Source organism: Vigna umbellata, chromosome 11 (assembly GCF_029865625.1).
Source record: "Vigna umbellata cultivar VRB3 chromosome 11, Vumbellata_1.0, whole genome shotgun sequence".
NCBI lineage: Eukaryota > Viridiplantae > Streptophyta > Magnoliopsida > Fabales > Fabaceae > Vigna > Vigna umbellata.
Window position 1 is genome coordinate 27,723,984 of NC_142175.1, and position 60,948 is coordinate 27,784,931.

At 34.2% G+C, this 60,948-nt stretch overlaps 2 protein-coding genes and 2 pseudogenes across 4 annotated transcripts; 1 reads left to right on the plus strand and 3 right to left on the minus strand.

Annotated features, from left to right (window-relative positions):
- Window positions 1–21,519: 21,519 nt before the first annotated feature.
- Window positions 21,520–22,357, plus strand: LOC124820154 (ethylene-responsive transcription factor ERF023 pseudogene; annotated as a pseudogene).
- Window positions 22,358–32,261: 9,904 nt separating this feature from the next.
- On the minus strand, window positions 32,262–35,342 carry LOC124820155 (uncharacterized). Its single transcript, XM_047291801.2, has 3 exons — window positions 35,059–35,342; window positions 33,805–34,685; window positions 32,262–32,900 (listed from the first exon to the last, which is right to left on the minus strand). Exons 2-3 carry the CDS (start codon window positions 34,659–34,661, stop codon window positions 32,477–32,479), a joined length of 1,281 nt encoding a protein of 426 aa, XP_047147757.1. The 5' UTR covers window positions 34,662–34,685; window positions 35,059–35,342; the 3' UTR covers window positions 32,262–32,476.
- Window positions 35,343–37,207: 1,865 nt separating this feature from the next.
- LOC124820153 (transducin family protein / WD-40 repeat family protein) lies at window positions 37,208–60,745 on the minus strand. Of its 3 annotated transcripts, none has more exons than XM_047291797.2 (16): window positions 60,151–60,721; window positions 56,196–58,916; window positions 55,641–56,088; window positions 51,100–51,328; window positions 49,242–49,406; window positions 48,042–48,314; window positions 47,113–47,358; window positions 46,151–46,537; window positions 44,702–46,057; window positions 44,561–44,617; window positions 43,773–44,204; window positions 43,306–43,529; window positions 42,784–42,917; window positions 38,431–38,673; window positions 38,173–38,351; window positions 37,208–37,940 (listed from the first exon to the last, which is right to left on the minus strand). In XM_047291797.2, the coding sequence occupies exons 1-16, from the start codon at window positions 60,512–60,514 to the stop codon at window positions 37,836–37,838; spliced, it is 7,563 nt and encodes a 2,520-aa protein (XP_047147753.2). In that variant the 5' UTR covers window positions 60,515–60,721; the 3' UTR covers window positions 37,208–37,835. The 3 variants fall into 3 exon arrangements, with proteins under 3 accessions (XP_047147753.2, XP_047147755.2, XP_087958779.1); XM_047291799.2 differs by having other exon boundaries at window positions 56,196–58,896; window positions 60,151–60,284; XM_088102653.1 differs by lacking the exons at window positions 37,208–37,940; window positions 38,173–38,351; window positions 38,431–38,673; window positions 42,784–42,917; window positions 43,306–43,529 and having other exon boundaries at window positions 43,829–44,104; window positions 60,151–60,745.
- On the minus strand, window positions 40,653–42,179 carry LOC148191404 (uncharacterized; annotated as a pseudogene).
- Window positions 60,746–60,948: the final 203 nt, after the last annotated feature.

Below are 60,948 nucleotides of genomic sequence, written 5' to 3' on the forward strand. Positions count from 1 at the left end.
AAGTTAATGTTTTGATCACGAGTCCATTAATATATTATTGTCGTAGATTTCTATTATATTTTGTTTTCAAGAAAGTTGGTAGAGAACGTGAGTAGTTCGGTAGAATGCAAGGACAACACGACTATGATGATGTAGAGCTCAACGTTTGAGGAGATGTAGGACTTGATAGATATGGTTGAAGTCATGATGATGAGAGTGACAAACTTGGAGATGAAAATGGTAAGGATAAAGCACAATAACGTATTGAAACTCGAGGAGTATCAAGTGAGACAATTGAAAATGTTGGTGAAAATGATACAAGAGGTTATAGAAAAGAAACTCAAAGAAAAATATGAGGAGATATAGTTTCTAGGGAAGCTCAATTGGATGCGTCAAAAAATAATGACTAAGCTCAATGCGAAGAACTAAATATGGAGAGAGTTGACACAAAACAACATGAAAGAAGAGCTTGCTTATGTTAGCAGGGAGAACCACCATCATGGCAAAGTAGCCATTAATAAGTAAAATTTCGGAAACATTAATATTGAAGGAAGAATAACTAATAACGAGTGTGGGGATAGTCGCGAAGAAAATCATGAAAGAGCTGAAGTTGTGGTAGATCATGTTGGCAACAAGATTATTGGGAAGACAGCTAGAGCAAAGAAGAAATAAGCAAATGTCAAGGACAAGTGAGTCAAGGTTAAGAAGAGGTTGATCATGATGAAAATGAAGTTGACAAAAGTAATTGGGAAGTCAGTCAAATCAATGGAGAATTCAGTCATGAAGAAATTTAAGAATCTGAATCTCATTGGAAGAAACAAGCCCAATATTGGATGGTGCACATGGAAAACTAATGTACATGAATGATGGATCAAATATTTAAGTTTATGGAAGATTTTTGTTGAATAAACTTAAATTAGGATAAGTTTTAAATCTTATTTTACCTTTGTCACACATGTCGCGGTGGTTTTGATTCACAATTATTAATTTTGGTGGAGTAATATTAGTTTGATTTTGATAAATAAGATAAAGATTGATAGCTTTGATTTTCCATTAATAGATTGGAGTGCATAATTATTGTATTGTTGATATAGATAAAAATAAATTAAGTAGTATTATATAGATTAAGTGATTAATATATTATTTTTTATTTGTATTATTTGTATTTGATCTATAATTTTGTATCCATTATTTAAATTTAAAAATTGTCATAGTTGAATACAAAAATCAGCACAATATATTTATTTACTTTGTTTGTCATTATAATCTTTTACTAGAGCAAGCAAAAGCAACTTTATTAGGTACTTATGAAGAAACAATAAACGTGAAAAATCCTAAATCTCTTCTCACATAAAACTGATTGTGTTCATTTAATTTAATATCCTAACACAATAAATAAAAATTAACTCAATAAATACATATGATGTTGATAAGGCGTACGTTAATGATCACACCAAAAAGCAAACGGAGAAATAAACTATATGAGTATTAGAAAAAAACATAAATATAATTAATGAATACTAAAAGATAAAAAATAGAATGATTCATTTATTATATATTAAAGATATCACAAAAGTTATACTATCACTAAATTATATATCATCTCATAAAAAGACATTATTTTTTTGAAGAAAACACTATCCTAATAAACAAAATGAATGTAAAATATAAAAAGTATAAGATATGTGGGTATCTATTTTAAAATTAGAGGACTTCAATGTCATTCACATAACCTTGGGAAACTAAGTGCAACTTTTCCCTTTTTTTATTATTAGTCAATCTTTATTAAAATTATAAAGTAAAAGTAAATCCTCAATAAAAAAAATAATATCAACACTAAATATGATTTTAAGCAAAATCCAACATATAATGGTAGTTGTATTTAAAATTATATATTAAAAATGTGTTATATATATATATATATATATATATATATATATATATATATATATTGATTTAGTTAATGAGTATTTTGATTTTCTTTAATTCATATTTTTTTATTATATAGAAAAGAAAATGCGGGAAACACTCGAAAGAGGGTAAAGCTTTTTATTAGACAGTCTAATGATATAAACGACCATTTGATGGAGATAATCTAATAAAGGTTTGGGTGGTTTTAGTTTTCTGATTTGGGTCTTTGTGGTGGTGGGAGGAGATGAACTGATATGCGATTTGGGGGTTTTCTGGGCAATGGAGATGGAGGTTTTACTTTGGCCATGGAGGTGAGCGTGGTGGAGGGTGGTTGCGCATGGGGGTTTCGCGGTTGATGGTGGTGCCAGAGGTGTTTGAGGTGGCGCCGGAGGTGGTTATGGTAGAGTCAAAGGGAGAGGGAGGGAGATGAGCTAAGAAAGATTAATTGGTGTCAGTAAAAAAAATGACGTGGCACACAACCGTTAGCCACTTCAGCTTATTTTTAACGCCGTTAAAAAATTCGCTTAATAGTTTAGGGACTAAAAACATATTTAACCCTCAAATGTTTTACACCCTTAGAATAATGTTTATTTTATTTAAGCCACTATATTTATTTTTTTTCAATTCAAAATTCTATTCCTTTTAACAAACCAAAAATAATATATTCAATTCCAAATTATACTAAAAAAAATTATTCACCTAAAATTATTTTTTAATTTATTTTTTCTATTAAATAAATATCGCTAAGATAGCTCTAATCATATATTATATTAAAAAATAGACTTTAAATCTAATTCAACTTTACAAAATCAGTTTACAAAATAAAAATTACATCCATTTATATATTATAAATTATATATTATAAATTGGTCTTATTTTTAATTAATACATCACTTCCAACTAAATTTTCTCAAGATTTCAATTTGGATAAAAATATTTAAGAATTTGGGTCGTAGAGATGAAGTTCTGAAATGTTATAATAAACATAATCATTTCAAAGGATAAAATATCATTGGGTCTACTTTGATACTTTTTTAACAAAAGTTATATAGGGAGAAAATGCCAAAACTTAGGTCCTCATATTTAAAACTTATTTATTATGTATTCAGCTTTTTGTATATTTTGTTTTGGCTCTTTTATTCCGAGCCCCTCATTGTACTTTTTTTTTCTTTTTCATCACAGGGAACATTCCATAAAAATCACAATGATAAACTAAATAATGAAAAAAAAATCTGATTTATTACAGTTTAATTTAAAAATTATTTTAAAAATATAAAAACTGAATAAAACTTGACACGTATTTTATTAAGTTATTTTCCTACCTTATATTTCTACTAAAGTAATATGTAAGAACATGAACAAAAAAGTGTTTTAATAACACGGGCATTAAGATAATATGAAAATTAAAAACAAACTCATTATATTTCATCATTTTTTCTAAATGATAGAATGAAATATCGTTTTACTTTATAATAAAAATTCAATTAGTGAAAACTAATAGATTATTTGAATTTTGTTAACTTAATTTCAATATTTTATGAAATGATATGGTATTTGAATATTTAATGTGAATAATGACGATATAACATTGTTTTGACAGTGGTGTTACGATCCTAGTCGTAGACTCTAAGGTTGTAGGACAAATGTATAGGAGCTGGACCATCTTATGTTAAGCGTTGGGTCGTTTGGTCAATCATTCATCCAAATAACTTCTCTTCGGGACTTTAGGCCCTCCAACTATTACGAAAATGAAAGCACTTTTCATTGTAGTAGAGACTACAAACAAAACTAAAGCATGAAAAAAAGACAAAAAAATGAAATCATTTTTTATTATTATTAATTTTAATTTTATGTACTATTGAAACACGCTTTTTAATTATTAATTTTATAAATAAAAATATAAATATTAATTACATAATCAATTATATTCTTTGTATGATAATTACTATTTTTTTTGAAGAGGAAATAATCATATATAGTGATTAATATGGATTAATAGTATGATAGTTCAATAAAAAAATTATAAATATTGAATTATTCTAATAGAAGTTTTTCATTTTGTTCTATATGTCTTATTTTTTCGCTTAAATATTTTAATTTATAATTTTTTTCCTTATGTGCTTCGTTTGTTACTACTTTCATCATCTATGTTTTATGTGTTTATCTATTTTAAATATAATAATTTTCTTTCTAAATTTTTATGTTCTTTAATATTTGTACGTAGAAAATAAAGAATAATTTATAATGTATATAATCAAGTTATTTTCAGACTCAACAATATATGTCTTTGTCTAAGTACTACCAAGTTGACATGTATTTAGTCTCTACTTGTTTGATCATGATGACATTACACTAATTGTATTATCCATAATCAACTACAATAATTTAATATTAGCAAGTATTTGGGCCACAAGGCTTACATTCAGATAAGGGTCATGTACAATAGTATAACTAATACATTCTACGATGCACGCTAACTACGTTCATCAATTACTGTATTTATTGTTTGTTGATGCATTTGATTGACTTGAATACCAAAGTGTCTTCTCCAGGCACAATCCTTACCTAACTTAAGAAGGACTAGTGCCCCAAAGAAGGATGAATACCTTTGGAGTCAAAGGATTGAAGTGTTCGAAATGTTTTTGGAGTCTCCACAGGATATATTTGACCCTCTAAGAACAATTGGGTCAATTATATTTTGTGGAGAGAAACGTTTATGGTGTCTAAGAAAAGTAGGATGGCTATAGAGTAGAAGAAGCAAACCCTCTTTTGTTGACATAGCCACTATCATAAAAGCTCAAACGAAAGTGCAGCAGGAGTTTGTTGAGTTTAGGAAAATGAGCACCGAAGAGATGGATGCCTTAAAGCAGGAAAAAGAAACAACTGAAAAGAAGGGGGTGGAGGCTACAAATGAGAAAAAGGAGAAGGAGACTTATGAGAATGTTATCTTGGTACATAAGGTGTTATCGTACCAACTCACAATCAAGGAGAATGAGGATGAGAGTGGTCATAAGACTAAAGAAGCAACTAATGCCTCCTTAACGGCAAGAGAGAATCGTCATCACTCTTTCATTGATGGCATCACGAAGACCCCTCTCCCTAAGTAGTGGAAGACTTTCACCCTAGATCGTTATGACAACAACATTGACCCAGATGAACATGTTGCCATATACATCACCCAAGTCAGTCTCTATTTACTAACGATGTTATCATGTGTAAGGCCTTCTCGAAGACTTTGAAAAGAGCTAGTCTGGAGTGGTTCACCCACCTACTTCCTGATTCATCAACTTTTTTGATATCCTGATGTCGTTCTTCACAACTTATCAGGTCATGATCATGCCATGTGATAATTTTTATTTTTTTAAGATAAAATAAAATTCTATCCATTTACACATGATAAACTTTTTTGATATCCTGATGTCGTTCTTCACAACTTATCAGGTCATGATCATGCCATGTGATAATTTTTATTTTTTTAAGATAAAATAAAATTCTATCCATTTACACATGATATGCACAAACACTGCGTTTATGTCAATCTAATGGAAACAATCAAACTTAGTCCTTTAAAAAAAATAAAAGGACTAAATTAAACAAAAATAAATAAATAGACGAAATTGAAACAAAAAAATAGAAATCAAATCTATAATTAAGTCTAATTTTTTTTGTTAAGATGTGTTGAAAATATGATAAACATTTTGGAATTAAATTGATATTTATAGGAATATGAAATACTAGGTTGGTTTGTTGAGTACGTGTGACTCACTTGGTTTATTTTCTAATTATTAAGTGTTGAATAGTCAAATTCACATTAATTAAATATATCTACAAGTTGGAGCCATAGGTCAATTAACTAAATTCACATTAATTATATATATCTAATTTATATGTTGAAGCAGTAATTTGTGATTTATTGAGTGATGAGAAAATATTGATGCTTGACATAGTATCATAGTCACTTATGATTGAAGTATTACATGACTCCATTAAGGAAAGGAGATTTTTTAGCTTCCTTCACTAATAATTTAAATTACATAAACTAACTACGATATATCAGTGTGATAAGTTTACATAAATCCTTATACTATTACTTTTACATATCTTATGAAAAAAAATCTACTCTAACACCACGTAGGCGAGGTTAAAATATCAAATCATTAAACAATTTAATTTAAAATTATTAAATAATTTAAAAACATTAATTTGTTAGGTTACTTATACTTAATAAGAGAAGACATATGTTAATGCATACTAAGAACTTCTGATTTATAATTATTAAATAATTTAAAAACATTAATTTGTTAGGTTATTTATACTTAATAAGATAATATATGTTATGTAATGCATATTAAGATAGTTACTCAAAATAAATATTAATTTCATATTTCTAGTCAGAAATTAAATATAAAATACTTTTGAGATATCAATATTTTGTTAACCAATAGTATACATATAATTTATATATATATATATATATATATATATATATATATATATATATATATAATTGCCATGTTAATTATCATATAAGATATTAAATTAAATTAGAACAACCGAAGTTAGGTGTAACAAAAAATTACATGCTCTATTCACAAAATTTGGAAACTTCATCCGGATATATCATATATTAATATCGTATGGAGGTTCAAATATAATTATTAACCTTTTGTGTCAAAGGTTCAACACAGATTGATCCACTCAATAAACATCTTCATGAATTCTCAAAAGAATATTATAAACAATAAATAAAACAAATAGGTCGTATATTCAAGACTTTTGTTGAAATATACTGCACATAGAGGTCTCGAACTTTTTATAACTATATATTTGTATTGAATAAAATATACAACCTTTACATTTTTTAGTGATCAAATTTCAAATTATATATACACACTAAATTTTATTTAAGAAAATTATGAAATATAGTTTCCATATCGAATTTAACATTTTCAAATTTAATTAAAACTAAGCAAGATTTAAATAGAGACAAAGTTGCATCTATGAGTTTATATGAGTGCTAGCAAAATTGATTTTATAAAATAAAATTTCACAACAAAGTATTATATTATTAACAAAATTTTATTGCTGATAAAAGAATACTTATTAACTAATTTTATTGATAAAAATATTATCGATTAAAAATAATTTACCAATAAATTTTATTGACAAATTTTAAAATTTTAATTACAAATAAAAATATTCATCATGCTAAAATTTATCGATAAATATGTCAATAATATTTTTTAAATATGTTTATAAATGTGATAATATTTAAAATTTTGAAAATTCATTTATAAATTTGTTGGTAATTATATTTTTTAAAGTTCGTCCATAGTATTGAGAATCTTTCGATTCTCTTAACGGTTTAAATTTAGACCGTTCTTCACTGTTCCGGTTGAACAGTGGAGTGTTTTTCCCTTATCAGGACTCTATATATATAGAGTCCCTTTTTCCCTTTCCCGTTAGATGAAAATAATCACTTGTACTATTGAATGTATTCAGTTTTAAATAAAAGAAGAGTTTTTCTTACTCACCGTTTCAAGATCTTCATCTTTGCCTTCTGCACCGAGAGCATCCACAGCCGTGTTGGATCTTCTCCGGCCACCCACGTCCGTCTCGCTCTCTCCCTCTCTTCAGAGAAAGTCTCTGATATTTTCTCTCTCTGTTTTTCTTTCTCTTTGCACAAATGCCACGCGTGCATAATATCAAACCACGTTTTCAATCTTATGGGCCGAATAGTAAATGGGCTACTAAGTGCACAGTATCTGGGTCAAATTAATATGGTATCAGAGCAGGTCTAGTACCTGCTCTGCTTCCGTTGCCACCACTGCTGTTTCTTGGTTCCTCTTGGGCTGGATTCTTGGGTCTTCTTTTGCTGGTTTCTTGGTACCACGTTGCTGCCATGGATCAATTTGAACAGTCTTCTAATCCCGCCAGTCCATTATATCTACATCCGGGAGAAAACCCAGGTTTGACTTTGATTACTCAAATTCTCAATGAGAATAACTACTCGTCCTGGAGCAGAGCCATGAGGAGGGCTCTGCTTTCGAAAAACAAAATTAAATTCATAGATGGGTCTATAAAGAGACCCCAGAAAACTGATGCTGTCTATGACACCTGGGAAAGGTGTAATATGATGATCCTGTCATGGATAACAAAGACCTTATCTCCACACATTGCTGAAAGCGTGATCTATGTCGAAGAAGCCAAGGAATTATGGGATGAGCTTAAGGAGAGATTTTCTAAAGGAGATTATTTCAAAATCTCAGATTTACTACAAGACATACACTCAATTAAGCAAGGGGAACGGGGAGTCAGTCAATTTTTCACTGATCTGAAGATATTATGGGAAGAATTAGAGTCTTTAAGACCCATTCCTGTTTGCACCTGTGAGACTCCATGCAACTGTGACATGTCCAAGACTATGTTGAAATATAGGGAAGTGGAGCATGTTATTTGTTTCTTGAAAGGTTTAAATGATTCTTACAATACCGTAAGAACACAGATTCTCTTAATGGATCCTTTACCAAATATTAACCGTGTTTTCTCTTTGATTATTCAACAAGAAAGACAAGAAAAGCAATGTTCTACAGAAGCCAAAATTCTGGCGAATGTCACTGATAAAAGCTGGAAACCTGAACAAAATTGGAAAAGCCAAGGACGTTTTACTGGAACTCGTGCACAAGGCAGAGGCAGAGGCAGAAATTCGAATTATGGAAAGCAATGCTCTTATTGTAATAAGATGAATCACACTGTTGATGAGTGCTATTCTAAGCACGGATACCCCCCATGGTACAAGAAAGAAGAAAGGAAGAATGATTGGAATTCTGTTAATGTCAGTCAAAGCAACACTGATTCTGAGAATAATTTGAAGATACAACAGCAGACCAGCAGTAGCAATAATACCAATCCTTTCACACCAGAACAGATGCAGAGACTTCTAAAAATGATTGACAACACTGAAGATTCATCCATCCACAGAGTTAATCAAGTTCAGAGGAAAGAAACTGGGAATAAACCAGGTAATTCTTCCTGGATTATTGACACAGGAGCTACTGACCATGTTACACATGACAAATCAAATTTTATTGTTTTTCACAAAATTAAACCCATTTCTATAAAATTACCAAACAAAACCAACATCACTGCTGAATATGCTGGAATTGTCAAGTTTACTGAGAATTTTATCATTTTTAATGTTCTTTACATACCTAATTTTTGTTTCAATCTAATCTCTGCTCAAAGTCTCATCAAAGACTTGGATTGCAATCTAACTTTTTCCTATGAGAATTGTCAGATAAGGAAGAATCATTCATTGAAGACGATTGGATATGCTAAACCATGGAATGGTCTCTATTACTTACAAGAATTCCCTAAACCAGAACAAAGGGATATTGCCAAGACTGCCTTCTCTTTTAAAAAGACTGATGTTAATCTGTGGCATTTTAGACTAGGACACCCTGGACATCATGTTGTTAAATACATATGTGAGATATTTCCTTATGTTAAGACTAATACTGATATTGTTTGTGACACTTGTCACTATGCAAAACAACACAAGTTGCCCTTTACAAAAAGCTTATCTGTTACTACTGAATGTTTTGAGGTTATTCATTGTGATATTTGGGGACCATTAAATACTGTTTCTGTTCATGGGCATAGGTATTTTCTCAGTATAGTTGATGATTACAGCAGGCACACATGGGTTTTTCTAATGAGTAATAAAGGTCAAACCAAAGACTTACTACAAAATTTTGTCATTAAAATCAAGAATCAATTTAATAAAATGATAAAAATCATTAGGTCCGACAATGGACCAGAGTTTAACTATGTCAGTTTCTATGATATGCATGGTATTGTTCATCAGAAAAGTTGTGTTGAGACACCAGAACAGAACTCTGTTGTAGAAAGAAAGCATCAACATATACTTAACGTGACACGAAGTCTTATGTTTCATTCCAACATACCTAAAGTTTACTGGTCTTATGCTATTGGACATGCTGTTTACTTGATAAATAGACTGCCTTCTTTAGTTCTAGGACATAAAACTCCTTATGATTTACTTTACAATCTACCTCCTACTTACTTAGACCTCAAAGTCTTTGGATGTTTGTGTTTTGCTTCCACACTTGAAAATAATAGGAATAAGTTGGATCCTAGGGCTAGAAAAGGAGTGTTCCTAGGGTATAAAAGTGGTGTTAAAGGCTACATTGTATTAGATATAAATACCAAAGAACTCTTTGTCAGCAGGAATGTCATATTTCATGAACAAGTGTTGCCCTATAAGAACTTTCCAGGTGACCAGCAGAGCATAGACAGTGAGAAGGATGAAGATGAGTTCTTAACTGACTTATCTAAAGATTACTATCCTACTGATGAAGAACGCCTTGATGAGCAAGAAGAAATTAATCAAGAGGAAGAACTGCAGAATCTTACTGTTACAAATGACAGTCAAGATAACCACAGGCACAGAAGACCAGAAAGGATTAGGAGGACTCCTGCCTATCTAGAAGATTACATTCACCAGGTGAATCAATCCTTGACTGCTAAAAACAAATACAAGACTCCCTATCCGATAACTAATATACTGTGTTGTAATAATTTGTCAGAGAAACATGCCAAATATATCATGGCTGTTACTGAAAATAAGGAGCCTCGGAATTACAATGAAGCTAAAGACAAGATGGAATGGATAGAAGCCATGCAGAAAGAAATTAAAGCCTTACAGGACAACAATACTTGGTTTTTAACTCAACTACCACCAGGGAAAACTCCTATAGGCTGCAAGTGGGTTTACAAAACAAAATTTAGAGCTGATGGAAGCATTGAAAGGCATAAGGCCAGGTTGGTAGCAAAAGGGTATACCCAACAGGAAGGAATAGATTACTTATATATTTTTTCTCCTGTTGCTAAACTCACCACTGTTAGACTTTTGATAGCTTTAGCTGCCTCAAATGATTGGTTCTTACATCAGTTAGATGTGGACAATGCATTCCTTCACGGAGACCTCAATGAAGAAATTTATATGCAACCTCCTCTAGGACTAAGTACTCATACAAAGGGACAGGTTTGCAAATTAACTAAATCCTTATATGGCTTAAAGCAAGCTAGCAGACAATGGTTTGAAAAATTGTCTTCTTATCTAATCTCTGTTAAATATATACAATCTAAGTCTGATCACTCATTATTCACTAAAAGAACTGGTACATATTTCACTGCACTACTTGTATATGTGGATGACATTGTGTTGGCAGGAAATTCCTTAGAAGAAATCAATTGCATCAAAGAGCTTCTACATAATAAATTTCGCATAAAGGATCTTGGGGAACTCAAGTATTTTCTCGGACTTGAAGTGGCTAGGTCTAAAAAGGGAATCCACTTATGCCAAAGAAAATATGTCTTAGACATTCTTGAAGAAACAGGAATGGAAGGATGCAAACCCTCTACTACACCTTTTCTCAGAGATACTAGTCCATTGTACAAATTGGACAGCCAACTTAATGATCCTGAACCCTACAGAAGATTGATAGGGAAGTTACTCTACCTTACTAACACTAGACCTGATCTATGTTATACTATTAATTTACTCAGTCAGTTTATGCAATTCCCTACAGAACATCATTATAGGGCTGCTCAGCATGTGCTCAGATACATAAAATCCACTCCTAATGAAGGGTTGTTTTTCGCTGCAGACTCTCCTATGCAACTGAAAGGTTTCAGTGACTCTGATTGGGCTAGTTGTCCTAATACTAGAAGATCAACTACAGGATTTTGTATATTTATTGGGACATCTCTTATTTCCTGGAAGTCTAAGAAACAGAAGACTGTTTCCAGATCATCTACTGAGGCTGAATACAGAGCCCTTGCTGCTACTGTATGTGAGATACAGTGGCTCCATTATTTACTTAAAGACCTTCAAGTTGAAGAATCTGGAATTCCTCTCCTATATTGTGACAACAAGTCTGCTCGCCACATTGCTCATAACTAGAGCTTTCACGAACGGACCAAGCACATTGAGCTTGACTGTCACGTTGTTCGTGAAAAGATCCAGGAAGGGCTTCTTCATCTTCTTCCTGTTCGTACCGATGAACAACTGGCCGACGTCTTCACCAAATTTCCGCACCGCGTCAGCTTCAAACATATCATTCCCAAGCTTGGACTGGTCAATATACATAGTCCAGCTTGAGGGGAGGGTATTGAGAATCTTTCGATTCTCTTAACGGTTTAAATTTAGACCGTTCTTCACTGTTCCGGTTGAACAGTGGAGTGTTTTTCCCTTATCAGGACTCTATATATATAGAGTCCCTTTTTCCCTTTCCCGTTAGATGAAAATAATCACTTGTACTATTGAATGTATTCAGTTTTAAATAAAAGAAGAGTTTTTCTTACTCACCGTTTCAAGATCTTCATCTTTGCCTTCTGCACCGAGAGCATCCACAGCCGTGTTGGATCTCCTCCGGCCACCTACGTCCGTCTCGCTCTCTCCCTCTCTTCAGAGAAAGTCTCTGATATTTTCTCTCTCTGTTTTTCTTTCTCTTTGCACAAATGCCACGCGTGCATAATATCAAACCACGTTTTTAATCTTATGGGCCGAATAGTAAATGGGCTACTAAGTGCACAGTATCTGGGTCAAATTAATACATAGTTTTGTAGTAAATTTGACCGTAAAACAATATCAAAATTTTTCACAAAATATGGTAGAATATTTATTATAAATTTAATAAAGATGAATGACAAATAAAGAGAAAAGAAGAAAGAAGAGAAAAAGAAAGATGAACAAGAAGTGGAGGCATCAACAAGACAACAAAGAGGGAGGAGGAAGAGTCATAAGTGTCAGACATAAAATGACTCCAACAACAAATGTAGTGATAGCAACAAACATGACACTAGTGTCAACAATGATGAAAGAGGAGGAGAAAGAAAAAGAATAATAGCATAAGGAGTAGAAAGAATAATACAAAATCGTAATATATATCGATAAATTTTATCAATATAAAAATTATCGATAATTATTGATGAATATTTATCAAAAAAAATTATGATTAATAATTATTAATAACTTTTTTTCGTTAATAATTTTTAATAAATTTTTCTATCCTCAGTAAATTTTATTGACAAATTTTACTAATAAAATTTTAATCATTATAAGTTATCCATCATTTTTTTACTAACAAATTTCGTGAATACAGATAAATTTGATTTTCTTTTAGTATCTCAAGTTTAAATGCTAGATAAAAAATATAATAGAAAAACTTGACAAAAATAACAAATTAAATTATTCAATAGAAATTAGTCATTATATAAATTAAAAAAAGAATAATTAACTCCTATTTTATTTTGATTCAGTGTAATAATTGAGATGCAGCTAAATAGACAGAACAAAGTGAGACCACAATTCCAAAATCATATATGACAACTTTTGGGTGTCCTTTTTTAATAAGGTGTTTGTCTAAACCTAAAGGATCCAATTTCATTCACTGCTGATCTGTAAAGAGGGAATCTGAGCTTAAACTTATGGACATTCACACAAAAAATATCCTCACTGAAAAAGAATTGAGTTTTGAAAGCTGTTAAAATTAAAATTCAAATATAAGTAGAGGCCCTTATTTATTATTTAAAAAAAGTTTAATTTTTTAAAGTTTAAAATTAAAATTTGTGTACAGAAAAGTTAAAAAAACTCATCCTATAGTACTACATCAACATCATATTTAAGGCATATTATGTATGTATAGTGTGTGTGGCTTAAATTTGGTTGTTGAAAATGTTAGTTGAATCTTTTAAAATTTATGTGCTAACTCATTAAGATTTTTGTAACTAAATCACGAGAGGAATTGGAGACAAGCCAAAATTTAGTGGGTCTAAATAATTTTCGATAAAAATTACATAATTATTTCTGACAAGTACAGGTATAGGTTACATTTAAAAGAACTTTTCTTAAGAAATTATTATATCAAAACTACACAAAGTAATTAACTACGTTGACATCATTTTAATTAATAAAGTGAACTATAAAATGACATTATTTGGGTTTGAAAATAATAACAATAATAATGATTGGAGTAGAAATATAAATAGAAAGAGATAAGACAATTGATGGGATCCATAAAATAGCTATCATTTTCAAATTTTCTATATTTGTGCTCAAAAACTAATTGGCCAACTAGATGACATTTGGCAATTACAAAGACCCATGGGCTTTTTGTTTGTCTATATCAAACCCATCATCCCTTACCAACAAAAAGTTCACCCCACCCACTCAAAGCCCGTAGAAAATGTAGAAGCAACAAAAGAGAACAAAAGTCACGATTATCCCGCGTGCAATTAAAAATTTAACCTTTTTTGTTTTTACAATTAAATCGAATCAAAATTATTTAATTTTAGTAAATTTAAAAATAAAAAATTGTTAAAATTTTATAAAGATCATTCTTTTAAAATTAATAAAATTTCTGAAATAAAAATATATTAATAATAGTAATAATAATGATGACGAAGTTAACATAGTGATACCTTTGTTGTGTTTGTGTCCATTCATGATTTGGTTACCCTTGAGAACCTGAGGCTTGGAGACAGTGGTGATAAATTTTGTGGGGTTCACCACGCGCGGTTTGCTTGTGTGGGTCTCACGGTCCGGTTCACTATCATATGACAGGTCCAATTTGTTTCCCCCTTGTTTTGAAAAAGCACGTTTCTTTGTCAATACAACTTGCAACCTGCTTGTTAAAATGTCTGAATCATTGGAGGAGATTGTTGTTTTCTCTTTTGTTTTTTTGTTTCCCTAATTTTCTCCCCTATTCATATAGAGTTTAAATTCTCTGCTTAAAATTTTCACGTTGTAATTAAAAATTGTTAGTGATTTAATTTTTTTAATATATTTTAAAATATCAACATCCATATTCATCGGGATACTTTAAAGATATAATGGATGAATAACACAGAAAAAATTAAATAAAAAAATCCAAATTCTTCTTATACTTTCATTTTCATTTCAAGGTTTGACTAAAATAGTGACCGCTAATTCCAAATCCCATTTCACGATTCTCTTACCATCCTTGAATATTTTATTAACTTGCTTTTGTTTTTTTATATTTGTTTACATTGAAATAAATAATCGAAGGTTGCTTGAATTTGGAAAGTGGCATGTAGCTTGGGGCTCAAGCAAAATGAGTAATTGGGTGTTAATTTCAAACTTTTCAGGTCTCTTCTCCGAATTTGTGACCTGTGAGTGTGATGTTGTATTTTTTTAAGGTTGGTTTCACAGTCAATGTTCACTAAAAAAGAAGGAAAAAATAAAAGTAGCTACCCAAAGTGGATAGATTTTGGCCATGATTATGGAAAAAATTTAACTTTATTTCGAGACAAGATCTCCACCTCTATAAGCCAATTTTGCAATTCCATAATTGCACGTTACACTGTACTTTTTTACAAATAATTGGATAATAAGTTAGTTACATATATTTTGGACAAATTGACACACATAGTATCACGTTAAAGTCTAATGATTTCTTTTAACATATCTGTAAAAGTTTAATTTAATTTTATTCGTACGCTTTCCCTTTGTATACATCTTATATCATATAACATACGTTGCATTTTAATATCAAATGATACTACAATATATAATATAGTTGAAATTGATTAAAAAATATTGATTCTTATGTTTCGACAAATAAGGTTTATCAAATTCTTTTTCTAAGATAAGTTGTTTAACGGTGTTTGTTTTAAACTTTTTTATTCGTCACTACGAATATTTCTAAAAGATGTTTTAGTACTAAAGTCCGATCTAAAAATCAGAATAATAAATGTGTAATTAATATTTAATCTACCACCTTACCTTGAATATCTATTTATAGTTTTTCATAGTAGATTTTTAATTATTGTAAACCTAGTTACTGTCCAAACTTCACTAATCTTGTTTAAGAGTTTAATCAAAATGATTTTTTGCTTTAAGTCGTTCTATCTTGGTTGTGCGATCCTTTTGGTAACAATGTTATCTCGACTACTTGGTTAATAAAAATTACCTCATGTGGCTTACTGATGGGTTGACCATCTGACTAACTCGTTAACCAAATGGGATATACCGTACGAAGTTTCCCAAGACCAAGCATCATCGAAGAGTTACGAAGGGGTTAATTATTTTTGGTTGTTCAATGCTCTGCGTCAGTTGTCTTTACTATCTACAATTCATGCTAGATTATGATTGTTGAGGGTAACAGTTAGGACATTTCAAACTTTGCACCTATTAGAGAATGTGAAACATTAGAACATATTTTGGACCGCTAGATGCGAAGAGATCTAACGATTGAGATTGCAGGACAATTAAGCCACCCACTTCTATAAATAAGGGTGAGGTTGGACTGTCATTTTCAACTTTTTATTTTGTTGGTTCTCCTTTACCGTTTGTTTTCCTACTCAAGGTAATAATGTCAATCGTTCATCTTTCTTTGTCTGAGGAGTCATCTGGTCAGGGTATGCTGATAATGTGTTGTTGGCATCAACGTCATTGTTCAATTCTTCGCGCAATAGCCAAGGATTAGCCAAACAAAGTTTAGATTCGGTCGATAGTACAACCACAAGTGTACACATTAAGGAAAAGAATAAGGGCTAAGCTTTAGATGACATTGTCGAGGAGGATTCAACTGCAAAAATTGAAGTCAATTGTACTGACATAGGGGATAAACTAAACCACCAAGTCATCCCGGTTTACGATTACGTACCCCATGAGGTTCGCGATTATGCAACTCGTTTCTATCGGGAGTAGGGAATTGTGTGATTGTGTCGAAAGGTCATATGTGCTCTATGGCGAGATGAACAGTAAAGTCCTTAATGTGCGTGTTTGTAAGGGGAATGAACGAGTGTGTCATGGTAAAGAAGGATCCTCGTTGGACTTCTTTTACGTGTATGCCTGTCAATTTAACGATTTGCCTATGAGAGTGTCATTTGATGAGTTTTAGATGGGCGTGCCACAAGAGGTAAACCTTGCGCCCAAGCAACTACACTTGAATAATTGGGCATGCATATAGGCGTTTTGAATCTTATGCTCCACATTGGATTTGACCCTTACATCAACATTGTTCCTTCATTACTTTCGTACCCACATATGAATATGAAGAAGGGATATGTGTCATTGATTGTCAAAAAGGAGAAATGACTCTTCAATCTTTCTACGACTTCGTACAAAGGGTTAAGACAAATTTTTTAAGGTATTCATAAAAGATATCAATTGGGAGCACTTTTTTTACGCGGGTTAAATATGTTTTTCGTCCCTTAAGTATCACACGATTTTGGGTTTAGTCCCGACTCGAAACTTTGATTGCTTTTAGTCCTTATAGTTTTGAAACTATTACTACTAATCCCTAAAATTGGATGGCGTTAAATTGTCTTTGACGTGGCAAACGACAAACCCACGTTTCATGCCACCTCCCATGCCACGTTTAGTGCTTCTTGAGGATTCAAGGCAAGCCTGAGCTTGAACAGAAGATTCAAAAAACTGAAGCACCAAGCACCCACCATGAATCTTCAACTGCAAAGCGAAATTGAAGCAAACCCCAAAATTTCTCTCACCAGTCCACCCCTCAAGGCGCATAAAGTTTGGTACTTTAAGCTATTTCCACCAAGCAAAAGAGAAAAGTTGCACAAAACCCAGTTGGTACTTTAAGCTATTTCCAACCAAAAAGTTTGTTTTCTTGTGGATATCCGTGAAGGTTGAAGTTGAAGAGATAACAATAAGAAGAGATAGAAGAGGAGCATGGGGTAATTATCACACCAAATCAAACCCACTGAGAGGAATTATGAATGAGATGGGGGAGGTTTAACCAAAACGCTGAGAAATACCGTAGACACGTTGCTCAAAGTGGCTCTATCGAAACTTCATATGCATACATGCCCTTTGGGTGCTGGTGTAGACCCTTCTTCAGAAAACTGCCAAGGTGCCCATGGGAAAATTATGTGGGGTGCTCCAATGGCATCCTCATAGCTGAAGCTGAACCACTTTACATGTACAATCTATGGAATCCAACTCATAAAGAAACGTTTCGAATTTCTTTATGGGAAAGGTTTTGGAAATGGCGACGAAGAGGTTTTGTGTTTGAATGCCGTTGACTTTCTATGGTTTGAAGAGAAACTGGTCCATTGATGAAGACAGAAAGAAGCACTAAACGTGGCATGAAACGTGGGTTTGCCGTTTGCCACGTGAAAGACAATTTAACGCCATCCAATTTTAAGGATTAATAGTAATAGTTTCAAAACTATAAGGATTAAAAGCCATCAAAGTTTCGAGTAGGGACTAAACCCAAAATCGTGTGATACTTAAGGGACGAAAGACATATTTAATCATTTTTACGCTGATGGTAAATTAAATTCCCTTTGAGTGGACTCATAATCCTGAGTAGATAACCTCTTGGCACACGTGTTTGTTTACATCTGAAGAGATGTTGATACTGGCGATCCTCGATCAAATCTCCCCTCGCCTCCCAACCAGGAAGCTTCTCTAATGTCATGGGTGTTTGATCCTTTGTGATGATGTTTTTAGTGATCAAATTTCCTTATTGTTTTGATATTTGCTCGGTGTTAACTTAAGCTAAATTTTTTATTATTTTTCAAACATCATGACTTCCAACTTCTAAAGAAGGTCAACTCATTTTGCAAACTGACGGCACAACACACGACTTCTAGGGCAGGATTTGGCTCAGCTGATGTTATCTCTTTCCATCCTTCACCCTTCTAACAACCTCGTCTTTCATTGATGTGGAAAGGGCAAGACATCATATTCTTAGGTTGCTCCCTTGACCACAATTTTCCTATTGAGCAGGGTATCGTTAAGGAAAAAGACAAGGGGAAGGATAAAAAGAGATCCTATCATTAAGGGGAGAAGTCTTTTTCTTCCAAGCCTTACAAAAAGAGTCAACTTGTAGAGGGAAAGACTTTGACAACCTTGATGGGTGACATCTTTGGCACAAGTTAAATCTGGGTGCTAAGGTCTTACTCAATCTAAGCGGAGTAGAGAAAGATTTGTTGAAAAGCATCACTGAGCAAGAGGTTGTGGACGCCATTGCCAAGCTTAGTGTATGGGTTGCACTACTAATCACTAAAGTTATTATTGGTGTTAATAATGCCGAGGTTGAGCGGTTAGGGAAGGAACTGTCTATCGCACAACTGAACTTGAATCAGGCCTTGAAGACCAATGCTGATATGGATGCTAAGTTAAAGGTAGTTGTTACTACTCATGTTATCCACCAAAGAAATAACAAGAATCTTGAGACCCGCCTTTTAGAGGCAACTACCAAGGAAAAGTGCTTGGCCGACGAGAATTATCGTCTCTAGAGGTAAGTGGACAATCTACTACTGGATTGTTAAAAAGATAAGGAGACCATGGATGACTTAACACCACTTAGTAGTTGATCTTCGAAGATAGGTCAGGTAGTTATTGAAACATGAAGCTGGCTTCAAGAAGTCTTTAGCATAGGCGACCTACTTTTATAATGTCCCCCTTGATGAAGGCAAGTTCGATGTCTATGAAGGGAAAAACTCATATCTCTTCACGATATGTCGATCGACAGGGAATGATCCTGAAACTAATGCCTTTACCTATGCAGGCTAAGATGTTGGTGATGATTCTCAACAATATTAGTTTTTTAGTTACTTTTTTGAAGTTATTTTTTGGACCCGATCGGACATGATATATTTTGTAGAAAAGTATAGGTTCAAACGTTTAAAATAGTTCTTTTATAGAGATCATACTTGAAATGTTATGATTGTTCTTCTTTGAACTATTTCCTATTTAATTGTTTTGTCGCTTGACGTTATAGCAAATGTTGACACGGACGGTCTTGCACTAACTATTATTCGTTATTTACTAGACAAGTTATGATCCTTGCTAGCTTCGTTGCTCTCTTGAACCGTACAATCAACTTTTTGCGCAATTGTTTGCTCGATTCGGGTAGCATCGGGATGGAAGGCACGAGATTCTTATCATCCCAATCGTGTCACATGACTGCATTCTCTGAGCGCATGTCTTTAAATTCTTCCTCATTTATTCTCTACATCTCATTCATTTGCTTTTGTAGGTTCCTCATCATCTCCCTCAGATCCAACTAGTTGCCTGAGACTTCCTCTAAGACAACATTTCTCATTATGTTCCTTGTGGTCACCATGATGTTAGGAAGCCAAAGTATTTTAATAAGTAGGATTGATCAAATTGTTAGTTGTCCAACAGTCCTTGCTCAGCTTTCTTGTTCGTTAACATCAATTGGTGAGTACCTGTGAAAGGTTATCCAATGCTAAAGTTAGTTAAGTTCGAGTGTTATAGTAATAAATGTGTAATTATTGTCTAACCTACCACCTTACCTTATACCTCTATTTATAGCTTTGTAGTGGACATTTTATTATTGTTGGCCTAATTACAACCAAAACTCCACTAATTTTGTTTAGGAATTTAATCAGAATGATTTTCTACTTTAAGTTGTTCTACCTTAACTGTTGAATCGTTTTGATAAAAAATGTTATTTAAATACTTAATTAAGAAGATAGAAATATCACATTTAACTGACTAACAGGTTAACCACTCGATCAACAAATTGATTGGACGAGACATACCTTACAATAAATTTTAAATGTTACCCAAAAGTATTTTGCAATTAACAATATTATAATATCTGAATATAAATTTATACATATGAGATTAGAGAAATAAGTTAATTAAGTATTTATTTAATATTCTATTAATAAAGTAAATGATAATATTTGTAATTTTTGTTGTAATGTGGTGGAAAAAATCTCATTATTGTAATAATTTTCTGGAAGTTACTAGAATAATTTGGAAAACACTTTTGAAAGGTCATGAAGTTTACTTTTAGAAAAAAAAAAGCTGATAAATTAGTTGAGATTTTTAAATAAAACCTTAAGATATTGACATAATTTATTGAACTAGTTGAAAGTGTGATTAAACAAAACCAATTGTTGGACGAGGTCAAAATATAAAACGATACAAAAGACCATATTTATACAACTTCAGCGAAAAACGATTGCAGGTAATTTTAATTTTAAACTCTTGTTATTTTTTTATTAAACAATAAGTACAAAGAATGTAGTAGATAATGAAAGTAGTTTAATGTTAAATAGTGTAATAAATAGTTCAAAATTAATTGAGGCGATGAATTTTAAAATTAACATATTCAGAGCAAAGAGGACAAGTCAATATAAATTATAGAAGTTCAAATCCTAATTTTATTTGCTTGGGGAAACAAGTTAAAGGGAAGGTGATAACAAAAGTGAATACTCTCTTATTCTTGAAAAACCAGCACAAACTAAACTTTATAAAAGATAACTTGTTAATGTAAGATACATATTTAATATTAATTAATGAAATGTAAGTCATATTTTTACATTTGAATGTTGTGATAAGATTTTCTTAAACACTTATCTAGTGAAAGAATATCCCAAATACATAATTTACATTATAATAATGTTTGGCACTAATTAAAGAAGTAATTAAGAGTGAAGAAAATTTAGGTGTAGAAATAGTAGTAGAAAGAAATGCGCATAGTGGTGCGCGTGTTGCGATGGTGAGAATGTGCGAAGGAAGGACCAACGCTTTCTTTATTTAATTGCATGCTGGTCCTTTACGTAGAAAAATCGAACGAGTAACTTTAGTTCCTTTCCTCTATCTTTTTCTGTAGGGGCATTTCGGTAATTGAGCGGCACTCGCCATTGTAACGAACTAAAAAGCCGTTTGTTTATAAATGCAGAAGATAATAGCGGAGACAAGCTTCTGATGTACATTAAAAGAATTCCTAATGGACCAACCGCCGCACCACCACAGCAGCGCCGCCACTACCTCCGCCGATAAGCCCGCCACGCAGCGAGGCGGCACGCGTCACCCGCTCTTCCGCGGCGTCCGCAAGCGCCGCTGGGGAAAATGGGTGTCCGAAATCCGGGAGCCGCGCAAGAAGTCGCGCATATGGCTCGGCTCCTTCCCGGCACCGGAGATGGCGGCGAAGGCCTACGATGTCGCAGCCTACTGCCTCAAGGGCCGCAAGGCGCAGCTCAATTTCCCCGACGAGGTCCACCGCCTCCCGCCGCTCCCTTCCGCCTGCACCGCCCGCGACATCCAGGCCGCCGCCGCCAAGGCGGCCCACATGATGATAGTCCAGGCCGCCGCCGCCGCCCCCGACTCTCCGGAGAAGAGCAGCATTACCTCCGGCTGCGGCCACGCAGCCGATGACTTCTGGCGAGAAATTGAGCTGCCGGAGCTCCTCCACAGCAAGTGGTGGACCTCTTCCGCCGACTCGTCGCCATGGACGGAGGATGACCTTCCGCCGCAGCAACCCTTCACCACGGCGTGCTTGTAGTTTGTAATAATCAATAAAACCTTCCGCTTCTGCCATTTGGTAATTGGTATATTATTATTGCTCATATACAATTAAGTTACTCCTTCTGTTCTTCTCCTCACAATAATTATTTACATTAATTATGATAACTGTTAGCACTGTTAATAATAACATTTTCACTAATTATTTTCGCCACCAAATTACTCAGCATAATTAATATTAATTAATTTTCGTGGAAGATAAGATAAAGTAGTTTCTCCAACTGAATTCAACTTCCTCAGTTCATTTTTGCTGAAACCATTTTTATCCTTTTTTTTTTCTTCAAAAAAATATAAATTAATTTCAACGTAAGAGAAAAAAAAAACCAATTCACTTATCTTCTTTTTCTTCAAGTAGCAGTAGAAAAATCTATCCAAATGCAATCATTGTTTCTGGCACCATTGGTTTAAGCAAAAATTAAGTATTTCATAACCTGTCCTTAGCACGAATAAGTTCATATTTTCCGGCAAATATTTTTGAAAAAAGTTATCCAAACATATCCTTATCCTTAGTGTATATATAACTTTCAGTTACAAAGGGAGTTCGTGCAGGGTTTGTTTTAATCTATAAGTAGCAAGTGTTGTTCATTAATCTATCTCCGAAGCTCTTTAATCTTGCAATTTACTCGTAAATGGTAATTAGTGATAATTAACTAGAACAATTTATTTTCTTGTCTTTATCCTTTTAACAGAAGAAACGATTTATGAATGGATTAGAATTACAGATAGGGATTCGAGCACATATACATATAGATATAGTTGTTAGTTGTTTATTCGCTGTTCTCAAACACTAGGGTACTGTGAACAGTACTTTTAGATTTGTTTTTCCCATGTGGTGTTGTGTTATCTTTGAAGTTGGAGGGCACTTCATGATTCTCTCTATACCTATCTATCTATCTATCTTTCACTTTATTTTATTCTCATGAAAAAAAAAAGTGCATTTTTTGTGCACAATGACGGAGATGCTGAATCAGTACATACACAAAACATTAATCTTCCAACTGGGAGATAACTAGATGCTTAATTTGTCTCAATTCGTTGAAGTAACACCTTTACGATGGTGATGATTATGATGAGTGGTCTTTTTCGGATAAAGACCTCTTCAAAGAGTGTGCTCATGAATTATGCATCTAATTTTTTACTAATTAATGATCTTTTCAACGTAATCTAACTCCTTGTGCTAGCTACATTGCAAGAGTTTTTCTAACTTGAATCACTCTATTGCTTATTTCTTTTCCTGGATGTGTTTCATTACGCTGATATTCCTACGCATTTGCTTTCTTTAAACCATGTTTGGCAATTTCGGTTTCAGAAGTCAAAGATGCTTTAGAGCGTTAAAATTAAAACCTTGCTTAAGGAAATTCTAGAGGGTTGTGCCAACCATTCTTCTTCTTCTTACTTTGCATGCCCTACTTTGACTCCGCTAACTACCAAGCTATATTAATCAGCATTTTAATGTCATTTCTTCCATTTTAAATCTTTATCTTTGACTTACACTTATAATAATTTCGTTTTAATAATGTTCAAAAAATATATATAAATATTTGATTTTTAATAAAACCCAGATAGCAAGAAAACATCTAGTCAAAACCCAATATTGAGGATTGGAATACTAGGTATATATGTATATATTCTGTGGATGTAACGGGTAATGAAATACCAAATAATTAGCTTCACTAAAGTCAAATTTAGCACGTCATTAACTATTTTGTTATGGGCATTTCGTGCAGCAATGCAATGATGTTACGTTTGACCTGTGAAGAAGAATCTATCTTACAAATGAAACACTCTGGGAGACGATTATGAATAATTATCTGACTTAAGGGTATATTAAGAAGGTGTATTATGCTAATTTGGTGGCATAACGTTGTCCATGAATCAACCATTTGGTCTTGAAGGGTGTTTCCGTTTTATGCCAGGCCTGTAATATTCACATAACAAACATATGGCACAAGTAACACTTTCTTGGAAAATTAACAACGATTGGGTTTTCGTCATTTTGTATTTGGATTTTTTCAGGGAAAATGTGACATGAATTGACCTAATACTAGAAGCTTTCTGTTCTGATGCCAAGTCTTCTTTGGAGTCCGAAACTCCATTAAGATTTTATTTTTTTGACAGATATTTCCAAAGATCGAAGAAGAAAAAAGTATTTAATTTTTTTATTTTTTATTCGATTTAAGGAAACTGGATTGATGAAACACTCAACCATGATGTTTCGGTTTTTAGTAAATAATATCGTGAACGTGGTTATTGTTTTCTGACTTTCGGCAATCCCCATTCACAAGATTAATGGGGCAAAATTTTTTTCTTGGAAACCAAAACTTTGACGGAGAAATATCATTCGATCTTATATATTTTTCCTACTTTTAATTATAAACGTCAATATCGGTTCACAGTGTCTTCCAACAAACATCACTGTTAAAATTTTAATTTTTTAATACTTTATAATTTTTGAAAATTTTGATCTATCCGTATATTTTTAGTTATTGTAACTAAGAGCCTTCTATTAAGTCAATCACTTATTCGGATAAAATGCTACCTTTATTTGTGACTGTTCTTACTCAAGGAATCCAACTTCATGTCTTAATTAAAGAACCCAAATATCAAACACCATTTATGCTACAACTTTCGGTTGTATATCATTGTTTTAGAAATAAATGAAAAATACTTGACACATTATGTTTTATTTTTCATTAAGTTGTTAATAGCTACATTTTCAGTTCATTAATGGAAATTATGTTGAAAGATTTATGAGTAGAAAAATGGGACAACTCGACCCTATATTGACCCACCGAAAACAGATTGGGCCGAACTGGCCTGCCAATTGAAAATAAGTTAAAATTTAGAATTCGACCAATAGATATTGATCTACCAGTTTTGATTTTGATTTTTATTGATTTGATAGTTGAAGTTCAATTTGAGTTTTTTTGTTGTTGTATATGCAATCCCAATTTCAAAACCTCCTGTATGTATAGAACACTACTTGTATGTTGTATTTAATGACATTGACAATTAGTAGATTGAATTGAAATCAAAAATTCAAAAATTAACTTGTTAATCATTATCTAATGCAATGTAAAAAAGTTAGCTAGAGATATAACTACTTGTACCAATGAAAATTCAGAACAAGAATTTGCTCCCAAAATGACAATCATAATCCCCAAATATAACTACTTGTACCAATGAATATTCTCAAAGTAATCTTAAATATTCTCAAAACATTTCTCTTTATCGTATTTCTAGAAACTAAACTTACATTAGGATTTAGATAAGTTATCTAAATTCTAAGCACTTCATCTTAACAAAAAGTTGAATGATAAACTATACTGGATAATCAAATTGGCACACATCTCATGGGAAAACATTTTATCTATGGTTTATCTATAGTTTTTTCTTTCAACTTTCCTTGCTCGTCCATTGTCATTTTCCTCCTATCTTCACATTTACTTTTACTACATTTTTCAATATGATACTTCAAATAGAAAGTGCCATATTTTTTGCTACCAGTTATGTATTTTTGGTTGCAGCCATTACACCTTGTCCTCTCCTTTCCATCATCACCAACCTCAATCCTTGTAAAGTATTTTTAGCAATAAAAAGTTGTTGACTTATCATTTTTCTTTTTAAGTTGAACATTCTTATTATCAATATCATCTTCAATCTCATTTTGGGTTACATCATCATCTTTCTCATTAACATCAATATTCGTAGGAGTTTACTAATTGACTTAGGCATTAATGTAAGTTATTAACGACTAGGTTTACTAAATCCTAGCCAAATCAAATTCCTAATTAGTAACACAATAAAAGTTTCACAAAATGAATCCAAATTCAAATTACAATTCACTCGTACACATACAATAACACAATACACAATAATAACAATTCTTATTCCATAATCGAAAATAAATAAAAAAAATCAAGGCAAAATTAAGGCACAATTAGGGCAAAATCAACATATTGCAAATGGCTCGACACAATTTAAGGCAAAACAATTAAGGCAAAATCACAAAGGGAAAACTGCTTCAAATTAGGGCAAAAGTACGAAATAACGAATTAAATAAAAAAACTTGTTCGCGTTAGTGACTCTTATTTGACTCCTAATGACACCACGTCTAATTGGTGGTGGTGGATCGTGTTTGACTGATGGTTATGGCTCGCAACTACGATAAACAATGTCGTTGCCTCATGTCTGGATTGTTGTTGTGGCCTACAATTGAGTCGTATACGAGGTGGAGTGGTTCGTCGTGTGGTAGGACTGATTGTAAATAAGTGAATATGAGATGGATGAGAGATAATGACAATATGAGAAGAAAGAAATGAGAGTTAATTTTGGGAGAGTACAAGATATGAGTGAAGTGAGTGTCTAAGAGTGAGAAACAAAAATGAAACAAGGAAAGTGAGAGATTTTTCTATGTGTGCTAACAAAAACACGTGAGTGATGTTCTAATTTTATTGTTATCAAAACGGGTCGCAAATTGACCCAACTTGACCTGTGGACTGGCCTGAAAGATTTACTGGTTGAAAACTCTGTCTCAGCCCGACTTTTTTGGACGAACTAACACATCGGGTCTAACTCATTTTGTCATCCTAGAAAAATTATTTGATTATGAAAATGATAAATATTTAAGAATGTTGTTACTAAAAGAAAACATAAATTTTATTATAAGAAAACAAAAAATTTATCAACATCATTTTAGCTGATGCAAAAAATTAATTTTAAAAAATCTAAATGAACGTAAAATTATTTTTAAATTTTTTCATTAAATAAATATTTGTATTTAACAAAAAAAATATAAAAAAATAAAATTAGTGTTGTCTTTACGAACATCAATAGGTACGGGTTGAAGTTCCTTACTCAAAGCATTTCAAGTTGTCTTGAAGATCAGATGGGCTCCCTAATCGTCTTTCATCATTCAAGTTACGTTGTTCGCTCTCCCTCTTCCTTATCCAAACCGTGTGGGTGGTTACCTGTCAAAGACACTCCGACGCTCAAGTCAGTAATATAACCGAACGGTTAGCACAATAAGTGATGCATATATTGTGCATAATGATCCTAAAGTCATACCTGAAACCTTTATTTTTACTAGTTGTGATGAACTTTTACCTTTTGTGGGTCTAATGACGGCCTAATAACATATTAATCTACATTAGGGACTTAATGAATCACTACCACTGATAATCTAACTATATTGTTAGGTTGTATTAGGCATGGCCTAGGCCTAAATGGACGACTCAGGAGGACAGCTTGGGAGGACGACTTGGGTGGACGACCGAAAAGGACGGTCTAAATTGATGGACGACCTAGTAGGACGGTCTGGGTAGACGACTTAGGAGGACGACTTGAGCGTTGGGCCTGGATATTGTTTGACCTCTCGACCAGATCGTATGATACACACATAGATGTTGTTTGACCCTTCGACCAGATCGTACGATACACAACATATCGTAGTGTACATTGTTTATATTGTTTAAGTTAATTACACTACGTTATATATTTTTAATTGTAGAGTATTTGTTAAAAATAAAACATCCTACTTTCATTGATCAAAAAATAGTATATGATGAAAAATATTATTAATTGCAAAAAATTGTTATGTAATCAATAGAAGAAAACAATCATATAATATAGGCAAATGTTGAAAAAAAGTACCAATTTATATAACATTTTTAACAAATTTTTTCCCTAAATAAAATCAAACTACATTAATAATTATTATTTATTGAGCTCAGAATTCATTTAATATTATATTTAACTATGAATTTTTGTAAAAATTAATATTTATCAATTTATTCTTAACCAGTAGCCGACACTGATCAGCATACCCTAAAAGATATAGCAAACTATAACCCGTAAACAAAACATAACGACCTCTAATTAAATAAGCAAAACTAATGCTCCAACTTGTAACATATTACATCTTGTTTTGAGGTTTAAACTATCAAAGAATTAGGTAAATAATAATCTCTCCATTTTAAGCTCAATTTTTTTCTGAACCATGATTTTATGATTCCATACACAGTATTAATCATTAAGAAGAGGTCTCTCTTCCACCAGGAACTTCGGGTCTACTTGGTCTAACTTGTCAACTTTCAACTTTTAAGGTAGTTGTTTCTTTTCATCGAATTTCAACGACCAATGCATTCCAGTGTTTTTGGCATGTCCCAAATAAAAATGACAAACAGTTCATCATTATATATATTAAGCTCAAATTTACTTTTTTTTCTTTACTAATCAAAGTTTATAATTTACTTACCCTTCTAACAATTAATACAATGACATTAGAACGGCTGGAAGTGAAACTGTTGTGCAGAACTGATGCTTATTTATCTGTGTGCGAAGTTTTTATTCTCTTTTTTTGGAATCTTATAGATATGCAGCTGTGGAGTGGTTCTGCAATGTGGCTTTGCAGCTGTGAGAATTATTTCTACGTGTTTAATTGCAGAATAAATCCTAGTTCTATATTAGGTCTTGTATGAAAGTTCTTGAACATAGTTGAAAAAAAGGAAGAAAAAAGAGAGGTGGAATGGGTAACTGGGTGTATACAAAAGATATATAGAGCACAAAGATGCTGCATGTGTTGTGATAAGGTGACTTTACGCTATTTCTAAGGGTTACTTTTCTAACCCCAAATCCGTACTCATTAACGACACGTTTTCCATCCACAAAAAAGAATCATACAGGTCCATTTAATTTGTCTCCTTTCCCTTTAAACCAGACCTCTCGAATAATGATATACAGATAAGCCTAAGATTTCAGCACTAGGTCCAAAATCCATACAGTGGACCTAATATCAATTAAGGGCTGTATTTCTCTTCCTTGGAAGAAAGAATAATAACACAACACTGTTATGTTGCATATTATTGTCAGTGGGGGTCCTGAGTCCTCAGTTTTAACTTCTATATAGGTGTATTTATCGTACTTTGGCTTTTGGTACGCACATCCTGATTATTGAATTCTTGCCGAGGAAAAACAACCGGACACGAAATTGATATGATATATGTATGAATCATGTTATATCTTCAAAATACATGACACATTGATACTGATTAATCTTAATCAAAACAAAAGAGTGAAAACTAACCATACATATGAGATATTCTCATATGAGTCTTATCCTATGTTTGGATGCTATCAGTGTTGGAAATCACATTAAGTAGAAACAAAGTCAATTTATATTATATAATAGATGTAAATTTTATCTCTCTGTAAAATTGAATTTACTTCTTAACATAGTATTAGAGTAATGTATTAGAAGAGTTTCACTTTATAGAGTGAAGACAGGACGCAAGCAATACAGAATAACAGCAGAATGGTAAAAACTGAGCAGTTTCAACTGGTGGTGCTGGAACTGAATGACATTTTTATGAAGGGAAGAGAGAAGAGTACAAAAAAACACATGTTGGTTAGTGTGGGAAACATTCTAGAACTCAGTGTGAGTGGACTTGAAGAGTAGGTTTGGAAGTGAACGAAGGGGACACGGTGGTGGGAACAAGTGGATAGTGTATGAGACAAGCACAGCTTAAGTGGTTTTGTTTGGTAATGGTACAATCTTTTGAGTCATTTATCTGACAACAAAAGGTGGGGCCACCCTATTTTCCACACGTGAGAAGGTTTGGTTTGATTTGAGAATCTTTATTCCATGGGGGTTGATATCATATTGAAGGTTGAACATGGCATGTGATATTGTGGTAGCTTGATGTGTTTTTTATTGGTTTATGGGCACTGCAGATACAAGCCTGGCACATGCACCTTTACAACAGGAACGGTAGTTCCCCTTCAGATCTTGTTCTATAAAGTTTAGAATAGGGCATGGGATTCATTCCTTTGCTATAAAGAGCAATTCAAATTTATGCTCTGTGTCTTTTTCGTTCATCTTTGTCTGGTTTTCCAAATAACTGATGCTCATTGATTAGGATCGTCATATTTTAACAATAAATTTTAACAATTTTTTGATTATGGTTCACGTATTATTGTTTTATTGGTGTGTTTGAATTTATTTTAAAAAAAATATTTGAAACGAAATAAGTTGTCATGTATTTGTCAAAAAGCTGTTAGAAAAACATTTTTCTACTGATCAACAGATACTTTTTGGCTCTCTTTTTTCATATTGTTATTTTGCAATAAACTATGGATATATAATCTCCATATTATAGTTTTCAACAAGAGTGTTGATAGCTGTTATACCATTAGCCACTCGTAGGATGGTAATGTAGAAGGCAAACAAAATAAACGCTTTCTGTGATTCTTTTGTAGTGTTACAATAATAACCATAATGATTAGGAAAATGTTCAACGTAAAGAATTTTTTTTTCTTTTACATTTATTACATATATTAGATTATTTGATATTTTAGATATATATTTTATATTTTTATTTTTAATTAATTTATTATTATCTTTTATTTATATTTTGGGTTTAATTCATATTTTTTTATTATAATTACATTATCGCTTTTACATAGTGGAAAATTAATTTCATACTTAATTTTTTTATTATATATTAAATATAGTATCTAGAACTAGATTCTTCTAAGAAAAAAATTTTGTTGTCTTTGCCATATCTTTTGTCGGAGTCATTACTATCACTATTGCTAGAGTTTTAGTTTCGACTAACGATTACTCGACTTTTATTGTCTCGTCAAGATGATCACTGTATCGTTAAAAACACTTTCACTATTGCTCCTACACGCTCTCATGCGCCTCTTGAAGTTGTAGATGGACTCATTTTCTTATTGCGTATGGCGATACGTCTCGTCTCCTCTTTGGTCAGGATTCAAAATATCGTCTCTTTCTTCTCTTTCAATTTGTGCTTGGAGAATCTTGAATTTTTAGGATTTTTCTACCTTCAATAACTTTTTGCATTACTATTTTTTTTTTACTTTTTTTTTGTCATCTATGCGTTTGACTCGTCTAATGATAAAGATAATTTTTGTTAATTTATTTACAATAATGACTCTTCAATAATAATGAGATGTCAACAATGCGTTTCTCAACGACGATTTTTAAGAAATAAATTATATGAAATCATCTTTTCGATTTGTTGCTTGAAAATAATATTTTGAGTTCGGTATATATTTTTTATGTTGTTTTCTCATATTATTAACAATTTGATATGAGTCGCACAAATAAATATTTTCACATTATCCTATGTCTATTTTTTACACAAGGAGAGATTAATAACATTGATAATTTTTTTACTATATTGAACAATCTTATTTTTCTATTCTTTTCACCAAATATGAGGGGTTACATCACGAGAAGGATTTAGTCTCTTTCAAAGTGACATCAGAATTCAATTATCACCAACTGACATTCACGGACAGAAGCTTGAGTAGAAGGGTATATCGGAAATAAATCATACTTAATTATACTTATTATAGTCATATGTGCTTTTATCTCAATGATTTTAGGTGAATTTAATCTCTTAATTTGATTTATTAATTACTGGCTGGAATACACTAGCTTCACATATTTTTTTTATTAAAATAATATAATTTTATAAATATATTTGTAAGTAAAACATATAAATTAATATATTTTTTTTAAAAGGTGATATAATAATATTGAAAAATTATATGAGTAACAGTTACAAAAAGTTGTATCAGAAAAAACAGAGTTTTCTGGTATAGAGAATTTTTCTTGACAGTGAGTAGTCACCCATGACTCCTCAATTAATGAGTAGTATCTAGCTTTTGATTTTCAATATAATTTTTAAATTAACGTGTTTTTGAAAAAATTGGAAGTAAAATATTTTTTATTCATCTTTAAAACACTTTTATATATATTTTCAAGATCGAAGAAATATAATTTATAAATTTGAATTTTTCGTTTCCTAAAACTGCATTCTCTCACCACCACCATAGAATAGAGACTAATTCTTCCAAAGTGTCATTATTATTACACCAGCAATTATAATTGATATTGCTTCTACTTCATCCTAGACGGTCATTGCTACTACTTCCACCAACATGGTCATCCTCTCAATTTCTATTTTCGTTGTCATAATTTTATAGAGTTCATGTTATAACTATGCAATTCCTTTGAAGATATTTTGGTACACATTCCATAAAACATTGCAGAATGTACACTAAGGACTACCAAATCTACAAAACTAAATACATATTTAATATAACTATTTGCTCTTCTTTCTATAATTTGGTGAATTTACTCTATTAACTGGTCTTCATGCAAGGCAACACTTCACTCTAAATGCTAGAAAACTATGAACAAGGTAACATGCATCCTACAGTCCATCCTAAAAGCAAGCCAGCCCCAACAAGACTCAATCCTAAAGCAAATGCAACAGCATATGTTGTAATGTTTGGCTTTTCAAGAATTTCTTGTTTGGCATTGCGAATTTTTTGCTTTCTCTTACCAAGTTTGATACCTTGGAAGATAGTAGTTGGCTGATCCTTGTTCTCAAGCTGATTTTTAAGAGACTCTAGCCGCAACACTTGAAACCATTGCTTATAGGCAAAAAGTTGTGATGCCTGCATAAAGAAGAGTGCAATAATGTGCCTTTTCTCAGCACAAGCTTGTTTAGCTATCTCCTCTGCTTTTCTCGCACGTGTTTGAGAATGACACAATGCTTCCATAAGTTGAACTTTGCTGGGGTCTTCTTCAAAAATTTGTTCTGTGAGGTAACTGGAATAAAATTTCAAGCAGATTGGTTTTAAAACTAAATCACATGCCTCAAGTGAAACTCAAAATCTGCATAATCTAAACTAGTTCCATCCACTCAAGAACAGGAAAAAGGAAATAATTCTGACAATTATAGTGATACTCTTTGAGGTTTCGTTAAATTTCCTCTAATGACTTTTACTCCAACATCCTTAATTTTTTTGAAATGCATTATTCTGAGATCCCATGTTATCCAAGAAATAAATTACACCATATACTCTCCTACAAGGGAGTTGCTGTAAACCATAAAAGGTCAAGTAGTCAGGACAGGTGATCATTTTCAAGAAAGTAAAGGGTGTGTGTAGTTTGCTCAAAATATTAGGTCCTGATATCATGTTAGGAAGGAGACTTTAAATTTAATTCAACTTTACAAAACTAATTTAATAAGGTGAACTTTGTCTAGTCCTATTTCTTGTTAATGTGGAATCTTCAACGTATTTTTTTCGGTCAGTGCTCAAATCTAAATTGACTAGAAATAAGATCAAATTATAATATATAAACATAAGTAATCCTTCTTTTACTAAACTGGTTTAGTAAGGTTAAATAAGGTGTGAGTTCCATTACCTATCAAAGTCATTAAGAGTCTATTCTAGCCGAGATTTAAGTTTAAGTTCACTTTTTAATTAAGAGCCTATTCTAGTCTATGCATAAGTTCACTTTTTAATATGGAATAAGATGAAAGATATATGAATGAAAATCCTGTAATAGGATCATGAGACCCAGGAAAAAAAGGGTGAGATGAACTAATTTCCCACAACACACCATTTCCCAATTATTAACCTGTTCCATTAAAAATATTTTGGGAGTAAATTATACCAACAAGGTCTTGGTGCAACCAAGTGAACCAATAACTGTGAAGAGAGGATACCTGGAGTATATGTCAAAATCAGAATGTAAATTCCCTTTGATGGTTGAAGGCCCCAACCTCCTCTGCATTAATCCTGATTCTACACTTCCCTTTGCTTGAACATTGAAATTGGAAAAGGCTTCCCTGTCAAATGATGTTCTTATTTTGATATCAGTGGTATCATTGCCTGGTTGTCCACTGAGATACTTCCGAGGAGGTGGAAGGTCACAATTCTCGATATGGTCGAGTGATTTATGCGAAACAAAGCAAGCTAACTCATCTCTATCTCTAGTTTGCCACCATGGTTGTGCCTTCTCAACTCCAATCAACGAATACTCAGAATCCATGGAGAAATCATTAGTTTTCTTGGACACCGAACAGCTTACAGAATCAATATCCATTGTCTCATGTTTAGCCATCATATCCACTTGCTCAGAATTTTCTGAAGACTTTTCAATACATGCCTCTACCACACCATCCATGGAATAAATATAGCCATGCTTGTCATCACCAAAGCTACAAGCATCTTTTCTTTTTTTATTTCCATTTCTAGCTTTCAAAATTTGAAGTTCGTCCTCTAATGCATTTAACTGTTCACAGGTTAATCCTTTTTTAATACAATAGTCAGGTTGCAATTGCAACCACCATCTTGAGTCAGGAGTCACATTGGAAAAAGAATATTTGTGGTTAAAAAGGGTGACATTAACATCAGCATGATCAGATTCATCAGCAGCACTGGCTGCTCCAAAATCAAACAATTTCGATGTTGCACGTGAAGATTGACAACAAGCCAACTTAGGAGCTCTTTTTGCGTCTTCTTGAACAAAGCAACGATTAACAGCTCTCTGCCACACAGCCCTCACTTCTGCTGTGGCCATCACTTCACTTGTTCTTCATGATTTCTGTGCCAAACAAAAATGTCAGCAGCTAAGTAAGCAAAACCAAACAGAAAACAAATTTATGCATTATCTGTGAAGAGTTTACAAACATGCATTACCAATCTAAAATTTTTTCCTAACATCAATTGATCAGAAATCATCTTTCGTGTAATTACCCTTACCATACATGATAGTTTGATTAGTCTCTGTTAAGATGATGAAGCATACTCTATTCGTTCAAAATAAACATTACATCAGGTATGAAAAAGAAACACAAACATATAGTATTTATACTGCAATAAGCATACATCCAATTCAAAGGAAACTAAAAAAGAGAAAAGGTTCTGAATTTATTCAAAATTCGTCATAAAGTTTTGGAATTTCTTCGCACACTCACCAGATTACGCACGATTTTCGAAGGGGGCCAAAGAGCTCATAACATTTAGAAACTGCAAAATCTCCAGATGGGTAGTAATGTGCTGAACAATTTGACTTGGTGATTGGAATTGAAGATTGGGTAGCTGAAGATGAAAGTAAGTTAGAGATTGAAAAGGAAGAAAAAGAGGAAGAGATCATAAAAATGAGAAACATCGAAGAAGAAGATGGTAGTTCTTTATAAAGGTGACGATGGTTTTCGTGTCAGCTTATGTTGTTTTCTGTTTCATTCTACGGTTTCCACAAGCGCAGTGGTTTGGACAGATATTACGGCGCCGTTTCATGGTCTTTGCTAATTGGTGGAGTGCACAGGAAGAAAGATTCTACCAGAGTCGTATGATCTTAACAGTTTCGTACTGACACGTGGCACGTGAACATAATTTGGACGGCTAGTTTTCAATATCATCATTAGATGCACGTGCCACTTTCTATAGGATAATTATTACATTATTTTTTAATGTTTTCCTATTAAAATATATCTTAGACATATTTACACACTAAATAGGAAATAATTCTCCAATACAAAATTCTCATTTTTTTTAAATAAAAATTTAAGTGAATTAGTCGTGAAAGTTCGAGAAATATATGGAAATTTAAATCATGCATACAAAAAGTAATATATGAGCTTTTACTAGGATTACTTCAAAAATAGAAAAAAGTTTATGATTGATTGAGTCAATATTATCTAAAAGTGACTTTAGTTTTCTCATTTTCATTAGCCATGTATTTTTTTTTTCTTATTTTTGTATGTTCACATTAATTAAACTGACTATAGATTCAAATTCACCAACCAACCTTGAATAATGGCTGGTAATATTTTCTTCTACTTTTTATGATTCTCCCAAACCCATTGTAATTTTGTGTAAAACAATGGGTAAGCACACCATGTTTGTTGCGATGTGTATTGTGATGTTTTGTCAACTTCACAAACGTGGATATAACACCTAATTTTATAATTTATTTAGAGTAAATATTTAAATTATAAGATGTTTTAATTTTTTAATTATTAATTTTATAAAACATTATTCATCTATACTCAAATTTGTAAAAAAACTTAAAACTCAATTAAACCTTAAGTTTAATAAATATCAAAAAAGAAATTAATTTAAGAAAAACGTATTGAAAACTTACTTAACGGGATAAATGCTAAACACTTAGTTAATAGTGTCTCTCCATGTTTAGTTAATAGTTAAGTTTTTTAAGAAAATCATAAAAGTTTTTATTGTAGCCTAATGGATTTCAATTAAGTAGAATTTAAGTTTATGAAAATATATTATGTTACCTTAGAAAATTAAAAGATTATTTTATCGCATGAGAATCTTATCCAAATATATTAGACTACACACGATGAATATATATTCTACGGGAAACTTTATCTAGCTGAATTTATCTCACATTATTGTAAACAATTTAAAATTTTAGTATTAATAATAGTTTGTCCAATTAGTAAATGGTATGCAAATATCTTGAGATATGCTTTGAGACTTCATGATGTGGATTTGATTTTCATGGTTAGTGGACAATTTGTAAACACTTTTGTATGCATTATTTAACTTTCCGTATATTTCCTGAAGTTTGATGACAAACTCACTCAAACTTGTATCTTCTTCTATCAAACAATTGACATTCTCGAAATCATGATATTGGAAAATCTAATTGCTCTTATTCAAACAAGGATGAAACATATGCTACGCAAGCATGATAGCTTATATGTTATTCTGTATCTCCATAAATTCAGAAGTTTTGTTGGCAATGTCTCATTCGCTCTATGTATCAAAACTGATATTATTCGAGATCGAGATTACGCAGAATTATACAATCTTTCTCCTTAGTCAAATATCTCTTATTCTTAGATTTCAGAGAACTTTTATTTTGGACTGAATTAAGTTATTAATGAATAGACGAAACCTTAATTTTAATTTTTATAAATCTTTATCGAAGCTTTAGTCGATACGTTATTTTAAATAAAATAAAAGAAATGAATGTTTGTTTATTAAAAACATAAAAAAAAAATTAGTGTTACTAAAAATACAAGAGAAACGAATGTTTATATCTGAATGTCATTTTATATAAAAAAAAAATAATAGAGATATGTCATTTGTAATAACCTATAAAGGAGGTAAATATAATTTTCTTGATATCATTGACAAAATTTCTTCAAATATACAAAATGCCAGGTATGACAACAAGTGAAACAAAAGAAAGGTCACTAGAGGTCTAACACAAAAATAACCTAAAGAGGAGCTCCTTCCTCGTATGTGTATATACTATACTCATTCCTCAAAAAATTCAAACAGGTAATATACACCAAGAACAAATACCAGTTTTCTCCAAAAAATGTTGGCAGCCACGAAGGTATTCATAACTTTAACATACTATATGACGGTCAGCAACTAAAATATTGTTCAATGCACAAGGAATGACTCGAATCAATATGAACCCATGCAATCTGTTCAAAGAAGCAATGAGGTCGACTGGCATCAGAAGTTTATCATACGGGATGTATGGCTAGGCCAAGTTGCAGATTTTTGGACATCTGAACATACCAACACTACCAATGAAGAATCCTTTTCAAAATGGATGGTGGCTTCAGAAATGTTCACTTTGGTATGTAAGTTGTTAAAGAAGCCAGTAATTCAGAAATGATGGCATATCACCAATAATGACCATTGTCATGAGCTTTTGCAGCATGGTAGTTTGTCATCAACATAAAGGATCTCTGAAGTATTATAGTTTAATTCAATTGCCACGCAGGTGATTGTCAAGCCGCACCAGCTTTACAGTTCCATCCCCACCGCATGTAAGAAAACCATTGGAAACAATTTGTATATCTGTTACAGCAGCCTGTGACAATTTAAGCTAGCAGTATTAGTTTGAGAACTCTTGTCTCTGATGGACTATACCTATTTGATTAAACTACAACAACCCACGGCATCAGCTTTAAAGAAGCTATGATTTTCACAGCCAGCAGGTATTAGCAGTGGTGAGAGTTTTTGTTATGTTTAAAATAGGTGAATTTGGTTTTAAGCGCATTAAGAAACATTCAAATTTAATATAAAATTATGAAAAAAATTACCCGCACTACACCACCAAATCCACGAGAACTTGGCTGTAGAAAAGTGTGTTTTTCATGTATCTTTGACCAGTGATGTATTAACCTTGTGCTCTGGGCATCCCAGAGTTTGACATCTCCATCTGTGCTTCCAGTTAAAAACAAGCTGGTATTGGGGATGGTAACTACTTTTGTGACACTCCCTATGATCATAAAGTTTAAGCAGAAATCATAAGAAAAAGAATAAATTCATAACTAAAAGGGCAAGTAAACTTTGTTCACCTGAGTGAGCCTTTGGAATGTACCAAAGCATCCCTTCTACATTCTGGTCCTTGTCACGAGCCAAAGATGAGGCAGAGCTTTGTGCAATGTTATCAGCACGCCTGTGCCTTTTAGCCTTTCCAGTAGCTATATAGCGGAAATCATGAAGTCCAACATCACCACCTTTACCACCAGTCACTATAAGGGGGGATACAGAACCACTCCCCACATGATTATCAGAAACAGACACGGTTTGTGCACCACCTTCAAAATAGTAAGAGGTAAGGTTGGAATGTGATAAGACATGGGCAATCTTCATATATGAAACAGGACATAAACCCCTTTTTAAAAGAGAAAGATGACAAACCTTAAAACATAATTCAGCCTCGGAAAAAATATATACAAGGAACATTTCAGTACTGGAAGTTACAGATTTTACGGACAAGAGGCAAACCCCAATTCAAATCTGAATACAAGTTAATTTTTCTTTAAAAAAAGTTTAATTAGCAGTAATTTTCCACTCCCTCCCAATTTCAATAAATTTGATATGGATACAAGCAAATTCAATGATTCAATTATATAACTTACTGCTATTGTTAGATGAAAGAACCATTTATGTGATTTTTCCCAATAACTTGATCTTTGAGCATCATAGATTCGTGACACCGTACAAAAACATCAACTTAATAACCTTGTGGTCTAGACTCTACAGAGCTTGATACTTGGGGCCTCCGTTCTTCTATATAGTGGTTAAATTTCAGCACAAGGCTTGGAGGGCCTCTTGACTATGCTAAATCCAAAGGACTTGTTATAAATCCTTCATATGCTTTTGCCCAAAAGTTTAAAAGCTTAGGAGAGTAAGATCTTGACATGTTATAAAAATATAAAACCATTTCTGTACCTTCACCTAGCTGCTTAAGCTTTAGAAAGTTGATTCATGACATAGTCTAGAATCTCTACAACCAAATTGTAAAGAGTTCAACCCATGTCACCACCATTTTTCAAATAAAAAGTTGAAATTAAACTCAAGTTAGGATGGCCATACATTATCTACATGTCAATCTCAAGGGACCTATCTACATGTGAAGCTCAAGGGACCCAGTGTGGCAATGTATTAGAGATGTTATTGAATTATTAAAGCATTCATTCTTATCTTTCTGGAATAGTTAGATCATAACGTTAAGATATCCCACAATCTAAGAATATGACCATCGTACCCCTTTCATGACCTGGGGCTTTTGGAAGTTAGATGGGCCAACCTATTTTTACCAGAAATTTATCCAGTTTTAATGTTGGGTCACAGGAAGATGTCTAATTCTACAAACTTCATACTCCTGATGTCCAGTCTTGGACATGAAGGGTGCTGAGATGTCCTCCATTGACTAAAAATAAGGCCATAACACACTTTTTTCTATTGACCATGAAAGATTGTTCACACACAGCTCAAAGACTCTCATTAAGTGCTTCAAATGTTCATCCCATCCTTTACTGTAAACTAGTATATCATCAAAGAATACTAGTACAAATTTCCTCAAATAGGGCTTAAAAATCTGATTCATAGTAGACTGGAAAGTCGCAGGGGCATTTGTCAAACCAAAGGGCATCACTAAGAATTCATAGTGACCTTCATGTGTCCTGAAAGCTGTTTTATGACATCTTCCTCTGCCATCCGTATTTGATGATACCCAGATTTCAAGTCTAGTTTAGAAAAATAAGTAGCACCATATAACTCATCCAATAACTCCTCTACCACTGGAATTGGGTATTTGTCGGGAATTGTGACTTTATTCAGCTCCCTATAATCCACGCACATGCGCCATGAACCGTCTTTCTTCTTAACAAGAATTACCGGGCTGGAAAAAGCGCTAGAACTGGGTCTGATAACTCCTTGTGTCAACATCTCTCCAACCTGTTTTTCAATCTCCTCTTTATGGTGATGTGGATACCGATATGGTCGCACACTCACGGCTTTTGCTTCTGGCTGCAATGTAATAACATGCACCACATTTCTATAAGGGGCAGCCCCTGTGGCTCTTGGAATACAGTCGCATAACCCACTAAAATCTGTTGAATATCTTCAACTTGTGTCTTTGATAAGCTTTGCTTCGAAATGGACTTTTCTCCCAAACTATTCTCCTTCACCACACTCTGGAAAGATGTCATCAACGCTATATGTTGTCCGTGTTTTCTCAGTTTCTGACCTTGTAACTCCAGATATTTGTCCTGCCAAAAAAAACTTAGCGTCATCTCTTCCCAATCAAAAGTAACCTTTCCAAACCTTCGCAACCAGAAACTCCCAAAATCATGTCCACGTTCCCCAATTCCAACACATATGGCTCTACCGTAGTAGAGAATTCTCCTAATTGGATGTCCAACTTCTCACATTTCCCCGCTGTAGACACCCTATGTCCATCTCCCAAACGTACACCAATCTGTTTTCTTTTGTCCACTTTCAACTCCAGAGCAGCCACTACAAGGGAAGAAATGAAATTGTGACTGGCCCCACTATCAATCAGCACTCCCAGGGTTACTCCATTGAGAAGACCCTCTATGCGCAAAGTTGTAGGGTTATTCTGACCACCCCATGGTACTTCAACTTCTGCGAACAGCCCCATAGACCCACACTCCAAGTTATGGTCATCTTCCTCCTCTTGCGTCTCACTCGTGATCACCTCCCCCGCTTCATTTACTGTTTCGTCATCCGCTAACACCACCATTCGCAGTTGCCGCTCTGTGCATCGATGCAAGGGGTGATACTTTTCACCGCATCGAAAACAAAGCCCTTGAGCTTTCCTGTTCATCAATTCCGCATACGGCAAATGTTTCGTACCGCGATTTCGGTCGGCGGTCGGAAAACGATCACCTGAAACGCGACTGCCTTGCGTCGTCGAGTGACTCATGAAGGCTGGAGCCCGCTGCCGATAATGGTTTATTTGATATGCTCTGGGTTGGGCCTAACCCAACGCCTAATTTCCCTAAATGTGGGCCTTGACCCGACCCGGATCCAGACTTCTCTCCCTGACCCGTACCCCAATCACGATTGCTTTTCCACCCTCGTAATCCTCCTCCACGCTGAAATCCCTCTCCCTGCACTTCTGCTTCCACGTCTCGAGCTAGGCGCATGGCTTGGAGACGATTCATCGGGTTGAAGGTGCGAACCCTCCGCCGAATCTCCGGTCGCAACCCTCCAATAAAGTAACCCAGATATTGCTCCTCTGGTAAACGAGAAACTTGAGAGGAGATATATTCGAACTCCGCTAGATACTCATCTACGCTGCCCGTCTGCGACAAATCTTTCAACTCTTCGAAAGGATTACCGCTAGTACGACCACCATAACGACCGATCAACTCTCTTTTTAACTTTGCCACGACAACCCCACTTCTGCTTCTTGTAGAAGATTAAACCAATGAATGGTTGCCCCTTCCATGCTTAGTTTTGCCAATCGGACCTTCACCTCTTCTGTAGAGCCGTGCACTTCAAAATATGTCTCTGCCCTGGTAATCCATCCCACAGGGTCAGTACCATCAAATGATGGCAATTCCACCTTCTTTGCTGCCATCCTGTACTCTGCCCCTGAATCCATATCTGAAAACGGAGATTCTCGACGCTCTCCCGCTTGCTCGTTACGCAGCTTAGTCAACTCTTCCAACATTAGTTGGCGAAATTCCCCCAACGTCTCACGTACAGACACTTCCATCGCTAACAATCTTTCCTCCAATGCGTCGACTCGGTCAGACATTTTGGGTGGCATGGACAACAATGCTAGCTCTTCTCGGGATCCGGCAGGTCGGACCAATGATAGAAACCCAACAATAAACTGAATATCACAGGTATATTATTCAAGTATTATGCAGAATAAAAGTTATGGAGCTGAAAGCTCTACAATCACCAGTAAAAAATACTCAGTATAAGAGTTGGACAATCCTCCCTTCATGGGTTAGGTTTGGGAGTTAGACAGTTCATTTCCAGTATCAGAGCATCCAGTCTTGATGTCTGAGACATGTCGAGTCCAATAACTTCATGGTTCAAATGTCTATAATAATACTTGAGAATTAAACTGTAAAATAATTCTAGAGTGCTTGATTGATCCCTCTCATAATCTTCTATTTATAAGAATAAATTGATACAAAAGTACATGATAAATAGAGTAACCCTAGACACAATATAATCATGATAAATAGGATAATCCTAGACACAATATAATCATGATAAATAGGGTAACCCTTGACACAATATAATCATGATAAAATAAGATAAATATCCTAACAATAATAATCCTCCCCCCTTATGCCAGCTTTTGGGAGTAAGTTAAACCTGTTTATAATACATAACATGTATAAACATTCATTGATCAACCTAATTTAGAGACAGACCTTCATGACATAAAATGGATGCACGAGAAGTTGTGGGTGGAGCTAAAGTATCCCATATGACCACATTAACACCATTAGAGCTATATCCAGCCACAGCTATTATCGATCCACTGGAGGAAAAATATGTGACATCCCTGAAATCATAAGTAAAATAGTTTGCATTTAAATAAGAGAATGAATCTTTATTGGAGAAAAATAACAAAATCACATGCCAACTAAATATAAAATCAAACTAGTTCAACAATGTGATAAACACATGTCAAATGGCTAATACATCAGTCCTGATAATGGATGCAATTTTAATATTAAGTCAGTTTTAACCGTTAATGACAGGCTGTTGAGTCCAGCCTTGTCATTCATTTCTAGGACATAACTACACCCACAACATAGGATAACAAAGGCAGCAAAAATGCCTCCCCTGACAATGAAATATGAATAATATCTTTAATATCAGCTGAAGTACTAAAATCTATCAATATCTCAGCAATTGCAACTGAAAGTTGGTTAAGAGAAAGCACATACGAAGCATGACCATTAAAGCAAAGAGATGATTCTGTTGGACGGACATTGCTCCTTCCTCCAACTTCCAGCTGCCATGTGCAGACAGTTCCATCTAATGCAGCACTGGCAAACCGGTGTCCAAAGTGGTCAAACTTTAAGGCTGAAATTGATGCAAGGGCATAAGGTGGAGGGACATTGGCAGCAGGCAGAACTCCATATGTAGCAGTAGCTTTGTCTCTGTTGAACTGTATTTATAAAGCTTCCTATTAGTCATAAGCTTGAACTATTGTCCACGTATGAAATTAATAACTGCACTAATCCAGATATTATATACAAAATATCTATGTGTTTTAGGGAGGGGGAGTTATAAAAAGAAGAAACCATAAGATGGGGGGAGGGGAACTGTCTGCATTTGTTTATACAAATAAAAACACATACAGTCATATCCCCATCTACCGTATATGCATAGCAACTAGGAATTTCCCTACCTCCCACAAGTAAATGTGTGTATTGCTGGAACCAACCAAGAAGAATGGCCTCATTGGATGACTAGACAAAGCCCTGGTACTTATGTTCTCCAAAGTAGCAGGTGGATCAACAAAATCTTCAAAATCTTGTTGAATTTCCCAACCTAATCTTGAGGCACCAATCTCAGCATAACCAAGCATTCCTAATACTCCAGCACCTGTCAAGTCATTGTTGGGCCAAGCTGAAGAGCCCACCCCGACAGTTGCTCCACCCAGCCCAAGGTGTGCCCCTTTCTTGCTCCCAAGTCCAACACCAGGAGAAACACATGTTGGAGTAGGGGTGGATTCTGAACCTGCCCATCCATTCTGAGGCCAGTCAGCTGTGGCCCATAAAAGACCATTTAATTTACCACTGTGTGGTGTCTCATCTTCCAGATGAAAGAACACTATACCCTGAATTAGATAAACAAAAACAAAGACATTTATATACTTTGCATGTTCATAATTAATATTTAATATTTTTAATTTAAACTATATTTTTAATAAAAAAAATCAGGATTATCAATTCATTGAACTTCTATTTGAGTACTGAATTAATTCTTGGCTCCACCTTTCAATGCCCATTCATAAGAATAAACTCAACATAGAATCCTAAAGCCCATAAAAAAGGCTAGAGAAAAAGATTGAGCTGAAACCCATGTGCAAACAAATTATACAATTTTCTCTACATAAAGCATACAGGCATGGCAATGAAAAATTTAACATCCAAGCATCCAAAACTTCAGAATAACATCAATTAAGATCCAAACCTTCTTGTTGCTAGCAACTGCAGCTTCCTGTTGACAAGTAGAGTTTATACACAATGCCTGCTCAAATACAGCAACAATGTCATTCTTATTATATACATATATGTGGCCATATGAAAATGATTAAACAGAAGGGGAAATCACCTCCAAAAGTTCCCCATTTCTCTTGTACATTTCTCTTGGACTCTGGAAAACTGCAAAATTTGTGGAAGTTATATCTTTCTTGTTTGATCCTGCAGAAGGATGACCATTTAGAGATGTTTCTTTAACAGGAGTTCCAACTTCATGATTAGAAGATCTAAGATTAAATTCGTCGCCACATGTATCATCAGTGTTATGCAGCCCTGTCATAATCATTGACAAGTCATTCCACCCCTTAGTGTGCATATGATCCAAATCATTTGGCCAATTGAGTTTTTCCTGTGCAAAGCAATCAAATATCAATTTGGGATCTGCACTGTGATCCCATAATAACTGATGAACTGAATAATCTTTCCTGTTCCCCAGTTCCAAAACATTCAGGTTTTGGTTCTGACTGAATTCAGATTTCTGTTTTAACCATTCAAGAGTCTTTACATTCGAATCATTCTTTACTTTCTGCCACAGAAACTCTGCATGTTGTTTAACATGATAAGAAGAGATGTGAGTAGCTGATGTTATCAGTAGATCACATAGGCTATATGAGACTATCCGAATCTTCTCTGGCAAGCTAATGGTTTCAGAATCCATATTGATGATACAAGACTCTCCATAAGCATACTTTCTACGGAAAAGACCAGACAAATTACCATCTTCAAGTTTGGCAAGAACAGAATTCGAATTTGATATCATGAATCTAGACATATGCTGCCACAAGCAGGTCCCTAAAATCTTCCATCTTTCATCATCAGGAATTGAATGTTTTATATCATGTTCAGACAATTGAAGGTTTTGTATACTAGGTATGGAAGAAGTTTGAGCCAACAACTGTCCAATTTTTGGAATAAGCTTCTTTAGATTCACCATATCAACATCATAAGGATTGCGGCCATTAGATTGTGCAACAAAGAATGGTTCAACCATATACAAAAGCACTTCTGAGTTTTTCTGAAGCCAGGCTAATGAAAAAAGCAAATAGTACTCATAAAAATCTAGGATATCAAGAAGCGGTTTGATCAGATCTTTGCTAATAGAACTCAACTGGATCCTCAAAGTTGCTTTTAAAAACCACAATGAAACAAAAACACCTTCTATGCAGCACTGCGAAGCATCCAAAAACTTAGGTTTGCCATCAATAAGCAGATCTTGTTGAGAACTTTCCATGCTGCAGGCACAAAATAATCTTGAATAGAAAAAGGAGACTTCTTCGGCAGTCTTAAAGAGGGGTGTAATCCTAGAGTGATATAAATTGAAATCCTCAAGCATATCACTCTTCTTTTGAGACAGTTCTCCTTGAGTATATCCATCTGTCATATCATACCCAATGCACAATGATCCATGATGGCAAAGTAAGAGTAAAATCTGCAGAATAGGGAAATTAAAGAGTTGTCATAGAGGTAGATTGCTGAACAGTAACACATACAGAAGGGGAAAAATTGGAGCAGAAAAGTATACCATGCCGATTAGACAGTGGGGAGCCAATAAAAACCTCTGTTCAAATAGGGCAAGCCCGCTGTATAACTTTTGTTTAAAACTTTCCACTGATTTCTCATAGTACTTCATGTACTCGTCAGAATCAGAAGGTTCTTCATTGTATTCTGAAAAAGTGTCAAGCCAGCTTGGATGCTCTCTTATCAATTTTGAAAAGTAGCAAAGTGCCAAATTCAATTTAATATGGAACTCCAGATGCATAGAAACATTAGCAGACAACCAGTTAGAGCATTTTCTAGGTAAAGGCATCAGAGTATCAGACAGCACATCATGACTGTCACCTAATTCACTGTCTTGATTTGCAGTCCCAGGCATGCTTGGTGAAGATGAGAAGTACTCCAATGCTTCAAGCTTGAAACATGACAACATTATGAATAATTACTGACCAGTAATAATGCATAAACAATTAATCTAAAGCTGCTGCAAGGAAAACTTAACTTGATGAATAACAACACCAGTTTAAAAATTAGGATCGTAGAATTGGTTGAAAATTCTCAGAATTCTTTTCATTAATATGGCTAGGTACTTGAATGGGCAGAAAAAAAACATCGCAACATCTTCCTATATTGACATGAACAGGTGGATATATTTACGTGAAAAGGCCCAAGAAACATACAGCAAAAAGCATTTATTAGGAAAGTACAGTACAATAAGAAGCTGACTTCTCCATTTTTAATAGCAGAAAACTTGTATCATTCCTACACATAAGGCTAGGAGAGGTTCAGTAAGTACACACTACAAAGTTTTCAAACCAACCAGTACAAGATAAACAGAGCTTAAGACATGCTATTGAGCAAATAGTTTGAGTTTTGACATCACTAGAATTCATTTGATGATCTGTAGTTCCAGCAAATTTGTTTTTCTTATATGCACATACAAAACTCAATTAATTTGTAATTGATTAATATCATATAAATTTAACTTACAGGATTACCACTTCTTTTTAAGGAAGCAACTGTCATCAAAGTTGCCCATCTTAAAAGAATTGCAGAATTGTGCTCCCCAATGGCATTCCGCATGCTATTCTTTGTTGCTAGCATTTGGCAATAAAAACCAATGGTAGGGTCCAGAAAATGACCACAATTGGACATGACAGTGGACTCTGGAGGCACAGGGTGTACTGAATACTCTAGCATTCTATGAAAAGATTTGTAGTAATTACCCATTTCCCACTGCAAAACAAAGACATCTAATTAGAGTTATGATCATGTATGATGCATGTCACTGCAAGAAGAATATAGCCAACGACAGATAAATTGAATACAAGTACTCTATGGGGTACAAAAAATAAATCAGGCCAACCTCACCAAAACTAATCAGACTGGACCAATATCAGCCACAGCCATACCCTAGGCTGAGAAAGGAAAAATATTAGTTAGGTCAGCCAGCCCAGCTTCTTCTTGGGGCTGTGAGAAAAATGTACATATAACGGAAATAAGAACCACAAATAACGGTTGTCAGTAGATCACATAAGCTAAACAAAATCAATTTAATTGACTCTAGCATTTTATGTTAGCAGAATTTATAATTACTAGCGTAGACTCCATAGTCCCCTATAAGCAATGTCATCTAGACATGCTGCCACAATCATAAAATCATCAGGAACTAAATGCTCCATACCCATAACATGTTTATCTTATGTACATTTGGACCCTAAAAGGTTTTGTATCTTATCTATAACAAGTCAACAAAAATCTAGCATTTTATAAAAAGTTGATAGCAATCACTTGTTTTGAAGTGGAGATCAAGGAAGCTTGCTGTACATGGTAAATGGACATGTATTAAGCAAGCCCTAAACAATGAAGAAAACAGCAGAAAGTCTTTAGGAATAAATTAATGTTGACATTTTTGGCACCTCCAGAAGGCTTGCAAGCCAGTAGTCTCCTTTATCAATTGCAGATGGAAGTATGTACTTTGTAATTAGGTGACGCTCCAAAGGTCCCCCGTGGCCATCAACAAGTCGACAAATGACTAAGGCAAGCTGTTCGTCCCCAAGATTCTTAGCACAAACGTTTATAGCAGAAGAATGATCACCTCCAAGCAAAAAGAAAGCAACTGCTAATTCCAGCTGATGCCTTCCAAGTAAAACATAAGCATTTTTTAAAGCAGCAGCTTTATTTTTCTCATCCTGTGATAAAATTATGGCTGAATTAATGACTTAAAAACATTAATATGACAAAACACCATGTAGGATAAGAATTCAATGCTTATATAAGTCACGTTAAAACAATGACTAACAATTAAAATCCTCATGACTTTATCAGTCTAATGTAAGTTTACTAAGGACCTGTTCAGGAAAATATCTTGATATTTTTCAATCAATTCTTATTATACAAGAACTTAAGTTATAAGTGCTTAAAATTCAATAAGCTTTGGATATACACGTTATTAAGTTCTTACATAAGTTTGACATGTTTGGATCCCCAACTACACAAGCACCAATAAGATATTGTCTCATTTTAAAAAAATGAATCATGATTAAAAACTAATAAATAATTACTAGCCTCAATTTAACTATTTTTTTCTGTTTGTGGATAATAAATTAGGAAAAAGACATTTTGACACAGATTTTTTTATAATATTTTGACACAGGACAGTGTTATTTTCTCATTGGTTCATTATTTATTTGATATTGCTAATTTACTCTAAACCCAATGAGAAAATGACAGGTATGCTGTGTCAAAATCTTGTCAAAAATTATGTGTTAACATATCATTACCCAATAAATTTATGGTATAAACTTAAAAAGTTTCACCATTCACAAGTATACTCAAATAGTATACTATTATATAAAGTTCACCACCACACACTATTGTAAAACGTAACATAAAAAAACTTACAAAAGCTCTGCATATGCCTTTACTATAGGCTACCTTGGAGACCTTATGAAAATACACTAAAAGCATCTTACGGACAAAACCATATGATATTTTAGTAATTTGAAATAAGTTGTTGATAAGTTCTTATAAATGGGGCCAAAATCCTTTAATGGCATTGATGAAAAAGGCAACATTATAAAAAACACTGGTTCTTGCAGATTTGTATAAAAATTCACCTGAAAATTGCGAGAAAGAAAGCCCACCAGAGGCTTATCTTTCTCATCCTTACTGATTTTGAAAAGGCCGGCCAAAACTTGAATTCTATTCAATGCAATATACAGCAAAGCACAATCCTTTGGATTTTTGTTCTTCAAATATTGAGCTCTTGCCAATTTCTCCATCTAGAGCAAGTAAAACAAAGCAAGTATTAAAACTGTTTGAATGCGAAAAATAGTAATAAAATAAGATATTATGAGTTATGACAATAATTTACAGAAGACAAGCTCATAAACAATAGATAAACCAACAAATAGTGGAATAAAATTTTTCCTTCCACGCTCTAATTTTGTCAAAGCAGACAAAAAATCCGAAGTTTTCTTGCAACATCATGACATCATGCAATCAGCAGAAATATAGAATAAAAGAAATCAACAGGAGGAGCTGGATTTTCACCCCTGATAAACACATTTTAATTCATCATAGCAGTTGGTACTTCGTATACACCACAAGTACTTTCCAGGGTCCCAACTCCCAACAGAGTGTATAACTGTAAAAGGACACTAAAATATTCTCCATCAAAGAACATATCAAAGGTAGGCAAGTCTCAACATCTGGTTCAGCAGGAAAAAATAGACTTACAAATATATATTTTTTATTTTTAGGAGAAAAAATATAAAAATCCAAATTGAATTGTCAAAGTCCATAACAAAGGTAGCATAAAGATTTGTATCCAATTAAGGAGAAAAGGCTATCTTCAAGATAAACTTGAACAGCTTTCATTAGTTTGATTAGAGCATCTCCCAATAAGAGTTCCTTATGAATAAAAACAGTATTTTAATGTGGGTCTCACGTTCATAAGTTGTTTAAAAATGAAGAGTTGCTTAGAGACCTACATTTTTATTCATTTGTTTATCAGCAATGTTTTTATTCTTAAGCAACTCTTGTTGAAAATGCTCTTGAGCTACAAAAGAGAAAAAGTTTATGGGATGGGTCACTGGTCACCTTTATTGGATCAACATCAAACTATCTACAAATGTCAAGTACTGCAAACTTCACATTCAAGAAGTTCAATTTTCGGTATAAGAGGTATGTTGGAGATCCAATATTTACTAGTGATACAGCAAAAATAGTATAATATAAAGGAGAGGCAACCCTCGTTGCAAGAGCTTGATTATGGGATTGAGTTAAGCCTTAAGCCAAAACTATGTTTTAGATCCATTATTGGGCCACTTGCATAGACACCCTCCAGACCTATAGACTTGGACATAAAATTACGTAGTATTCAACATTTCAATACTACAGGAATAAAATTTCTCCATAAGCATTAATAATTTAAAAATAGCTTTCTACAATGTCGAGCTCATTCTTAAGGCTAATAATACAATCTAACAAGTGCAAACTATCAAAAGTTAGTTAGATATATACCTATATGTCTTTAAATTTATTTTAACTTTTATTGATAATTCTCACAAAATGTTAAATTCATTCTTCCATGCTAATAAATTAAAGGGAATTTTTTAAACCGTGATGCACTGCATGTAAACCTTAACTATATGGTGAAATCTGTGTGGCCAAACATTAATGACAAAAAATGAGTAGAATTCATGAGATATGGAACTGCTTAAATAAGCAGGCAAACTAGTATTTTGAGCAACTATACATAGATTGTGGAGAGTATGTCTGTAAGTGAGGAATTGAAGTATAACTAATCTATATTTTCTTTCAAAATTTGATCTTAGATAAAAAAATAACAGTAGGTCACGTAAACTCAAAGATATAGCAGCACACATGCTACAAACTTAAGGTTTTAATTTCCAAGATTTTGTTTCATGTTTGTTACCCGTTATAGAACATGGAGAAGAAACTAAGCATTACCCTTGCACGTAATTGAGGTATATTAGCATACCAAAAGCCCAAACCCAAAGCACGCATTTCTTGCCACGATGGTTCATTGGGTATGACAGAACCAAATAAATTATCTAGGCTATCAGAGTGATAAGCCCATACAAACAATCTTGAGTTAACAAGCAACTCTTCAAAAGAAGCAGCTTTACCAAACTTCCGGAGAAAAAGCAGTTGCCGAAACCGTAGTACAACCCAAAACCTACAAGGAAAAGTTTAGAAATCACATCATTCATGTACCAACTACCAAAAGTCAGACATCTACACATCAGATCCAACCACCACCAAATGCTTTTAAGATATACCATCTAATTTCACTTATAATCATCATTAGCAATTGGCAATCATATTTTTGCAGTTCCACAGCCATCTTTGAAGAATTTTGACATTAATAATATCATTAACAGGTATTGAATCTCCATGATAAGAATATTAACAGAATGCATAGCTCACGAAGGGGCTGTTGAAATATGTTGTATTGTATAATTGGACTTTTAGGTTTGGGCTTTTAGGTGCTGGTCCATTGTTCCTTATATAGGACATCCTTGTGTAATAGAAACTAGAAACAAGTAATAATATTTTCATCATTAGATTTTCTCTCCTAAACTTTAACAGGGGCAAAGGACACATTGTCAACAACATAAATCACATGATTCCAGAAGCTTGGCATATTGATAGTCTGAAAATTCCTGACAATGTATAAATCAGATTAAAAAATTTCCCTTCAATACTACCCTAATAGAAAAGAAAAAAAGAAACAACCCATATGATTGACCTTTTTTTCCTCTTATACTTCTATTAGAAAGAAAATTATATTAACCCTTCTCACAACCTATGTTAAGAATGGCAAAAACTTAAAGTAGCCAACACATCCTCTGAATACTTAAGAATCTACCCAGACCCAAATACAGGTCTTAAGGTAAGTCCTGTGCAAGACCTTGTCAGGATTGTCTAACATATGTAAAAGAGTTTGCTTGTCAGAATTGCTTAAATTATTGTTTCACTACTGATATACATATACATAAATGAATTAGCCAAGAGATCATTGGACTCAAACATTTTACATATTTTCCAATCTCAAGTGAGCTTACAATTTAATAATTCTCATGTAAAGGCATAGAAAATGATTTTAAAAAAGTGATCATGCTAAAAGATATCATACAAAAAGTGACCTCAGATGCTTTGCCATTGACGTTCAAATGCAAAATGTAATATGAAAGCTTGGGTAGCTTGTCAATTTACTTGGTATTACATTTCCCATCTGAGTGTAATGAACTCAAAGTGGATAATATTTAAAGAGAGTTCCAGTTCTATGCAAAGATTCAGAAGTAGGTCTTCAATTGAAGACCTCATATACTTGGTCTTACATTTTGTTCTCTATTCCAAAATTTCCACCAAGGATTGTAATGATATAATATCTACTAACTTTTCATTTATCCTGGTCCACTGCAGGATATCCTTTTGTTCACATTGAGTTTGATAGTGTGGGAGATCCCACATTAACTAGGAATAAGACCAAGTTATAATATATAAGTGGGGTGCAATTCTCTCCTTAAAGCTAATTTTATATAGTTGAGGCATAAATCCACTTACTAAAATATTGGGAGAAACTTCATTGATAGTTTCCTATTACAAAATAGTTTAAGCTTAACTCAATTTTATAAAATCAACTTATAAGATAACATTTGCATTCACTTATATACTATACGTTTTACTTTATTTTTAGCAGGTGTTAGATCTCCACACACTAACTTATAAAATGAGATTTATCTATCGTTATATATTGCATTTAATGTGCCATTTGGGTTTTAATAGGCTTGAGTCAGAACTAAACCACTTTCCAATATGTGAGTCTGGTAGGTTTAGAATTGTTTATAGGACGAGGGATAAGAGGTATAACTGAATATGACAGTTATAACCTCTTGTAAATGTTTCAGTTTGTTGTAATTAGAGAAAAACCTTCCTAATTAGAGAATATATCTATAGAATCTTCTTTGTTTATTTTTCAGTATATTTCTTCCTTATTTCCTTTTTTGGAGGATTGGATTGTTACAAATAGGTGTAAGGAAAATGTAATAGATATGAAATAATAAAAATCATTCTCCTTTTCAAGTCATTTTTTCATGTAAACTGGCTATTATAAATAGTCAGTGTTTTGGGAGGAAAAGATTGTTGATGTTTTCTAGGAAGTAAAGGGTTGAGGACAACTCGAAAGTCCTTCAGTGTTTGGTGTTTTACTGTATTCTACCACACTGGCAGAATCTGTTAGGATATAGGGTATTTGGGATATAAGGGTATAATGGGAAATGGGATTAGGATAGAAGGTAGAGGAATTGTATAAATAGATTGTTTGGATAGTTAGAAGGCAGTTTTTGAGTACATGGTTTGTTAACAAGCCATTGACCTGTGAAGAGGGTTATGCCTCTGGATCTTCTATACACACACTATTCTTTCTATTAATAATACACAATTCACCATATATTTCTCTCTGTTTTCTGGGTGTGAGGGAGTTCTTGATTAGGTTCCCAGATTAGGAACCTATCAATTGGTCCGACCTGCCGGATCCCAATCGGAAGGGTGACGTACGCACGTGATGGAGGGCAGAGTGTTGGCGGTAGAAGGTCAACTGGAGGCGGTAGAGATTACGCTGGCCAAGATGAAGGCAGATACGGTCTTCTTGCGGCATGAGACTGGGGCATTGAGGCAGAACTATGAGGCAATGCGCCAAGACATCCAAGGGATTCTGAAATTGTTGGGAGATCGCAAACAGGACCCACACAGGCCGCACCGTGAGGGTAGTGAATCCTCCGTAAATGATAACGACGACGGACCGGAAGGGGAGAGAGGAAGACGAGGAGAAGGGCGACAAGACGGACAGATTAATTGGAGAAAACGGGTGGAGTTACCCGTGTTCGAAGGTGGCGAACCGTGGAACTGGATCAATAGGGCGGAAAAGTTCTTCGAGGTGCAGAGAGTGGACGAAGACAAGAAATTACAACTGGCTTTCATTAGTATGAAGGGGTATGCTGGGAGTTGGTTTCGATTTTGGAGAGAGAAAACCAAGAACCATTCTTGGGAAGGGTTAAAGAGAGCTTTGGCGATTAGGTTCGGGGCAGGAACGCGGGGAACGGTGTATGAGAGGCTATCGGCCATTAAGCAGGTCGGGACGATGGAGGAATACGTAAGAGAGTTCGAAGTGTTGGTGGGGCAGACCACCAAAATTCCAGAGGAACAAATTCTGGGCTACTTCATGGTGGGACTCCAGGAGGAGGTGGGCGACCATGTCAGGCCGCATGATCCCCAAGACTTGATGACAACCATGCAAGTCGCGCGTGATGTGGAGAAATTAGGTGCGCATACGAAGACGGGAGGGGGATCGGCGCCCAAGAACCAGAGTTCGTGGGGACGAACGGCGAGGGTGGTGGCACGAGTAGAGTTCCAATGCGATACGCAGAGTCAAGGAGGGGCCACGGAAAGTGTCGGTTCCGTGAAGAAAGAGGCGACCCCCGGAGGCGGCGCCGCAAGAACCACTAGCGACTGGAGGGAAAGGAATACCCGCAACCTACCATATTCGGAGTACGTGAAAGGAGAGAAGAGGAAAGATGCTTCCGGTGCGGAGGGCCTTTCAGCCCAGGTCATCGATGTCCAGAGCAGGGATTGCGAATGCTGATCTTGGCCGAAGAAGAAGAGGAAAATTTGCCACCGCCCAAGCCCCCTGACTTGAATTGAAGGGCAAAGCCAGTGGGTTTCCTTCATATGGTAACCCGATGAGGAAGAGGAGCCATGAGCCAAGCTTCCCCATTCCAACCTTGAGGACAAGGTTGTTCTGCAACGGGGTGTAATGTTAGGATATAGGGTATTTGGGATGTAAGGGTATAATGGGAAATGGGATTAGGATAGAAGGTAGAGGAATTGTATAAATAGATTGTTTGGATAGTTAGAAGGCATTTTTTGAGTACATGGTTTGTTACTAGGCCATTGACCTGTGAAGAGGGTTATGCCTCTGGATCTTGTATACACACACTATTCTTTCTGTTAATAATACACAATTCACCATATATTTCTCTCTGTTTTCTGGGTGTGAGAGGCTGTGAGGGAGTTCTTGATTAGGTTCCCAGAATAGGAACCTATCAGAATCCGTGTTGTTTCAATAAGAATCTACCAAGAACTTGTCTTGTGTGTTCTGTAATACTGGTTGAATCTATCGGAGTCTGTCCTATATCCATTAAAAGAACCACTTACCATGTTATCCAAGTCATAAGCCCAATAGTGTTGTGAGAATGTAATGGAAAAAAACCCAAGTCCCATATTGACTATAGATAGTACCAAAATACACTATATAAGTGAGGATATTCTTTATCTTATAAATCGGTTTTCTAAGACTAAATTAAGCTTAAAATTCACTTTTTAATACTTCCAATAATTTTTGTGTATGATTTATGAAACAGAAAATATAAAGGATAAAAAGAACATATAACAAGAAAGCACACAATGTTAAATACGATCATGAATACCTTCGCCCAGGTTCATCAAGACTCTGATATGCAGACGATGAGTGTGCACTACTAACTTCACTAAGAAGATCAATAATAGCAAGAATCTGTGTCTTCTCTACGCCAATCAAAAGTGGTAAATCAGTAAAATTCTCAAGAGATTCAATAAAGCCATTAAGCTCAGATTTTGTTGAGAAAATGCTATCATTTTCAGCATTGGAGCCTGAATGATATGGAAATGGGAACAGGCTACTTTGAGCCTGTGAAATTGATGTGATTGATGCCGAATCCCCACCCCATTGAAATCCCTTACCCTGGGAACCTTTTGATATACGGCCTTCGAGATAATTAGATAATACAATATTTGGAAGACAAATTCTTTTAGGGATGTGTCTCCTTTTAGGATCATATGTAGAAGTCAGGCATTCAACAAGATGCCTCACAGCTACATAAGCACGTTTCCAGTTTCCTGAAAACATTAAAAATAATAACAATAAAATACATGAAAAACATTAATTGAGTACACTAATTGAGTCATCAGTCATACTTAAAGAAAACAATTTACGCAACCATTACCTGAACTGATATTAGTAAGTAGTACATCAGGGTGATATGTAGGCAAGGATCCACTGATTATCTCAGTTACTTCTAAGATGCTCCATAAACCAACCTTGGTTAGAAGTTCAAATTTCAATTGTTCCTTGGCCAAGAACAAGCTACTGGAATTGTCCTTCATATTGATTTTTTTTATGGACTCCACAGAATTAAAATCTACTTGACTGTCTCCATTTGTTTGTTCTATGAAAGCACCAATGTGTTCAGTAAAAACCGCAGAAAGTACGTCTTCATATATTTCATCCTCACAATTATAAGCATTAGACTTTGAATCACATGGATGAAAATTACTCCCTTGCTTTTTATCCATGTGGAACAACCAATGACTAAATATACTAAAGTAATTTGTATGAATCATCACTGCTGCAGCTCTAGGTCCCCATAAGAAATCATAAATTGGAATGGAAGAGTGAGCAAATGCAATGCGAACCCATATATTCACTTTTGGAAAATTTACAGAGTTCGGAAAAGTTGTACCAATACAATGCTTGGGAGCATATATTTGCAATTCATTATGCAAACAAACTCCAAGCAATAACTCCCCTGTTCCTAAAGTTAACCACCTTAGAGCGATAACATCACTATCAGTCTTTATTTTATCCTCCAAAATAAAAGTCCCTGCACTGATTAATGGTACAGCATCCCATATATGTATGGTATTGATATCATTGGAATTGCTCTCATGACCGATTGTGGCAATCTTCTCACCACAATCAGAGAAACATATACCCTTGATGGGACCATCATGTGCAACAAGCACACCCACAAGTTCCCATGGCAAGTGTTGTGTCAATGAGTTCCCTGGTATACTTTTCCAGAGTTTCAAGATGCCATCGGAGGACCCTGTGACCATAATGTATGTAGGATAGTTACTACAAAGATCATTTGCAAAGCCAAACTCTTGTTGTATATGGCTTACAGTGCCTGGATTAGCCACAGCAAAACTAGTAACTAGATCATTGGAACTTGGAAACTCACATGAACATGGATTTACAGTAACGTAATATTTTTTATCAGCAAATGTACTTTCAAACGCCCAAACACTACAGTCATCAATGCTTTTAGCATCAAAATTGCATTCACAACTGTTTGTCAACATGTCAAATGAGTGCAAGCTAACTTCCCATGATAGGGCCTGAAATCTCCCCATCCATACTGCCAAGAGCATAAGTTTACTGCTGCAAAAAGTTTTGTCACAGGTGGAGTTCAAAGGAATTGTGAAGATATCTAAAGGCCCGTCTTCATAAGGACCATGACCATTGAAAGGAATAGTGCATAAGTAGTGACATTCTATGTTTTCCTCTTCAGTTCGACAAATATTGACAATGAAGCAATCAATTCCCCGGGTATGTCCCATAAAAAAAAACAGTTTGTCACCAAGTATTGAAGGTGCCCATGTCAAGCTTGTGTACAAGGAGCATGAGTCTTGAGTGGCAAGCTTTCCGCAGAGTTCCATAGTAGGAACCAAAGTTGGACATCCCAAAATGCAGTTTGAAATGTTAGAAAGTGACCAAAAAAGAAGCAGTCCATTAGAATCCAGGGAAGCAGCAAATTGAACTTTGCATGTATAAGGATGAATAGAAACCTTTAAGATTTTCCCACTATGACCATCTAAGTTCAAAACACCACCAGTCAAATAGGGGGAAATGTTATCTGTGTTAGCATTGTCAATGGAGTTCTCCACAGCATCATGTATTGTTAAAATACGGAAATTTGACCAAACTAAGGAATTACAAGACAATAGCTGAAGTGTTGAGCATATAATAGGTGGACCAGAAAGGCAATTTCTCATTAAAATAACCTTTTGAAGAAATATTGCATTTTTAAAATCAGATGAGTTAAACTTGTATACATTTGCTATGTCGTGGTTGTGGAGTTCATGCCTCTTCCATAATGTAACTCGGGGAAATCTCAGTGGGGAAACATCATCAAGACAGTGGACAGCCCAAAAGCTAAGCAACATTCCAGGACCAAACCCAACTATCCAATCACAATTTCTGACATCATACTCAAATCGTTTGGAAAAAACTTGTTTGGACTCTTCACCAGTTCTAAATATTCCCTCGAATTCTGCCCCCCATCTCACAAATATATCTGAACCAAGAGTTCCATTTAACGTCTGATTAATCTCAATAACAGCAACAACACAAAAGGAGGAACCAGCATTTTTCTGATCATTGATGTCCTTCCCAACTCTCCTGGCCTTTCCATTATTAATTTCACTCCATAACCTTGCAGTCCCATCTAAGCTGCAAGTCAACAATACATGCCTTACTGAACACTTACCGTATCTGTTTGATAACTTCTCTCTTGATGGTCTCCATTGAATCATTACAACAGGTAGGGGATGATGTAGCTTGACTTTTGAATATTCAGATAGTCCGTTACTTTGACATACAACCACATATTTGCTTTCCTCATTGGTCAAGGCCCCTTCAATCTGTTCTTCACTAGGATGTGCTGCAGTTGCTGAAGGGCCCTCAATAGACCACGTTGCAGAAACAAGAGTTTGGGGTTGATCTGCTTTAAACTTCCAAGCAACCTCCCAACATTTGTTGCTCTTTTTCCAGAAAACCACCTCCATTCCAACAGAAATGATTCCATCTCCTGATCCTGTCCATTTGATGTTTGCAACTTTCGTATGTTGTACAAGCACTGCATTCTGGCTCCAACAAAAAGAACCTGAATATGAGTGACAAGATTGTGTTTTTAATATATAGAACTAATAAAAGAGAAGACTCTTCCTAATGTAAAATTTCTCCTTTTCTCTGTAATAAGAATAAATATATTAGAAACGGGATCTAAAGAAGTGTTAGAACAGGGGACACGACATCCTCCAAAGAGAAACAAAAACAAAACAAAGCTCAAACAAGAAAAGCAAAAACAAGTCATCTAAGATTGCCAATCTCTTCATATATCTAAACCTCTCCAAAATAGACACTAACCCCATCTTATGAAAAACTCTTGCAAAGGTGTTGACAGACTTTACAAGGCATGGAGGTCCTATTTAATTGTCTTTTACTCCGGACAATACGGAAGACATTAAAAAGCATGTAAACGTTGAGTAATTGAGTTCACTTTGAACTAACCCTTATCCAAAAGGCAACCTTGGAATGGTCACTGAAATCTCCCCTTCCTTAAAATGTTGCTGGACCAGTTCTCAAAAGCCAAAACTCACAAACTAAAGGAAAGGAAAAGATAACAAAACATTAAAATGAACTGAGCTTCTCCCATGAGCTAAAACCAACTTACACACCTCAGCTTCTGAACAAGTTAAATGAGAGTAGTTCTATATAAGTTAAATGAATGCATAAGTATATTTTAACTTACATAGAAACTCAGTTCACTTTCCATTCTTCTCCTATAAATAAATATTAGAAATTTATTCAAAATGACCTATGTAACTTGCATTTTCATAAACGAGCGACTGTGAAACAATGAAACATAATAATCATAAACATGTGAACAAATACTCAATATTACGACTCAAGGACCATCCTCCCTTCCCCCTCAGTAGAAGCTTAAAGTTGTTGATTCAATTTACTTGTCCCCACAAGCACATTAAAATTCAACAAACTAAGCCCATAATATATCTAAAACGTTGAATTAGTTTAATTGCTATTTGGTCCCTGTACCTACACAATTTTTACGTTTTAGTCCCTACAGCTAAAAACTACTCGTGTTGGTCTCTCTATACACACTTCTTAAATCCGCCCAAGTCATTGCCATTCAGAATTGTGGAGACTAAAACGTATTAAGAGAAGTGTAAATAAGAAAGTGTATTGTATGTAGGAACTACACCGAGTAGTGTTTACACGTATTACGTAAAGATTATGCAAACATAAGGACGAAATGAGTAATTGAAGCTATTAATTTCAGCAAATGAAGCAAAGAGAGAGTGGAAAGTCGAAGTTACCTTTTGCAGCGGTGGAGTTGTGGTGGAAAAGGCATATGCAGTTATCGGCAGCGGCGGCAAGGTCGCCGTAGGAGGGTGAACGAGGTGACCAGGCAACGGCAGCGAGGGGATCGGCTGAGAGCTGAAAGGATTGGCGGAAAATGGGGCCGATGCGGGATTGATAAGGGGAAATAGGAGAAGGAAAGTGGGAGACAACGAGGAGAGAAGAAGCGGCGTAAGCGATCCAAGAGTAGCCGGAGAAGTGAGGGAGGAAATCGACGGTTGATTCGGATAAGGTAGGGGCGGGTGGGACCGTGTCGGATCTGAGGAGACAGAGGGGAAGGTGATCGATGGGGTTCATCTTCGTGTTTCGGATTGACGCCATTGTTCTTCTCTTTCTCTAGTCGGAAGAAGAAGAAGAAGAACATATACCAGTGTCTGGTCTTTATTGGCAGTTTTCTATTTCAGTTTTTTAATCTGCAATTGTTTAACATTTTTTTTTCATTTTAAGTGTATATTTTTTTCTTTTCACATTTAAATAATCATTATTATCATAACACATTCTCAAATATAGAATCTTCTTAATAAATAAAAGGCTACAAAAATTTTCATCCCAATTTTTATTTTAATTATTTATTTTGGTTTTTTATTTTTTGCACTAAATTTTAATACTTATTCAATTAGATATTTTTATTGGCGTTAATGTCATTTTTATACAAAATTTTTGGATGGAAGTAAATTATGGAAGTGCGTGGCTTTATCATCTGTTTGATATTGTAAGAACGTGGAAAATAGAGTAATAGAGTAGATAAGTGGATT

Coding starts and splice junctions, on each gene's coding strand:
- LOC124820155 (XM_047291801.2), bottom strand. CDS start 34,661: ATGGCCACAGCAGAAGTGAGGGCTGTGTGGCAGAGAGCTGTTAATCGT. Junction 32,901..33,804: donor GATTTTGACATATACTCCAG/GTATCCTCTCTT, acceptor ATTTTATTCCAG/TTACCTCACAGAACAAATTT.
- LOC124820153 (XM_047291797.2), bottom strand. CDS start 60,514: ATGGCGTCAATCCGAAACACGAAGATGAACCCCATCGATCACCTTCCC. Junction 56,089..56,195: donor ACTTACTAATATCAGTTCAG/GTAATGGTTGCG, acceptor TAATGTTTTCAG/GAAACTGGAAACGTGCTTAT. Junction 46,538..47,112: donor TAAAAAGAAGTGGTAATCCT/GTAAGTTAAATT, acceptor TCATGTTTCAAG/CTTGAAGCATTGGAGTACTT.